This window comes from Phyllostomus hastatus, unplaced genomic scaffold (assembly GCF_019186645.2).
Source record: "Phyllostomus hastatus isolate PE091 unplaced genomic scaffold, TTU_PhHast_1.1 phas_scaffold_1066, whole genome shotgun sequence".
NCBI classification, from domain to species: domain Eukaryota; kingdom Metazoa; phylum Chordata; class Mammalia; order Chiroptera; family Phyllostomidae; genus Phyllostomus; species Phyllostomus hastatus.
The window spans coordinates 32811652-32881350 of record NW_025334004.1 but is presented as its reverse complement, the minus strand read 5'-3'; the positions used below and the strand labels follow the sequence as shown (position 1 = coordinate 32881350).

General features: G+C 61.2%; 1 long non-coding RNA gene across 1 annotated transcript; it reads right to left on the bottom strand.

Moving 5' to 3' along the window:
• Nucleotides 1–19917: 19917 nt before the first annotated feature.
• Nucleotides 19918–64051, bottom strand: LOC123828979. Its single transcript, XR_006787533.1, has 3 exons — nt 63936–64051; nt 21721–21839; nt 19918–20971 (listed from the first exon to the last, which is right to left on the bottom strand). It is a non-coding gene; the product is annotated as an uncharacterized LOC123828979 (long non-coding RNA).
• Nucleotides 64052–69699: the final 5648 nt, after the last annotated feature.

Sequence of the window (69699 nt, the reverse complement as noted above, 5' to 3'; positions counted from 1 at the left end):
AGCCTGGCTGTGCGGGCAACTCCGGCAACATCCTCTCCGGCGACAGCATCTCAAACGCAGGCGGGGAAGAGCTGGGGGAGACGCCGCTAATCACAGCCCCGCATTCGTTAATTGCTACAGAATTTGCAAACTAAAAAGAGGATGGGGAACAAAGCGATATAATATTTACCAGTGCTGAAAATTAGAAATAAATATTCAACGTGCCTTTTTTTTTTTTGAGTCACACAAGCAAGCGGTTTTGAATAATAGGGCAGGACGAAGCCTTTACACAGGAAACACAGGAAAAGCTAATGATTTCTGCATTTTGCTGCTGGTGAGGAATTGAAGGGTGGCTGATTTGAATCTTCCTTCCGTCTCCCATCAATAAAACACAGACGAGGCAGAGGGAAAGCCAACCGGGGGAGTCGTGCTTTTATAATTGCTTTTTACCCTCAGGCGCCTGAAACCCAGAGGGTCAGGAGGGCTCCCGAGGAGGGAGTGTAGCCGAGAGGCCCAGTCGAAACCCTGAGACACAAATTAATTTGTTTGCGGGGCTCAGGTCTAATTTGGGGGACGAGACCGCTGCGTGGTACTTCATAACGTTATAACCTCATTAAGGATGGTTCCGTGTAAAATATTTATGTAAACTTTACCAAACCCAAAGATTTTAATCTCACTGGAGAGGTTAGCTGGCTTGTGGGACCGAAAAACAATTCCTAAAACAAGCTTCTGGACCAGGAATCCGGAAGGCAAACTATTTCTTTTTTTTAAATAGGTATCGCTAAATTTTCACTCGTTTCGGTCCCTATTCGTCATTTTAATGAGGGCGACCGAATCACAGGGCGGGTTCCCTGGCTCTGCCGGGTTACAGAGTCCAGATTTCTTCACTCGAACACACAGTAACACCCCCCCCCCCGCCGCCCCCACCACCCCCCTGACTCCACTCCAGGATGGGAGCTGGAAGTGGAATTTGCATTTCTTAGGGTTTTGCGATCTGCCGGGATAAGCCTACCTGGGACTGCGGCGGCCGGAGCCCGTGCTCGGCCTCTAGCAAGCGCGCAGCAGGCTGCCCGGGAGGCGGCCGCGCGGCCGGGGAAGAAGGAGGCACAAACCCTGGTGTGACCGCAGCGAGGAGATCTGGGGTCCCGCCCTCCCCGGCGTCCGACCCGCCCCACGGCGGCCGGATCATTCCCTACGGGAGGAATAAGGAGATAAAAATCTAAGTGACTGTGGTCCCCGCAAAGGCCTCCCGGCCCCGCTCTGATGGAACCCCCCTTCCTGAAAGCGGCAGGTCCCTCGTGGGGCGGACTGGGACCCGCTCCTCCCACCCTGGAGGTGGGAACGGCTCGCCCGGGCACCTTCTCGGGCCCCCCGTGGGGCCCCTGAGCGGGGGCACGGCCAGCTGGCTCTGAGGCTGGGGGTGGCCGTAATGCAGGCAGGGCCACCCGGGCAGCAGAAGCTCCCCTGGCAGTCTGGGGGCAGGTCCACGAAATCGGTCCCTCGGCGCTCACCCCGGACAGAACTTTTGGGATTTACTCTAATGAGTAAGACACGTAGAGTGTAAAATTGGCCATTGTAACCACTGTAAGCGTTACTGACCTTCTCGGTGTTGCACAACCATCACCGCTATGTCCAGAGCTTCCTGGCCCCCCAAGCAGCAGAGGCCCCCAGTCGGGAGAAAGTCCCCATTCCTCCCCGGCCCCCCCCCCACCCCCACCCCGCAGCCGCCGGCCGCCTCCCAGCCACTTCTGGTCGCTAGGAATTCCGGGCACACCCTTCAGATGCCACGAGCTCCTTCTTCCAGAGTTGTCCCGGGAAGGAGAGGGAGGGGCTGGCAGAGGAGGGTGGGTGAGGACGCCCAGGGGTCCAGGAGCTCTCGAGGCCCCTGGAGGAAGGAGCGCACAGGGCCAACACGTGGCAAACATGCACGAATGTTCGGACCTCGAGGACCTGGCCGAGGGCCCCGAGGGGATGAAGGAGGAGGCCATCTCCCATCTGCCCCCTGCCAGGGCCGCGGGAGCAGGAACCCTCGGCCACGCCCCCTCCACACAGCGCCCAGGCTTGCCGTCAAGCTGCAGTCTCCCGGCAGGTGACACGGCCACGCCTGGAGGAGGTGAGAGGCCACCGCCACCAGCCCCTCCCCCTGCCGGGCTCCCAGCGCCGGGCTGAGCTGAGTCTTTTCATCGGCTTCACGGCCGTTTCGTTGAACTCTGCTTAGGACACTATGGGCCGTGAAAGCCAATGAGGAAAATTTGCAAATAAAGACGGAATAAATGAATTAATTTCCATTAAGTTCCCATTTAGAATCCGGGCAGGCAAGCACCAAAGGCCGCCCGGGTCCGTGTCCAGGCCAACACCTGCGCGACCTGTCTCGGCTCTAGAAGCACCTGACCCTCCTGCCCAGGAAGTGCCACCGTGTAATTAGATGACATTTTCCAAGCGAGGCGGACTTCTCTGTTGGGCTCTGCGCGTGAAGCTGGATGTGTGAGAAAACAGCTATAATATGTCTTGTTTGAGAACCACATCTGACCCGTTCGGAGGGCCCCCGGTGCTCCATAAAACACTCGCCTCCTAAGGAAGGAGTTAATGAAAGGCGGCCGTAAATCGCCGTCTTTAACATGGACATTTGTTTTCCCTGCACCTGACTTAGAACTATTGCCTGACCTTGCTTGACATGCGCCGAGACGGGCTCCGCTCACCCAGAGACGCGGGACCCCAGCCCGTGGTGCCCGCCCGGCCCCACTCTGGAACACGGCCCCCGGCTCCGGTCTGACTCGGGAGGTTAAAACGGCCCCTCCTAGCAGAGCTCTCACCAAACGTTACAGTCGACTTTTTCCCCCGAGGACAAATTTAACGACCTCCAAGAAACCAGAGCCAGACCGCTGTTGGATTGTTTAGCGGCCCAAAGCAAACACGGAGGAGAAAGCCAACAGGAACAAGCATCCTCAGGTTTTCATCCATGTTCTTTAAAAGGGAGGAAAATGAACCTTGAGTTTTAATTCTCCGGGTGCTGTTCCTGAAGACGACTCTTTGTGCTTGAAAACTCGGCGGGAACGGGGGGAGCAGAGGGTCCAGGAGCCCGCCCTGTCGGGAAGCGCCCCTGGGTACCCCCGCGGGCCCAGTGGCTCGGACCCGCTCGGAGGAGCAGCGCCCCCACCAGCGGAGGGGACTCTGCCATCCGCATCCCCTCGCGTCTCGGGCGAAGAATGACGAAATGAAAACAAAATGACTTCCAGACTTCACGGGGCTGGGACCAGAGAAGGCTCTTTTTATTAGTCATTTCAGAAATAGCTTTCATCCGATCCTGAAGGATTGTGTTTTGAATCTTATGCTGAAGGGGAAAGACTGGGGATTGGGGGGTTGGGGTGCGGTGGGCGCATGCGGCCCCGAGGTGCAGCTGGAGGGAGAGCCCGCAGGAAAGGAGGCTCCCCTGCCCGTGTCCTCTGCGCCCCCCTTCTCGGGTCCAGCCCTGCCCACTGTTGGGTGACTCCTCGTTTTTCGTAACCGTAGCGTGCCTTTCATTGCAAAGGCCCATTCACCACGTACACCAGCTCTGTCCCGGGATTCCCAGTGATCAGGATGTGTGTGACCAAGAGGTATAATGTCCCAGCCCCTCCGGGCAGCGGCTTTCGTATCTGAGAAATGCTGACCAATCCCCGCCCCTTGCCAAGGGGCCGAGGGGGTCCGCCCAGAACAGGCTGGTTGCCCATGAGTCTGGGAAATGCAGGGTTCGAGGAAGGTAGCCAGTCTCTCCTCGGGCCTCGCAGGGGCTCTGCCCCTCTCCTGCGCCCTGTTTGTGGGGGCCTCGGAGGAGGGTGGAGTGCTGGCCAGCTGCCCTCCCCCAGCCCACACATGGCGTGGACCTGGGTGGACCAGGCCAGAGGCCGCTCCCGCCGTGCGTCTGAAATCAGGCGTCCACTCGGAGGGACGTCAGCGGGCACCTCTGGGAGCAGTCCAGCGTCACTGCGGTTGTTGCCAGAAAGCAGCGGACAGCTGTCTCTGCGGCAAGCCCGCCGGTAAACCGGCGCTGAGTTTCCATCAGCACCGAGGCTTGGTATTGTCACACTTCCCGGCCGTTCAACACGCTCTCCGGGCAGAAGTCACAACACATGGCGGCGGCGGCTCCGACCCGGGCAGCCGCGGCCGACGAACCTCGCCGGGTCCGCCCGCGTGAAGGGTGAGGAAAAGACTCCGGGCAAGGACCACGCCCGCGCCCGTGGTCCTGGCAGAGCCGACGCGAAGCCGTGCTTACGTTCAGCCCGGCGACTCGCGCTCACGCGAACTGTGTGCACAGAGGGGGAGATACACTCAGAATTCAGAGCAGAGGCCAGCGGAGGGGCGAGAAGTGAAGGGAAAATGCATGGACAGGGGAGGGCGGCTGCCCCAGGAAGACAGCCCTGTGCTGCCTCCAAGAGCCGCGTTTTAAGAAAAAGCCGTGTCACTGACGCGACCGCTGTCCGTGAAGGAGGATCCGACAGAGGATCCAAGGTTTTTGTGGCTGTTGTTTCCCCGTCCACTTGGGAGGATATTTTCGACAGCACTTATGTCTAAGGTTCTATTTTAAAAACGTAAACGTGCGGCCCAAATCACACCCACTGTTCATTAAACAATACATTGCAGCCCGCTGCCAGCTCGTACACTGTCAGCCCTGGCAAAAGTGTACACGAGACCTTGGAAGGAAAAAAAACAAAACACCAAACTTAGGCATTGAAATGACCCGCAGAGTACAACACCCCCTTAAAGCTATTTCACACCGGCATGAAAATGTAACTCCCTAGGAGAGGAATTAATCAATGCTGGCGTAAAAACTAGAATCGGAGGCAGGATAAAGAGACTCGTCCCCTGAAAAACCATTGAAACTGAACAGAAACTCCTACAGAAAAGGGGAGTCTTTTTTGACTCTTCAGACACGATGAGATTTGGGGAAAACAGGACCTTTCAGGAGGGGGCGGTCGGACCACGGCCGCCACCTTCCACACACGCGAGAGCCTGAGGCGGCCCGGGAGACCCACGAGAAAACACGATGGTGTGACGGGCTCCAACAGCCAGAAAGGCTCAGCGGCCACATCGTCCAGCCAAACGAACGGCTTCCCTTGGCTCCGCGGTTTCGGGGACCCGACCCCGCAGGGTCTCAGTGTGGAGCCCCTAAAGGGTGAACTGCCGTCCTGTCCATCCGAGTGGAGTCACCTCTCCCGCGTCCTCCCCCCACCCACAGAGGGGCTGACGTGCGTGCCCGCTCCCCGGGGCCCCTCCCCATCGGTGACGCGGAGGTAAATTAAAGGACTGCGGACCGGGCAGGGGCTGAGGCCCGTGGCCAGCGTCGTGCCAGCCCCCGAAGCCCCTGCCGGCCGGCCGTCTCCTCCCCTCGCCCTCGCCCTCGCCCTCGTCCTCGCCGCTTCAGGATGTGTCTGGAAACGGCTCTGCAGATGGCCTCCTAGGCTTTGCAGGAAATATTACTTAAACATTGAAAAGGATCACATTTCTCCTGTTAGGAATTACAAATCTGGATTTCATTTTCTCTCGCGCTTTTTTTCCCCCCCTCCAAACCCTGGGAAAAAAATGTAACTGTTATATAGATGACATGCAGGGAGCATTTGGGAATTTTTTTTCACACACCCCCAGCACCGGCTCATTCTCCCCGTCTTTATGTGTATTTGCACACACGCATATAAAATGTATTTACACAGAGTGTATAAATACACATCGACTCAAAACCACGTTATTTCATTTATAAGTAAACAGAGCGCAGGGGGGAGAGACTCGTGGTGAAAATTTAGAGGTCTCTCTCTTTCCCCCCTTCTTTTTTTTTTTTAATCTTCTGCAGCACAAGAAAGAATTCATCACTCGGCGCACTTGGCGAACTGCACGGTGAACGGCTTCTCTCGCGCCGGCTGCTCTTTATGCACTTTATGGAGATCCGCGAAGACCGGGGGGATCCCTATGGTTGAGGAAATGATTAGCATCAACAAACAATTACAATCCTGGAGGAAGATGAGTCCACAGAAGCTGCCCTGCTTTGCAGGCGGTTGCCACGGCCCTCGGGATCTGTGAGTGGGAAGGTCGTGCCTTAACCGCAGGGCAGGGGCGTCAGTCCCGCGGTCTTTACGAAACGCCCGCTGCCCTGGTCCAGAGAACATTTCCCCGGAGGCCAGGCGCCAGCGTTGCTGGAGCTACGACCGAACTTCGGAGTGTCCGGGGACAGCAGGGACACGGGGACCAGGAGGCTGTGTGCTCCTTGTGTGTGGACGGGCCTCTGGGGGTCCCCTCCTGCCCCCATTGCAGGTGGGCCCAGAGGGGCCCGGTCCCCCCGAGATCCTGACGCGCCGTCACCTGCCCTCGGAAATTTGTCACCACTGTTTGCATTTTCATATTTGGTATGAGAGCCCAAGCGGAGAGAATGTGACCCACATGAACAGCGACATTGTCCACTTCGTGACGGGGTCCGGAGGGGGGCAGGTCTGCAGGCCCCACGGTGACTGCGGGGCTGGAGGAAGCCAGGGTCCATGTCAGGGTCTTGTCAGACTTGCAGCCATTCCCGAAACTTCAAGGGCACAGCAGCCGCCTTGCACCACCCCGCACCCGAGTCTGCGGGGCGTGTGCACGGCCGGGCTGTGGGGTCCTCCCTCTGGGCTGGAGCGCAGTGACCTCGACCTCCCACACAGCTGCCCGGCCGCGATATCCCGGCTTCCTGAGCTCGGCGTCCCCTCCCCAGGGGCCCACGGGCCGCCTCGCTCCGGCCACCGCCGAGGAGCCCTGCCAGGCCTCGGCCCCCGCCGCTGCCCCGCCCCACCCGCTCCCACCCCCGAGGCACAGCAGCCTCTCCAGCCATCTGGAACCGCCTTCCTGGGTCTCCGCCTCATTAATTCCCCAGCCCCCATCTCGCACTTGCCCAGAAAATGTCTCTTTTCTCCTCCTCCCCTCTCGCACCCCAGCCTAAAATACCTGTTCGCCTCCTCCAGTATTCAGTCCCAGCAGGGCCTACGGGACCCCAGGGCTCCAGGGCGCTGGACAGCCCGGAAGCCAGGAGCTGGCCGTGCAGCCGCCCCGGCCCTTCCTCTGCTCCGGGTGACAGCTCCCTCAGACCACGGGGCTTCCTCCCGCTTGCCCAGGGCCAGGTGGGGGGCGGGGGAGGAGGGACCCCAGCGGAGCGCTGGCAGGCCGTGGCAGCTGCAGGGACAGTGAGCAGGCACCCCCCGCTGGGGCACCGCCCCCCCCCAGCCCCCACTCCCTGCCCGTTTGGGTGGCAGATGGCGATCCCGGTGACATCCTCAAAGAGCTCTCCGCGGGTAGAGACCACTCCTGCTCTGGCAGGGCCCCCAGTCTCGCTGCCACGACAATGATCGGAAGGGGATGAAGAGAAGCCTGACCTGGAGGCACAGGAGGCAAAGAACCAGGGAGGGGACAGGTGGGGACTGTCACCGGGCCTGGGAAAGGGACCGACTGGCCCAGACACCGCAAAAGCAGACGAGGATGTGCCTAGAGCCCTGCCCATTCCTCCCCTGCAGCTGCCCCCGGTGGGGCCGTCCAGACCCATCCCAAAGCCAGCACCCTGCGTGGGAGGGGAGGGGCGCTGAGCAGCCGCACCGTCTCCTGCAGTTGCGGAGCGGGCTTCTCTCCCACCGGGTGCGGGAGGCGGCGGCGGGGACACCAGGTCCCCCCAGATGCAGCCCTGCCTTGGTGCTGCGGCCCAGCCTCCGTCCCCACGGCTCCAGGGAGGCTGTGTGTGCCCACCGCTGGGCCTTCCCAAGAGCCTCTGGGGCACGGAGGGGCATGTTTAGGGAGCCAGATCGCACGCTGGAAGCCATGAGCAGGGTCAAGGGAAAGGTCACTGTGGGAGCGAAACATGTGGACTTTTGGAAAGAAAACTGGAAGGGTTGCCGCGACCCTGCACAGCCCAGCGCTGGCTGGGACACACGGGCCCCATTCGCACAGGAAAGGGTCCACAGGTCGGAGGGCGTGTGAGCCGTCTGCCCCCAGGCGCCACACCCACCGACGGAGAAAGCCCGGACCGGCTCTGCACACCCACGATGTTATACGTATTTAAATAAATCCGTGCGTCCCCGGTGTGCGTGCGAGTCGTGACACCACAGTGCGCGGGCGGAAGCGTGGGAGCCTGTCAGGTGGGCGGGTGCCGCGGCTCCCGCTCTGTGTTGCGTCTCCTGCCCGTCTGACACATACAAATCGTCGGGCCCCCCCCCCCCGTTCCCCTAAACTTCTCCTCGGGACGTCCTTGTGTCCTTCTCCTTTCTCACGTGACTCCGTGGCGTTTTCCTGGAACCAAGGCAGGGCCAGACCAGCCCTTCCCACGGTGGTGGCCGCTCGCCTGAGGTGTGGGCGGGCGCCCAGGAAAGGGCGAGGGCCCCCTCTTGGCAGCCCCCGCAGCCTGCACGGCCTCAGTGCCCCCACCCCTCTCAGACACGAATGCCCCTCCGATGTGCTTGTCTCGGGAGGAGCAGGCAGCGGGGGGGGGGGGGGAGCAGCACGTCGAGGATGAGTTCAGGACATACCCTCCCCCTTCACTTCAGACCCCCGTGATTTTGTCTGTCCTGAGACTTCAGCTTTTGCCCCGGGAACCGAACTGCAAGCCCGGGAAGATGAGGCCGAGGAGACAGGACAAAGGCACAGGGCGGGGGTGGGGGGCACTCTTCCAGGAAAGACGCTTGTATGACACGCAAAAGGGTCCCAGGATCAGACCTCTGCGTTCGCCACCCACTGCAAAGATTCAGGGGCGCCCACAGGATGCGCACAGCTGCCATGGAGGAGTTCCCCCGCGGGACACAGGCTCCTGTGGGCCACCAGTGCGAGGCTCCCCTGGGGTCGGGCAAGGGAATCACCCAGAGCAGCCCGGATCTGGCCAGAATGTGACCCCAGCCCCACCCCGCCCAGAGAGGGGGGCGCCCACGGCCTCAGCCACTCCCGACACTGCCCTCCACGCGGGTCTCTGATGACACAAAAACCCGGTTGGACTCAAAAACCGTGGGACTTGGTTCTGGGCGGATGTGGCCAGGAGGTGAGGTGGAGACAGACATGAAGCTGAATGAATGCAAAATCAGGGCCGGAGCCTTCCGGAAGAGACGCCGCGTGCCCCGGGGGGGACAGAGGCCGGTGCCCACCTCCTGGGTGGTTCTCGCTACTCCCTGCCGCGGAGCCAGCCCCCCCCGCCCCCCGCCGTGGCTCGGGGACCCGTGTCTGTAAAGGTTGTAACTGCGAGTCCGTCACCCCGGGTCAGCAAGGCCGGTGCGTGCTCTTCCTGGCCCCAGCACTTCCGGTGCAGGTATGGGGGGGACCTGTGTCCCCGACCCCCTCCGTGGGCCCCCCTGTCTCCCACCCCTGCGTGCGGGTCCAGCTCAGTCAGCTCCCGGTCCCTGGGAGCTGTGCACCCGAGTTCTGAAAGGGACCCCAGGCGCGCCTGCCCTTGTGGAGCTGACTCTTCTGGCCGGGCTCGCGCCCCCTCAACGCCGGGCTGCTCCTGGGGGCTGCGCTCTGCGCTCCGCTCCGTTCCGGGCCGTTTGAGTCCAGAAGGCGTGAGGCTGAAAGCTGGGAAGAAGGAATTCTCCCTCCGCAAAGACTGACAGACGCGTTCCAAGCGTGGGTCACGGGTCATTACCAGGTCCTCTGCAGGTGACAAATTCATGCGGCTTATCGGGACTTCTGGCTAATGGCTCGCAAGTTGGCAGCTACTCAAAAGCCGTCGGGTGGGTGCCAGGTGGGTGTGTTCCCCGGGTGACGGCCCGGGAGGCCTCAAGGCCAAGGTCGCTTGCAGGAGAAACTAAGTGGGCTCTGCCCAGGCACCCACAGCTTAAAATGAAGATAGGACTGTGTCTAGAATGATCATGTTACGTGAAAACGACTTGGAACACTGGACGGAAAACGGCTTTCGTCCGTTCTCGAAGGGCCTGCGTCCTGGAAAACGGACCTGAGTGGGCAGCTGCACTGACCCGTTTCTCTGGCAGGACTCGGGTGGAAAAGGCCACGAGGCAGGGAGATTTCCTGAAAAGAACGCAGGCGCCGTCCATCGCTGCACAGTGTCTGTCTCCGGGAGGAAAAACTCCGTTTCGGTTTCACCACATGTGCATCCTCCCCAAGCTCCCTGGGTTCTTTTAAATACCAAAAAAACAAAAAAAGAAAATGCAAATCTGCCTCATTAATAACAATAGGATGCAATTGCAGAATATTCTCTAATAATGATCATTAGCTCCTCTGTGGTTTTTGTCACTCTGATATTAACGTGGGGTTGGGATTAGCAGTGTCTTCAATTTTTAAATAAGCCAAACAAACCTGGAAGGAAACACTGTTTTTAAATCTGAGCAAGAGTATTCGACACAGCGGCGGGGGGCGGGGGCGGGGGCAGCGGGGGGCACAGCCGGGCGGGCGGGCTGGCTTCGTGGGGCCTTTGTGGCCGCGAGGGGCTCCTGGCACGCGCTCCGGCAGGCCCGCCGGCTGCCTGGTGCCGAGCCCACCTGGGGGACGGTGCAGAGGCGCAGCCTGGACACCTCACAAAAGGGACACTGCCCCCCGCTCCTCCCCGGTAGCCTGCCTCCCCGGGCTCTGGAATATTTCTGTGTCCAGGCAGAGCCGCCTCCACCGGGCTTCCTGTGGAAGAATGCAGCCGCCCCGGCCCCTCCCGCGCTCCGCGCTCACCACTTGGCACGGGCCGCGCTCAGCGGGGACCTCGCTAAGGATCTGGCTTTCCTGGGCAAACACAGCCTCACCTGCCCTCCAGATCCCTCGCTCCCCTCCTTCCCCAGCTGAGCTATGGTAATCAGGTGGGGGACACAAGGTAACGTTGAAGTAATTCAGCCAATTAGGCCCTGAATTGTTTGCATCCAACAGCATTTTGTATTTCTGCAAATGTGTGAAATGCAAAGTGTGCCCTCCAGCAAAAACGACAGCAGCGTGTACTGGCGTCGTCAACAGATCCTGGGAGCGGAGGCCTGACGGCTAATAGCGCCGCGTGCATATGCTCGGGAAGGCTGGCCGTCTCCCCGTGCTGCCTGGGAGAGGGGCGGCGGGGCTGGGGGTCTTGGTGGCAGATGGGCGAGGGGAACGGGGATTGGCTAATCCCAGATCTGCATTCTCTCCTCCGCGTAGCAACTGGGGAAAGATGGGGCCAGCTGTCAAATGGAAGACTTTCATGGTCCCTTGCACACAACAGCTGCACACGCCCTGCCTGCTTGGTTCTAAATTATTAAACATCTTTTTAGTTTGTTCCAGCTGCAGGCATCCGTGTGTTTATGCAGCCTTTGTGCATTTTACATATCATTCCTTCTCCCCTCCTCTCATCAAAATGCTGTTTGTAAAAGGCATTATCCCATCTGTGCCCCAGTTTGGCCAAACAGCCGAAGACAAATCCGACGCCATCCCCCTTCCAGGACAATTTGGGAGTTGAAGATGACGGCTGTGACTCGAGGCTTCGGGGCCTGCCGCGCCGTCTCAGCCACCTGTAAGAGGCGGCGGCGGCGTCTTGGCAGCCGAGGGGGATCGAGGCAGAACGGGGTCTCTGCGAGGAAGGTTTCATCGTCGCGCGTTCACGGCCGGCCTCCGAGAAAACCCGCGGGCGGAGCGGGCGGGAACCTGGCCTGCGCACCGCAGGGAAGGGCGAGGAGGGGCCTGCCTCCGGCCGTGGCTCCCCGGCCCTGAAGGCGTCAGCGGCGAGACCCCTATTACTGTGTTTATTATTATGTTCCGCCGACATGAATATTCACACGCGGCTGTAAAGTGCTGCTGCTTCCACAGCCCGCTTTGGCCAAGAAGCCGTGGAGGCCGCTGGTCCCCTGGATGGGCCTGCACCGCCTGGGAGGCGGTGATGTCGTAAACGCGCCCCCAGCAGGCCCGAGCGTGCCCTGATGTGTTCATTACCTTCCCGAGCCCAGAAGCGAGTGGCTGGAGGTGGCGGCGTCCTGCAGGACGGGGTGGCGGCAGCCAGATCTCAGCTCAGAATCGAAGTCACCAGCAACAGTTGCTCCATGCGCCGCCAGCACTAGCGCCTGCGTCCAAAGCCCGCCGTGCTCCGGGGGTGTGGGGCTGGCGAGCTGGGGGCCGTTTGGCTGCCCGGCCCTGCTCCTCCGGGGCCCGGGAGCCTGGGCCACAGTCCCTGGCCAGGTCCGGGGGCTGCCGCGCCGCTCCCCGCCCCCTCGGGGTCACTCCCTGGCACTGTCAGGCTGCCACGGGTTTGTTTGGCTGTAACGAGGCACGCCGTGGCAGGTTCCACGATGGCTTCTGAGTCGTGAACGCCCCAGGGGGTCCCCGTCAGTGATCCCCCCAGCCCTCCCACCCCTGCTGCATCCCGGGCACACCTGGACGAGGGCCAAGCACGGCTCTCCTCTCTGGGCCAGAAGGTGGCTCCCCCAGAGCCTCCGGACAACTATCAGACACACCTCCAAGCTGAGGAGCGGGGAGCGGCCTGCCAGGTGCTGGAGCCCTCCCAAAACCAGGCAGTGCCTGCTAGAAAGCTGCCAGGCGCGCCACCCACGGGCCAGGGCTAGCCGCCCTTGCCTGCTCAGGGCTGGGGGCACGCATACGGGGCCAGGGCCCCCCCGCCCCGCAAGGCCCCGGGGACCACCAGCAACACAGTTCCTGACAGGAGAGCAGATGCGGAGGCTGCCGGCACGCCCGAGGGTCCCCAGAAACGCCACCCTCCCTGTCTCCAGAAAATTCCTCGGAGCCGAGGCTGGATCAGAAGGCACAGTGGCCGTGGTCTCTCGGCGAAATCATCCTGACCTGGAGGAAAGGAGCCGCCCACACACGACCCCCTTTCCAAGCTTGAAGTTGTGACGCTTCTATCTCGAAATGCAAGGAGGCCCCCTCGGCCCTTCCGCAGGCCAGGGCCGTAGCGGCAGCAGGGAACCACCCTCGGCCGCGACCATAAAATGTCACTCGGGGGGCGGGTGTGCGCAGAAATGCCTTGCATTTCCTGAACTTCATTCGCTCTAATTGCGGCCGGTGAGAGTCTCCAAGGAGGACGAGGGAACCCAGGTTCCCAGGGGATGTGAATTCCAGCCTTGGCTCATTGGGGGACGACGACTTCTCTCCTTTACGAGGTGCGTAACGAGGCAGCCCCAGCCTGACAGAGCCGGGCTCCGCGGGCAGGGCGGGCAGAGGGAGAGGGCTCCCGGTCCCGGGGGCTGCGGACGCAGGAGGAGCAGGTTTCACGCGAGACAAGTGACTCTTTTGTTTTACTTCATTTTTAATTAGCCTCCTTTTTAATGACCTGAGTTAATAAGTGTCAAAAGGTGCAAAACACAGCGTGGCTTTGTTTTTAAAATAGGAGTTCGCCTTTCATCTCTGAGGTGCTGGGTGAGCCTCAGCTGCAGAGGCAGCGGCTCCGATTGGCTTTGCCATGTCAGGCCAGCGGTCCCTGGGGACACCGCCCGCCGCACCGAGGGCAGCCAGGAGCCACTGGGGCGGTTGGGGCCCCCGGCTCCCGCATGCTGCACCTCCTCCGACAGCCCCAGCGGCTCCATGGGGGCCACCGCCCCGGAAGCTGCCCGCACTGGACAGCAGGCGACAGCCAGGCGGTGGCAGGTGGCCTCCCCCCGCCCCGGCAGCCCAGGAAGATGGCCCTGCTCCCGCACTGCCGGGGGATGGGCAAGCTCTGCCCTACAGCGCTGACACCTGAGTTTCCTTCTCGTCCTTGAGCCACGGCCACGGCCTCTGGGCTGCCCCCCCTTCCTCGGCCCCTCTGCATCCTCCAGCGGCCCCCGGGCACACGGGGGCCCAGAACCTCGCAGGTAAAGGCCCGAGAGGAGAGGGCGGCTGCGGGCTCTAAGACTTTCCCGAGCGGTGCCTGTCAGGCGCCAGGGCTTCGTGTGTGTGAGCACGTGTGAGCACGTGTGTGTGTGTGCAGGTGTGCACGCACACGCACAGTGCACCCATGCATGTTCTCAGCTCAGGTTTCCGGCGGGGCCCTAAAGACCCCTCTACGTTGCACACCGATGAACTCCACCCCATCAGGCCCCTGCGGCAGAACCGCCGCCCGGGGTGGAGCCACCAAGCACCACTAGCACGCGCTCTGCACTTTCTGGGGCTCAGACGCCGCAGGGTGGGAGCGGCCGCTGCTGTTCGAGGCTGCGTGAGCCTCCTCAGCAGGGACAGCAGCCGTGTTAGTCCCGTGGCGTTTTATTTGTGGCCTGGGCAAGGCAGCACTCCATCTGCCGATGACCCCACGGAACGAACACACAGCCGTGGTCAGCGGTGAGGAGCAGAGAGGGGAGGGGAACCCCGGAACCACCCACGGACACGGAGTGGCCGCCCCATAAGCCCATGCGTCACACGGCCTCCCGGCCTGCTGCCGCCACGCAGCCGCAGGAACGCAGAGTGCAGGGCTCATGTCTACGCTGGCAGCCGTTCCAGCCTGCAGGGGCATTCGAGGGGAACCCAAGGTCACCGGGGCAGACGAATCGGGGCTGTTCGTGACAGCAGAGCAGCGAGGCGAGGCCCCGCCTCCAGAGGCGGTCGGGCAGGCTCCCAGGTCCCCAGGAAACTCGCGCCCCCACCCCTCTCTCCAGGGAACGAGTCGGGGTGAGCAGACCTTCTGAACGACGGGCTCGGGGTGGGCGTGTGCACACGCGTCCCTAAATACGTATCCGTAAATGAAAACAGGCTTGTGGTTTAGCTTTGTCTGTGCAGGTAATTTCCATAAAAATTAATATTCCTGATTTCGCTGGAACTAAATAATGAAGGAAGAAAGTATATTACAATAATAAAATTATCAGCAGAGTTTTGACAAGCACTCATGTGCTTGTAAATGAAATTTATTTAGGTGCCATTCAAAACATTATAATTAAGAGGTACAGAATGCATTACCAGATGGTCCCTGTTCAGTGTCTCTTTCCTTCCGAGAACGAGGGGATGAGAGCGAGCGCTAACTAGGCCCCGCTGCACGCCGCGCCGTCGGGACCGCACCCCCGCACGGCGTTTCTGTGCTGATGCGTCTGCGGGGTGAAACTTTTGCCAGACACGCCCGTAACACTGTAACGTGCTCTGCAGCGGCACGAGCTCAAAGTAAACAAAGAACGGAGGGGTAATGACCACCAAACTATCGGGGCTTCAGAACTCGCGCTGAAGAAGCCAGTCCCTAGAAGCATGCTCCGACGCAACGGTGGCGCCGGCGTCCGCCCACCGCCCACCGCCCACAAAGTCACCACGGCGCAGCCGAAGTCAGCGAGACAGATGGCACGCAGCCGGTGGACGCACTGTGACCCCGAGGCTCCTCCGCCCTGGTGACGACGTCTGGAGTGGTCTCCCGGGGTTACTGGTACGGATGTGGTCCTGTGACACAGGGGGCAGAAAGGATGACAGCCAGAGGACCCGAAGCACCTCCTGGCACACACACACACAGTGTCTCTGAGTCTCAGAGACGCACAGCGAGCTGCCCAAGGGCACACAGCAGTTGGGCGGCAGCTGCCGGGACAAAGCCCCAGAGACGGACGGAGCGGCTCACACAAAAGTCCCGCGTTTCCTCAGTTCCAGGGGCAGAGGCCTGAGATCGAGGCGGGGCAGGCGTGGGGTTCCCGGAGGCCTCTCCCCTTGGGCTGTAGACGGTCCCCACCTGGGCCTGCCTGTGTCCCAGCGCCCCCTCCTTAGGAGGGCACCGGTCACACTGCATTCAACACAGCTCACAGCTTCATGCCCCCCACACAGCCACACCCCGAGGGACCGGAGCTCAGGGCCTCAACGGGTGAACTTAGGGGACACGATTCAGTCCACAACAGGTGGCAACCCCAGGGTCTCCGGGCCACCCAATCTTCCGCTTTGCCCCCCCACATCCTGTGATTTAAAGGGTGCCCAGAAGACCCCCAACTCAAGAGAGCTGAGTCAAAACGCCAGTCATCATTGTCTTGGCAGGGGAGTCCCGACAAGCACGCGGGCCTTGCAGGACACGGTCCTGGGGGGCCCACACCACTCTCTCCACGTGGGGGCGGGGACGGGATGGGGTGCGGGGGAGGCGGGGGGCGGAGTGGACCTGACTGCTTTGCTGGGAGGGCACCAGCCTCGGGCGGCCTCCTGACGCCTGGAGCAGCAGGTAGAAGGGCTGGGCTGCGGGGGAGGGGGCAGCCCCCCAGGTGAGGCTGGAGGGAGGGGGTGGCCCAGTGCCAGCGGGAGGGCCATCCGGGAGGGAAGCCAGGTGGGGCGGCAGCCTCGCAGGTGCCGAGTTTGCCTGCAGGGGAGAGGGCGGAGCAAACGAGAGTAACCGGGGCCGGCTTCCCCCTGCCCGAAAGGGACGTGCACGGACCAAAGGGGGCCTCAGCGTGGAGCCCGTGGCTGGACCGGGATCGACGGTCTCGGCGTGAAGGCGTGGTTTTCCCAGGTCGGCGCACAGGCAGGTGTGCGTGTCCTGTTGCACCCGCACGTTCACACCTGCCTGCTCCCAGCTCCGTCCCCCGAGAGGGCTCACGTGGCAGAGCCCCGGCGACACCAGGCGCACCTGCCGCCAGACCTCGGCGTGCAAACGCCGTCCTCCGCTCCGAGGACCCAGGCTTCCGCAGAGACGGCTGAGTCCGGGGCTGCGCCCGGGGAGAAGCTCGGTTGTCCCGGAACCTCCCGGGAGTCGGAAAACAGAGAAGAGCTCGCAGAGCGGGGAAGGAGGGGCCGAAGGTCAAGGGAGCCCCTCCCAAGGGCTCAAACCCCAGACAATCTGGTCGGCAGAGTGAGTGAGGAGCGCAGGACGGGGACCCCCACTCACGGGCTGAGAGAGGGACCGGCGAGCCCGCGCCACCGCCGCCGAGCGAGCGAGTGGAGCGAGCAGAGACAGGGAAGGAAAACGGCCCCCGGTGTCCGGCTGCGGCCTGACCCACGCGGAAAGGACGGCGCAGGCGGAGGTCAGCGTCTGGGAAACACGGACGTTCCCAGAGGCCAGAGGCGCCCATGGACGCCGAGTCGGCAAAACAGGGTGAGGAGTGGGCTCTGCGGGGTCTCCAGCATCTGCTCTCCGGCCTGGTCCGTGATCACGGGGGGTTGTGGGGGGCAGCGTCACCGTGGAGGGGAGACCGCAGCCGCCGCCTGGAGCAGGCCCCGAGGCGAACCCCAGGACCATGACACACACCGACTGACACGCACACCAGGAGACGAGAACACGGCACCGCCTGCGTGCTGCTCTGGCACGCGTGTGGTCACGGGAGCCCACTGAAGGCTGCTCTGCCAAATGACTGTCAAGGTCAGAAAGGTCAGTGGAGGAGGCACCCTTCAAGGATCCTGGGCCGGCCTGACCCCCAGGCGGCAGCAGGGCCCCGTCCAGCCCGCGGGGCCCCCCCGAGGACCCCGTTCAAGCAGACACTTGACTGGGAGGAGCGGGCGCGAGGGAGTTCTCCGTGCTGCGCTTACAGCCTTTCAGGGCTGGGGATTTGTTTTAAAACAGAAAGTTAAAAAAATACAGCAGCGCGAAGGTCTTTGCCGACTACATGATGAAAATAAACCATTAGCTAACCTCTCGAAAAGGTGTGGCGGCGAAAGAGAAACATTCCCAACTACCAGGACACAGAGGGCGAGGAAAAACAAACATTTCAGCTACGAGAGGACATTGGGTCATACTCCTACAGGGCTGGGGAGGGGGGGGTCCTCTTTCACCAGCACCTTGGCAGTGTGTGCATCTGCAGACTTACAATGTATTTTTTTCCCTCTGACCTCACAATTTCATTTCTGGGAATCTGTCCTATGGAAATAATTTAAAATTTAGAAAAAGCTTTATGTCCAAATTTATTTATTCATTGCAGAGTTATTTATAAAAGGAAAAGTTTGGAATCAGCCTAACTGTCTAACCATAGGGGAATGGATTCATAAATGCTGAATATCTACTCAGTGGAGTGATACAAAGCCACCAAAGGCAATGTTTACAAGGAGTTAATGATGTGGGAAAATTCTAATATTTGTTAGAAAGGAAAAAAAAACCACACAACCTTTGACAGAAAATGATGGAATTCATACTGTGTATTTAAAAGTTGCATTTTTAAATCTAACCTTTAAAAACTAGAGAAAAATAACAAGATACTCATCAGTGAGTGAAAAAACACGACTGATTTTTTTCTACAAGATTATAGGCACCCAAGTTTCACGTCTGTGATCAGGAGACCGACATCGCCCTTAATCCAGTATTTTACCCTTTTCCTCATCTTTCAGTGGGTACTTCCGTCGCGACCACCTGACTCATCACAGCAGGTAGAACATCAGCATGCCTATGAAATTTCCTGGGGACACAGACAGCCAGCTGCGAACCGCTGGTAATGTCCCGGCCACGGGTGTTTGTGACGAAGGGACACGTAGTCTGGAGCTCAGCACCCCTCGCAGGGAAAGTCTGTCTCAGACGGTCCCCCGGTGAGGGCGCGTCCGCCGTGGTCACGCGGGACTGCTCGCACCTGCACAACGCGCTGTCCACTGGATACCTCGCGTTCCCACACACCTGAGCATCAGCTGCACCGCAGGTTCTTAAAGAGACAGAGAGGTTGGGGGGCGAGGGGGGTGGGGGGGACTGAGAGACTCTCTGAGAAGACCACTCTGGGGAACACCCAGGCTGGTGGGTCGCCTGGTCTGAGGCCCCCGGCAGGGCGGGGCCGAGCTCCACGTCCAGGTGGTTTTTTGGAAAGCTTCTACTCTTTCAGCTAAATTTATTGATACCCTCCGCTCACTCCGCTTGCAGTGCAAGAAACTGACTCCTTCCCACGCGGCTACCGCAGGGTCCCTCGGGTGTTCCGCTAGCCCGTTCTGAAGGTCTCACCCGGCACAGACGCTCCGGACAGAACTCGAACCCAGAACTCAGGAGGGAGCGTCCATCCCGCCCCCGGCGCGGCCCCTCGCGGATGGACCCGGACCTCTGCGGTCTGTGCGGAGCGCGCAGGTCCCGGCCCGCCGCCCGGGCCTCCGACGTGCCCAGAAGCACGTGCGTCTGCCTCCCCTGGGGGGCGGCGCCGGGGTGTCCCCGTCTCCAGGAAGCGGTGCAGCCCCCGCCTGGGGACGCCCCCCACAACGGCCCACGAGCACCCCCAGCCCGCCTCCCCCTGCGCCGGGCCCTCTGCTGCGCATGCCCGAAGCTTGGACCGTTTTTGGAAACAGCTCCTTGTGGCTATTTAAGTCCCAGCAAATTCCAATTTGTCGTCCTCGTTCAGTCACATCCTATCCAGCGCCAGCGCGTCAGCCGGGTGTCAGAGCTTTCTTCTCCCCACGCCCGACCTAATCCACCCGCAACTCCGCTCGGGACCGGGTCGTTCACAGGCTAATTTTCCTCCACGGGAGGGGGTGGGGGGAGATGCGGGGACGCCCAGGAACCTCCCCTGAGAGTCTCTGCAAACGGCCTCGGGGGGCGTGCAGCCGGGGACCCACAGGCCTGCGCGTGCCTTGCCCACTGAGCGCTGGCTCGCCCCCTCTGAGTCCCGTGGGCCGAGGGCAGCGTCCCGGGCTGCATGAGGCCGGACCAGCCGGAGAAGCGGAGGTCCCGGAGGGGCGCCGTGCTTGAGCTGTCCCCGGGGCCCTTCCCCCAAAATCGGCCCAGTCCAGGGGGCACCAAGGGTCCCTCCACAGTGCCCGCAGTTCCGCCCAGGGACTCTGTGCACCGACAGGCGCCCCAGCCCCTGGCCACCCCCGGTGGGCACCTCCCGCTTCTGTGAGCGAAGCAGCCCCACCACCACCCCCTCGTCTGGGTAAACAGGGGGAGGGAGACTTTTCCAGCAGCCGCCGTGTGAACTCCGTCCTGGAAGTCTGCTCTTCGCCGCAGGCTTCGGCCTCCTGCGCCCGCCCCTCGCTTGAAAGCCAGCCGCCCGCCGCCGCCGCCGCCGCCGTGACGAGCGAGGTCAGAGAGCAGCGGTTGTGCATGAAAGATGTGAAAATTTACTGCAAATGAGACAAGAGCCGTAAATTCATTTTTATTCAAATTACTGTCATCCTACATTACCACGTCGCCTGTAAACACTGCGCTTCAGACGGGGTGACAGCATATTATTATTTGCGAGATTATACTATTATTAAGCTATTACCATGTCACCCCCTGCTTGAAACAATGACTCAGCCCCGCGCTGCATAATAGGACGAGTGAGGGAGGCACGCGGGGGTGACGGGAAGGTTAGTCTTCAGAAGGCAGGCCGGTGCGGAGTGACAGCTGGCACTTACGGGCCCACGTGACGAGGGGCCCGTGCGTTTTTTATCTGGGGGCCTTCCAGATCCTACCGTTATGCCAAAAAGACCGTTTTGTCTCCCTCAAAACGCACGCTGCCCAGGAATTAGGCCAATGGCTGGCCTCAAACCCGAAAGGAAAAAAAATCAGGGCGAAGGAGCGCCCCTCCCCCAGGTGAAGCGCCCCCAGCTGACGAGGGTCGCTCCCGCCGGGACACTGGTGTCACTGTGAGTGTCCCCGCCTGCCGGGGAGCAGAGGGCCCCCGCTGGCACTCCCGCCGTCCGACCGCAGGACACCCAGGCAGGAGGCCCATTGCCCCTGCAGCCCCGGAGGGGCAGCTGTCTCAGAGCGGTCGCCTCCACCCCCAAGGCCTTGCTAAGGACCAAACGGTCGTCGTCTGTGGGCTTCAAAGGCCATCGGTGCGGTGTCACCGTCCAGTGTCCCTGGGCCGGACAGATCGCACCTTCAGTGAGCACCTGCAACGACCCCCATCGGAGCCAGCCAACTGGCAAACCCCAACACCGGTCCGGGCTGTGGGGCTTCCTCCGGCTCTGCGCGGCGGGCCCGGCGCCAGGGGGGACAGAGCAGCCCGGCCCAGTCATCCGCAGGAGCTTTTGCTAAATGTCGTCCCCGAGGTTGCCAGACACCCCGTTGTCCCTTCCGGCTGGGGGGCCCTTGCGCACCCCTGGACGGGATGGGGCCCTGCAGGGGTCAGAGCCTTCTCCCGGCTTCCCAGTGTCCCCGGCCCCGGCCTTGAGGCTGTGTCCATGGGGGATCCTAGGCCCAACTCCTCCGCAGCCCTGCTCTGTGGAGTCGCCCACCGTCGGTTACGTGGAAAGACGTCTCTGTAAACTGAGTTTCTTTCGCTCTCTCTGGTCAACGTTTCTCGGGCTCCTGCAGACAAAAACGGCATTTTGTGAAGTTGGGTAAAGAGCGAGTGTTGGGGAGTTTGTTCTAAACGGGCTAGGGAGGAGCCCCGTGAAGGAGCGAGGATTCAGGGGCCCCCCAGCGTGTTGCCAGGGACCGCACTTCAGTTTCGACGAGAAAACGCAATAAAAGGAGGGGCAGCTTGGAAGGCTCCAGCCTCCAGGGCTGCATCCCCAGCACGCTCCGCGCCCACAAGGCTCTCGGAGGAGCCTGTTGCACGTGGCACCCCGGTGCTGAGAACGTGCCTGTGTACCTCGAAAGCTCTCAGTTGCACGTGCTGTTCTGATAAATTGTCCCTAAACAACGAGGAAAGCGAGCAATTGCTGACCTGAACCATCCGCGGGTTCCACACTGGATTGTTCCCACTTAGAAGACTGCTTGTATTCCGCCCGCACTTCTGGCCCTGAACGGCGAAGGCGCCCCCCACCCCTCCCACCCACGACCGGGGTCTCTGTCCTCCCCCCATCACCCCACTCATCCTCCTTTCTTCAAGCCACAGTCTCCCCGCTTCCGTGGCCAAGGGCCACGTCAGCGTTGGGGACCCGCTGTCCCTCTCGGTCAGTGGGGGGCCTCTCACCGGCAACAGCGCGGCGTGGCCCCGGTCCCCGGCCCCCCCACCGGGGTTTCCACACAGTCCTTCCCCTGTTCCGTCCAAACAAGCAACTGAACTCTTGCCCACTAATCTCCCCGAGTCGCTCAGGAGCACACACCCTCACCAGACCAAACTCCCTCCTTCCAGTTTCACTTTCAGCTCTCCGTGACATCGGCAGGGTTCCGCGCGCCGGGCCGGACGTGCCGTTTCTCCTGCGCGTCTGCTTCTCGTCAGCACGATAACCTTCGGCATGAAAGGGGAGGTTGAAAGAGCTGGATGGATCGGCTCGAGGGAGGGTCCGCCGAGACGCTGCACATGCGGGCGCTGGTGGGGTCTCGCGCCAGAGAAAGCGCCCCCCTCCCCGGCCTCCCGGCCCGTCTCCTGTCCTCACGCAGGGAGAGCTGCCTGGCCTTGGGAGATGTGGCCAAGGCCCAGAGGGATGAGCAGGGATAAGCAGATTGGTCCAGCGCGGACGGAGGCCCGGCGAGGACTGGCGGAGCGCGGAGGGAAACCGGGCGGGGGGAGCTGTGCGCGCCACCCGCTTTGAGGCCTCGGGAGGGCCCCTCTGCGTGGCCCAGGGCCAGCGCTTTTGGGGGGAGAAGGAGGAGATAACCCCATTTCACTGCCCCTTGCTGCGCCGCACATGGGAACTCCCGTGCCAGCAGATGTTGGGGAAGGAAGAAGGACGCATGCCCAGGAGAGCGGAGGCCGTCTAGGGCTGTGTCTGTGCAGCATTAGGACTGTAACCGCTTAGGAGCCGGTGTCCGCCCTCGGACGGCCGGGGTGCGCTGGCCCGAGCCTGCGTGACCCGCTCTGGACACAAGGGTGAGGCCTCCAAGAGGAAGGGCGACCCCCGGGGCCCCGGGGTCCCGCTGCCTCCCCCGTGCCCCCCCCAGAAGGGCTGCCCACCGCCGGTCCCCAGAAAGTCTGGGACTGGGGCTCGCCCGGAGCACAGCAGACGCTCGCTTCTCCCTGCCCGAGGAACGCCGCCCACAGGTGCGCCGCGGCGGTCGGGGAGGGGGGACGCAACTGACGGGAATCAGGAGCCTCGCCGCCCTTAGTTCGGGGCAATGTGCAAGCTTCTGACTGGTCCCTCTACTGGGGACAGGGGGAGACCCAGCCACTGGCCCCGGCGTCCCCCCAGCACCTTACACGGACCGGCTGTCTGCGTGGAGATGCATCTGGAATTCGGCGGGAAAGGAGTGGCCGGTGCACGCCGGGACCCTCCCCCCATCCTGCGAGGGTTCCCCTGGGAAAGGGAAGGGCGCTCGGGGCCGGGGAGCTTCCGGTGGCAGCAGCGGCAGCGAGCGAGGAGGGAGAGCGAGGACGCCCCTGGGGCTCAGCCTGATGGGCAGGAGCAGTGGCTGCACCATCAGCCAGACTCTCGGGGCCACGCAACCCCGGACCACCCACACCACGACACCAGTGGGGGCCTCCCCGATATGTGCAGAATGGAGGGTCGTGCTATCTCGAGTTAAGGGGGGGCCCATGGGCCACAGGTGTCAGAAGAACTTCGAAGCCCCTCACTGCTTACAATTGGCCCCTCCCACAGGGTGGTAAACGTAGGTACCATGCTTGTGATTTTACTCGGCACATAGTAGGTACTCAACAAAGCACTGCACATCTCACTTTCCCACCAGGCTATGAACTCTTTGAGGCCAGGGGCCATGACCCGTTTCTTTATCCTCAAAGACTCACATGTGCTCAGTGCATAACTGACTTAATGAGTACTGAATGCGGGAATGAATGAAGGCAGCCGTGGAGCTGAGAAAGAAATGGGGTGATGGTGGGTGCCACACCTAAGGCACCTTGGTTTCCTGGGCTGCCCGTCACCCCGCAGGCCGCAGGCATGGGGACATACAGGACACTGGGGACAGGGTCGGGGTGGCCGCAGCGTCGCCCTCAGCCCCTCCCGTGGCCACGCCGGACAACAGCGGCCTGTGCAGCCCAGAGGGAGCCTCCTCCCGGAGAGACGCTCTGAGTCCACCCACGGCCTCTCCCACCTTTGCCTGCTGAGAGAATACGTGGGGCTTTTTAAAGAAACGAAACCCTAGCCCGGGCTGGCGTAGCTCAGTGGATTGAGCTCGGGCTGCAAACCAAAGTGTCGCAGGTTCGATTCCCAGTCAGGGCACATGCCTGGGTTGCGGGCCACGGCCCCCAGCAACCGCACACTGATGTTTCTCTCTCTCTCTTTCTCCCTCCCTTCCCTCTCTAAAAATAAATAAATAAAATCTTAAAAAAAATTAAACACTAGATTTTATTCTGTATTCCAAACTCTTATTGGTTAAAAATGTCTGGGGAAGAACTGTTGTTTCAGAACACACAGAAATCATTTCAAACTACTTAAAAAAATCAAACAAACCCATCGGTCAGGGGCCAGGTTGCTCAGCCCCTGCTGTGTGCCCATGGGCCTGCCGGACGCTCCCCCCCGCCCCTGCCCCCGGCCTCCTCCCTCCCGGTGCTACGGAGAACTCGGGGTGACGAAGCCGCACGAGAGTGGAAAGAGCAGAGGCGCTCCGTGCCCGGGACAAGCGCTGGCCCCGGCACCCAGGGACAGGGAGGGACGCCGTGGCAGGGACAGTGACTCGGACACTGAGCTCGGACACGGCCGCCTTCCCCGCCCTGCCAGGCTCAGGCTGCTGCCCAGTCAGCTCCCTTGCCCTTAACGCAGAGGCCGGGGCAGTGGGTGCTGGCTGCTGGGAGCTGCAGGGTGACAGGCGGGGAGTGATGCGTGTTCTCACTGGTGACCTGCCCAGTGTCTGACCCCTGCGCAGACCCTCCTCACGCTGACCTGGGAGGGGACGCCCAGTGCTGCAGGCCACGGCCACGGCCACGGCCAGGCTGCCCGTCCTCAACGCAGAAGCCACGAACCCTGGGCTGCCACCCGGCCCGCAAGGACTGCGATGCCGGCAGGCAGTCTGAGCCCCAGCCCCTGGCGCCCCGGGGCTGCAGCTGCGGGCCTCACCCGTGCCGCACTGACCTGCCTGCCGGCCCCAGCGAGCAGGGAGCAGGGGTGGGGGCCCTCCCTGGAGAGTTGGCCCGCCCCCCTCGCAGCTGACCCTCTGGTTTGCTTCTTGACGGCCCGTCCTTCACTGAGGTGGGGCTTCTCTGAGTGCTGGCTGCCCGGGGGTGGGGGAGGGGTGCCTTCCGGTCCAGCTCTGAGAAAGGCCACCCCCACCGCGGAGGCTGCCTGTCTGAGGCCTGCTGGGGGCAGGCCTGTGACTTGGTTTGACGCTGTGTGTCCCACCGAAAGAGAAGGTCTCTCCATCGCAGCCACGCCTCCTTGAGTTGAGCGCGGTTGTGGAGAACCTGGCGCTTGGCCTAGAGCCTCGGGGGGAAACTCGGGGGTCCCGGGGGGGCCCTGGGCGCGCACTGGTGCACTCCAGGTGAGCAGGGGCTGGGAACACTGCGGCTGACACCGTTTCCTGGTGCGTGAGTGTGCTCACCCTTGGTGTCTGCAGTGCAGGGCCTCGTGCCCACGTCCCCATCGGTCAGCTTCGGACCCTTCTGGCAGGTGGGCGGGGGAAAGGAGGCAGACCTGAGGTGGGCTCACTACCCCCCCCCCGGCACAGGCACTGAGGGGGGCGCCGAAGCAGCAGCAGCCACGGCTCAGACCCTTGAGCTGCAGAGGGGTGCATGCTTATGACGTCCCCTACCCACCGGTCTGGGTTCCCTCAGTGCTTCCCGCGATTTGGGCAATGCCCGTCTGAACGGCTGTGCCCGGGCGGAATCCCAACCTCAGAAAGATCCAAGAGCTCAGTGCAAAGTCACCGCTGCGTCTCGCACGGAAAACCGGCCGTGGACTTGACCCCGGGCAGCTGCCCGCACTCAGGTGTGCAGAGAGAACCTCAGGAAACCGGACTTCCCGAAGAAAAACCTCCCAGCAAACAAAGAAGCAGCCCTCCCCCCGTGGCTCCGGGCGGCGTCGGGGCAGGCGGCCTCCGTCCTCCACGTCGCTGCCATCACGTCCGGTGTCCCCAAGGCCCTGAGACTGGTGGGAGCTGCTGCCCGGGGCAGTCACCAGACCCACCACGGCCCGTGGGGAGGGTGTGCGCCACCGATGACCCCGCCGGGCTTCCCACGCACGGGGCACACACTGGCACTCGCCTGGGTGTGAGAGTCGCCGGCACCGGGAGACCGGGCTGACCGCTAGTGAGGAAGCGGAGGCTTTGCCGGTGCCATCTGGGGCCCCCTGGCTGCGGCCGAGATTAGGACGAGGAGCGTGACATAACACACCGTATTAAGCAGGCAGCGGCTTGGTTATGGGCTCAGTATAACTTTCCATGCCTGCCGCACGCCAAGAGCTCAGCCCGAAACACCTTTTTCCAGAATATGAAACATAATATCTCGTGCTCGTTGCATTATTTAAAAAGGGGCAATGTGGTTCATAACTTTACATTTATTGCATACTTTTAAGCCACTTGACCCATATAAATATTGCTATAGAGTTGCCCTCAGTTATTAAATTCTTATTGCTTATAAAAGAGGCGGCAGGAAGCATATAACCTGCCGTGGAAGGCGTGGGGGGGGGGGCTGCGGGGCCCGGGACCAGGTGGGGGGGTGGGGGGGGCTGTTTCGGGGAGCAGGTCGGTTTCCATCCGCTCTCTGCTCCCAAGCCTGGGAATGGATTCTGGTTTTTTCCTTCCTCGGTGTGGGCAGCCGCCTGGTTGACTTGCGCTCCAGGAACGATGCGTTGACACGGAGAAGCCACATTTTGCCTTTCTGTGAATTGAAACGGAGCCCCACCCCCGAAAGAAACTAGTGGGAAGATTTTCCTAGTTCAGCGGCACAGCCGACACCAGATGCAAGCAAGGCCTCTGCCCGGGTGGAGGTGCAAAGCCCAGGTCTCCTCACAGGGGGCGGAGGCCCACCTTCGTCTCCGCCATCAGGCTGGTGTCCCTGTGAGCGCTGCCTCCTGGTTCTCCCGGTCCTCCTGGGGGGGGGAGGGGGGCTGGCTCCCCTCGCAGCGTGCAGACCCACCCCGGCCGAGGCAGGTGCCACGGACACGTGCCGGCGGGGGCTCTCCCCTGGTGTGCGACCACCCGCACCTGAAGACACCCGAAGCAGTTTGGAAGAGAAGGTTACCAAACAGCACATCCCCTTGAGTGCTAGTGCCCGTGGTCCGTGGGACCACCGCCCCTCCCCACCCCCGTCTGCAGGACGCAGGGCAGAGAGGGCGCCCGGTCGCAGCTGGGCGCCGGTGGAGGAGGAGTGGGTCCGTGGGGCCCAGGGCTGATTCGGAAGCCAGACCGTCCCGCACGTAATGAGAACCTGGGTGGGGCGGGGTCGGCGCTGCCCACCCCCCCAGCCCTCGCTCACCGCGCGGCAGCACATTAACAAGCGCCACGGCGTGTCCTCCCGCCGCTCAGGGCAGAGCCTCTCAACCCAGAGGTCGCCGCTGTCACGGCAGGACCTTTGTCCCACTGTCACTCCCTTCCGAGATGAAGGGAAGGATTCCCCTCGGCAGGCAGCACTTAGCACGCAGACCCTGCACCGCCACGTCGTGGAGCCGCAGGAGCCGCGGAGCCAGCCCGCGACCTTCCGCGCCGTGACAGGCCCGGCCTCCCAGGAGCAGCCGCCGCCTCCTCTGATATTTGGAAAAGTGTCATGTTTTCTTCACAGAGAAAACTGTCAGCGTGCCGTCGGCATCCGGCACAACACTTCCTGGGTTGTGATTTGCTTGTTGGCTACAAAATGTCACCTGGGCGCATGACATGTTTTTATTTTGCTCACAGCCGCTCTGCACTTAAGATATTCAAATGCAGCGGAGGGAAAGGCCAGGCGCTGAGCCCTGGTCAGTGCCCCCCCCCGAGTGCCAGCCCTCCGCTTCCCGCTTCCTGCAGGAGGGGCGACGTCTGCACCCCCAGAGGGGCCCCCGGTTTGGGCCGACGGAGAAAGACCGTGCGCGGACTTGCTCGCCCTATTGATGTGCTCTTTAAAAACCCCGGCAACAGAGACAAGCAATTACTGACCACAGCTGGTCTCGCTGTTTCGAAAGACAGAGAGGATCTAACGTGAACGGCTTGAAAAGGCCGCCACCAGACACCCATCGGGTGGGCCGGGCTGGGCGGTGTTTCCCGAAAGGGAGACGGACAGACCGGCTACCAGTCAGCTGGTCACCTGTGCCCGTCACCTGCAGCGTGTCGGTGTCACCCGGGCTGCCAGGCTGCGGTCAGCCCGGGCCCGCTGTCCTGAAAAACGCGTATTTGCAAAGCCTGGTTTTCCCTCCCACTCCGGGACACCACCGCGCTTAGAAGGAAGGACACGGCAGGATTCGTGCTTCGTACATAGTGCGTGATTTCGGGTGGCATGAGGAAAAGGCTTGAGGAGATACGGCACCCGAGTTATGCTTTTTCTCTGGGCTCCTTTGAAGACCCGAAACAGGAAAAATCAGTCCCCTTTGAGTCTCGCGTCTTGACAGACACAAGTGCAGACATTTAAATAATGTCTCTTTTTTTTCTGTTGTGAATGTAGCACATAAAAGGCACGCGATGTAAGGAAGGGGTCCTGCAAAATGCAGCTGACTCCCCGGGAGCGGCGGCGGCGGCGCCTCCGATAAAGGCAATTCCCTCCGGGGAGCTTCCCCCCGGCCCCCCGAGGCCCCGGGCCGTGCGTGGGGCTGGAGAAGCCAGTGGAATCCTGTCCCGGGGAAGGAAGACGCAAGGGAAACCCAGGCCCACGGCTGTGTGGTTCCTCGGCGCTGTGGCAGAAGGCGCCGGCGCCAGGTGAAAATAGAAATAAAACAATGGCACCCGCAGGAAGGATTATCCCTGCACGGTGTCAGCGGCGGTGTCAGCGGTGTCACCGGGGAGGGTCTCAGGGCTCGGTGACAGTCCGCGCTCGTCGTCCGCGCTGACAAGGCTGTCCTTTAGCTCCTGGCATGAGGATTTCGGGGCGGGGGGGCGGGAAAAAGCAGCGCGACGGCCGGCTCCGGCGGCAGAGGTGTTTTGTCTATGCCTTAACAGTGTGCAGGATTTGGAAAACATGTCGTGCGAACCCAGAGGAGTCCTTAATGGCCACCGAGCCCACCCCCGGTCTGCTGGGAGCGGAGCCAGAGAGCACGGTGGCTCTGAGGTTGGGACAGACTCCGAGACGGTCTCCCCTCCGCCTCCTCGTGCCAAACGCCCTCGGAGGGTGAGACACACAGAGCCTGTCCCCGCGCCTCCCCCACGAGCAGGGAATTAATGTCGTGCGTTCAGATCCGTCCCGACTGCGGCCCCGGACAGTTGCCCTTCCCAATCCCACCCCCGGACCGTGACACCCAGCCGCCTGGGCCGGATTCCCACGGAATGCAAATGAGGAGGCTCGGGGACAGGCGGCCTGGCGTGAAGATTTTCGGTGCTCAGTCGTGTTTCTTTCTCTCCACGGCTGCCCGTGAAACCGGTGGGCCCTCTGGCCACCGAGCCATCTTGGCCCGATGCCGGCTGGCGGCCCACGTGAAAGGCACAATCCTGAAAGGGCGCGGGGGACAAACAGCGCCCGGACCTGCAGGGGCCGACCCTGGCGACATTCCCACTGTAGTGTCACTGAGCAGTCTGTAACTCCTTACTCCTACCTCCCCGCCCCCAGGAGAGCAGTCAGGGGCGATTCCTCCGGGCGTGGGGCTGGTGGCCTCTGGGGTCCGGCATGGTCTCACCTGGCCAGCCTGGAGGGTGACAGATCCACGCAGACAGGGACCCAGGGCGAGGTTCTTGCCGCTGGACAGACACTGCTTCAAGAAGGGAGCCGTCTCTAATCTATTCTTCAACGTCAGGTGATTTTAATAGGAAAGCCAGGGGAAAAAAGGAACAATTTGAACGGACTCCTGTGAAAATGGAAGCATTTTTTTTTCTGTGTGTGTGTGAGGGGGCGGGGGGCGGGGGCTTCCCCTGGCATTCCTTTGGCATTGAACTGTGGCCGGCAGCCGGCAGCTTTGTGTGTGAACAGCCTTGCGTTTGGTCCCGGTGGGTGCCGTCCCCGGCCAGGGGTGCTGCGGCGGAGGCGCCCCACGCAGGGCCCCGCTCAGGCAGGGCCCTTCAGAAGGATAAAAATACACATTAACCGAATTAGGTGTTTTCGGTTAAAAATATGAGCGATCCTTCCCCCTTCATTAGAGCAATCCGAAAATGCCGAATCTGGAGCAAGGCAGGGCTCCGTAGCTATGTTTACATTGTGCTTAGCTAGCTGTTCTGCTCACTTAAAAAAAAAAAAAAGAAAGAATTGCAGGAAAAAATTAACATCTTTTTTTTCCCTTGAACATTTTGAGGCAAGCCCCCACCTCCTAATGGTAGAACTTTATTTTCTTCCTCATAGTAATATATAGTGCTGGAATTCCAAGGGTTCCTGGTGCCTTTCAGCTGTCACCTCCCGTCAAAACCATCGGGTTCAGCTATAAAAGAATATAATAAATTTAACCTGACCGAACTGGGGATTTTCTAAGCAGCCAATTTTTTTTTAATTGTGTATCTGTGCGCTCCCTATGCCCACATATAAATGTGGGGTTTTTTTGGTTTGGGGTTTTTTTTTTTTTTTTTGCTTCTTGCTGGTTCTTTTTTGAGTTCAAACTTGTGTACTGAAATGAAATCATCTGTGCTTTTAAGATGTGAAAGGAGAGAGGGCACTCTGAACGAAAACACAATTTAAGAGAAACTTTCAACAGAGTATTGGAACCTAGCCGCCTACCTCCTGAATGTTGGTGCAGTCCAGTCTTGGGCCACTACGGTAGGAGCCGGCCAGGGCGGGGGGGGGGCGGGGGGGGGGCGGGCAGGGGGAGGGACCGCCGGCTCCCAGAAAGGGCTAAAGGACGGGCCTGGGCACAAGGACACCCTGCCCCCGCCCAGCCTGCTCACTCTTCAGCGCGCCTGGGGCTGCTATTTGATACACCGAAGTAAACTTCAGCACCCCAGTTCAAATGTAATCAATGTTTTTGTTTAGCAGCCTTTGTAGATTGAGTCTTTGTTAGGCGAGCGCCCGCGGAAACCCGGCGTCAGAGTGCCCCCAAAAGGCGGCCCTGGAAATGAGCAGGGCCGCGCTGACCTTTAGCGAGACGGCGAAGGTTATGCACATAACATTTGCTTGTTTACTTTGCAAAATAAGCAACGAGTTGGAAACTCCGGGCTTCCGCGGCGCCTCCTCGCACTTAAAAAACAGCCGCTGGAGCCGAGGCTGGGGGTCGTCCCGGCCCCGTGCACGCGGGGCCCTTGTCTGCTTTGCTGGGTGTCTTCCGTGATGCAACTTTAATAGCGTTAGCCAAGACTGCTCGGAGAATCACAGCTGTAGCTGGAGGCGGAGGGGAAAAAAGGGAGAGAAAGAAAGAGAAAAAAAAATGCTAAAACGAGGTGCCTTTCCCCAGCCTCACCCAGGAGCCGGGGGGCGCGGGGGCCAGGGCCACCAAATCGATGGCCCAAGCGGGCTGCTGGCCCCTGGTCATTCTGATGGATGCGACTGTAAAAAAAAAAAAAAAAAAAAGTCCAGATTGGTTCACAGTGGACCTCAAACCATGTCAGCTAAAACCAGAGACAAAAAAGTGACAGCTGTGGCGAGTGCGCGGCGGGCAGTCAACGGCGCCTGTGATTTATTGTTCCATCTGCCTCGCCTCGCCCTGTGAGGACAAGTTCCCCCTGATTTGGTTAAAATGAAAAGGACCTCAGAGAGCGCAACGTGGGTTTTGAAAATGTGCAGAAACTTTTTTTTTTTATTTCCTGATTTATGTCCTTTTCCCCCTCCGGAAAGTCAGGCTCTGCGCCCCCCGCGGGTGCTCAGCGGGAGGGAGGGTTCTTGCGCACCCGCCCCGGGCTGCCGGATTTCTTTCGGGGTGGGGGGGCGTCTTGCATCCCCCCGCATCCCAGCGGGGCGCGCGGGGCCTGGGGGCGGGGCGCGCGGGGGTGTGATCTGCGGGGGCAGGGGGGCGAGGGAGCCAAACCCCAAAGAAGGGGCAGGGGCCACCCAGAGCCGTGACAGGTCGGTCTCTTGGGGGCGGGGGGGGGGCCCTCCCCAAACCGTCCTTCCCTGGAAGTTCAGCCTGCTGTCCTCGGATTCTAATAAAAGTTTTATGTGGGTCAGCACATTTTCAGCCAATTTCCCATGAAGAGGCCCGTCGGCCTCGGCGGCGGCGCATGGAAAGTTGCGCGCTCCCCTGCCTGCGCGGGGTCCCCGGGGCCCTGACCCGTGGCCGGCACTTCCTCGCAGGTCCAACCTGGTGTCAAAAGCTGGCCTGTCTTCTGTCTCGGGATGTTGGTTTTTACCTCTCAAGTGTTTCCTGAATTTGCGAAATTCTTTTTCTAGCTGCTCGTCCATAGTGGCTTAATGCTACTTACTTTTTTTTTGAAAGAGAGAAAGCAAGAAAAGGGGAGGGTGCGGGTGGGGGAAGGGCCGAGAAAGTGGCAGAAAGCGGGAGGAAGAGGAGGTCTGGGAGCTACTGTGCAGAGGGGGCGGCCCCCGGGGGGCCGGTTCTACTTTGGGAACTTGTTCCCGTCAGGCAGGGGTCAGCGTCTTTTACCTCTTTTTTCCATTATTCAGAATAAGTATTGATGTTATGTTTTAGCTATTTAAAAGCCAGCTGCCTTGCTCGTTTCGGATACTGTTCCTGGTATGATTGTATGTGGTAATAGCTGGTCTGCGTATCGTCTTTCACAAAATCTAGCCTTTCAGAGCCTCAGTCTTCAAATGATATCAATCAAAATTTATGCAATTCAAAATCCATATGTATAGAGTCCCAGCTCACCTCATTTCATGATAATAGCAGGCCACATGTTGTGTACATGTCTGAAACACTTTTCTCGCTCTTGACTGCGTTAACCCTAGGGGCGCCCTCTGTTCTCTGCCGCTCGCCCAAGTGCACGGCGCGGCACATTGATTAATACTCGGCAGCAGCGGAAATCTTGAATAATAAAGCGCTGAACGAGGTAAATGCACGCTAATAAAACAAGGAGAGTGTCAATAGTACTTGAAGATGTGTGTTAACGTCAACAACCCAGGAAGACCTGAGCGGGGGTGGGGGAGGTGGGGGGGGAGCCAGTGGGTCCAGATGGACCGCATTGTCTGCTGTGCACCGTCCCGGAGTCGGCCTGGGCTCAGAACGGAGGGAGTGACCGGTGGAAAATCAGCCATGTGGCCCGGCGGGTCCTTCCTTGAGTCACTGAAAGGCAGGGGACTGCCGTCCCTGCACCTGACCAGGCCAGCTATGGACGGACGTGGGCCTGTGGTTTCTTTGCTTGAGCCTGGGGGGCAGAGGCCGGACAAGGGAAGGGGGGGGGTCGCTGTGAAATTCACCCATCACTCATGCCTTCATCCCACGTGGGAAAAATTAAAGTGGGACTTTTGAGCGCTCATTTGCATTAGCTTTGAGACCTGGTCAACATAACACTTAAGGTGCAGTTTTTTTCTTTTTGGGGGCTTCCCCCCCCCCAAGAAATAGCTGATAAGTAGGTGGTTCACTAAGACATCAACCCACCGTGCTCGGGTGCTGCTCCCTGATAGGAGGGGAGGCCCCTGCCCGCCGTCCGCAGCCCCCCCAGACGTCCGCATCCGAGACCCTTCCTGTATCTGTTTGTATCAAAGGCAAGATTGGTAACTGTTCACAGTTGCACCGCAGCGTTTGCCTCTGACAGGGTGCATTATTTACTTCAGGTTTAATATACATTACAAATAAGATCTGCTTTCATGGAAAAGCATTAAAACATTTGGCAGGGGGAGAGCTGAACATTTTCCTTAATTTGTTTTGGCAACTCTGAAAAATAGAGGTCATTACACACACCCCTCCCTTCCAGGAACATAACAAGGAACACACATTTCAAGAAGACCGAGCCATAATGAGAAATCCCACCACATCTTCGGAACCCAGGAGGCGTCTGGGGAGAGGTGAGGTTGGGCCACCCCCACGGGGCAGCGATCGGGGCCGCGGAGCGGGTCTCCGAGGAACAGAAAGGGGGAGGCGAGGACGCGTTTCTTTCGGACACCCTTAAAAACACACAGCGCGACAGCAGGTCCCCGGCACAGACGGAGCCGGCTTCCTTCCTTCCCGCCGATGCCCCGCGTTGACGGAGCCCGCATTCACCCGCGCAGGCGGGGGGTGTCAGACGCCCGGGGGAGCCTGAAGGCTGGAAAATCCAGCACACGCTCCTGCGCCCTGACTGCCCTGCGTCCCCAGAACCGCGAGGCAAAGGAAACAGCGTCTTCCTCCTCTGCCCTCCAAACGAGCCGAGCCGAAGCGGGGAAGCTGTTGACAAATTAATACTTTAAGAAAATAAACTACGGCCGTGTTCAACACAGAGCAACTTTATCCTGATTAATTTGTGTTGGAGGCTCTCCAGCCCCCATTTGCGAAGCCCGGCAGTTTGTACAAATGTAATTTCCTAATATTTACACGAGGAAAGCCTGGGCAGTTAAGCTTTGCCTCCAGTGTGAGTTTTGCGGTTTGTAAAGAGACAATAAAAATACAGAGAGGTAATTGTGAGCGCGTTTGAAAGAGAAAGGAAGAAAGGATTTTTTTTTTCCCCTGTCCTCCTCGGTGCACAGCCCCGTAAAAACGGGCGGAATGTGCAGACACGCTGGGAAAAGGGAAGCCAGCATTCACCAGCCGGCGGAGTTCTAAGTAATGTAACACCTAACACTAAGCAGCGCAGCCCCGCGCCCGGGTGCGGCCGGGAGGGGGGGGCTCCTGGAGCACCCCCCCGCCCCCGCGCTGCTCTGGGCGTGGGCCCTGAGCATCTGACACAGTCCATCTTTGTCCGTCCACGCGGCCCCGTCACCTTCCGCCTTTATTCGTGTCACAGGCAAGGGGCCCGTGTGGCTGTCCGACTTCACAAATAGGGGGAGAGAAAAATGCAGCGGTGATGTGTTGCTTTGTTTGGAGAATATTAAAAAAAATAACCTTTCGTTTTAATGAGATTTCCCCCATCAGTTTACACAATTTTACAGATGCAAAATGAGCTTTGGGCTGTAAAATATTTTATCACATTGTCTTACACAGTAAAGATTAGATGTTTTCTCTCTCTCTCAACTGCACTGCAATTATTTTTTAGTGTTTGCAAATCATAATATCATTTAAAAACCATATTTTATACCTCATCTAAAATACTTTTATAGCAGCAGGATGAAAAAAATAGCATCCATTTAACTACTCTTTTTAAGTGGCTGTTATGTGCTTTAGTGTAATTTCCCAAGAAAAGGCATAGCTAAAAAGCTCAGCTTTCCTTGAAAACATATCTCTCAAGCAACATTTTTGCAAAAACCCTCGGAATTTAATTCCCCCGACTGGAAGGCCCAGAGTGCCTGAATGTAAAAATAGTAGCCCCACCATTTCACATTCATTAAGTGGGAAACTCAGAAATTAATAATGTAAAAATATGCTTTTTAATTAGTCTTACATTCTGCCCAATGTACTTAAATGGGATCAGCAGCTCCCTGATGATTTTTTTCTTAATAAAGTATTAGCCTGTGATGCACCACGGATGACAGGTATGATAAACTGGGAAGTACTTTTGGAGCCGTGTGAATGATACCAAAATAGTACTCGCCCATTTAAATGTAATTAACATCAGGGAGCAATATTATAAGGAGAGAAGCCTGCAAGATTTTTATTTCAGGGGCTTTTTTTTTCATTTCTTATTTTATGAGTAGTTTGATGATTGCAGCAGTGATTTTATAATTTAATTACCTTTGCTGAAAGCTAAGCTTCCACTAATAGCAGGTCAACAGGATCATAAAGCAGGCTTCAAAAATATTAAAAAGGAAGGAAATCCCTCAGATAGGCTCTTCAAGGTGATATGTGTGTGTGAGTGAGCGTGCATGTAGGTGCACATGCACGTGTATGCACGCTGTATGTTCTGGTGCGTCTGTACCTCTACACAGAGCGCGGCCCAGGGGCACAGGGGCACGGAGGCTGGCAGGCGCCGTGCCCGGGAGTGTCTACTCAGGAGGGCGCTGCGGTGACTTGTCCTTCGAGGACAATAGGTGGCAGGAATTCTTAAATACCTCAGGACAGGAAACAGCAAAAGAAGACCCCCAAAACTGTATTTGTTCAATGCATAAATATTAAAGCTCACTGCTGAATAAGAGACTCGGGTCCATGGTTACTCCATGATCCTCCAGCTTGCAGCCTCCCAAGACAGCCCCTCTCTGAACGGCTCCATTATTTTAACTCACCGGTAACACAGGGCAGGTGGGTTCCCTAGCACACCGGCACACTGGTGTCAGCGTTGGTGACCCAAGGACACCCCTCAGACCTCCGAGTGTGAGTCCCAAACGGCAGTCACCTTCAACTCGGTAACCGAGAGAAAAGTGACACGACACGTAGATGCTGACAAAACCCAAGACATGCTGCGTTGACCTCGTAACAGAGAGCGGTAGCCCCCATCCAGGTTCCCTACCTATGTGGGGGGCTGGGAGCTGGTGGGACACTGTCCGGTGGACACCCCCGGGTGGCCGAGGGCTGGACAGAGCCCCGGGGCTGACCCGTGACCTGCAGTCTGCCCGCCCGTGGGGCCTCACAGCCACGGGACTCCTGCATCGGTGAACCTCCGTCAGGGACAAAAGATGAAACGGAACTCGGAATCACTGCTCGCCGGGTGCCCACGGCCTGCACGGGCCTCGCAGCACCCACACTCTCGCGTGTTCCGGGAGCAAACCAGAGGGCGGAGGATGCGAGGTCAGGGAGTGGCGCACGGCCGTGGACTCCGGCTCAGCGGCCCTGGGTGCGGTCCGCTTTGGCCCGCAAAGCGTGCGTAGCCGCTGTACATGGCATCCTCACCCCCCCCATCCGTGGGTCTCTCCCGCACCCCTGGCCCCCGTCGGCACAGACGGGACCCTTGACGTGGGGACAGAGCTGCTGTGCCACGGAGACAGCCGGGCCCTCAGGAATGGGATGTGATTTCCGATCTCACACGACTGCCTTACCAGCCATTTCGCTGGTGTGTTTCCAGAGGGAAACGGGGGCGGGGGGAGAGCGTATGGAATGCACGCATTTTCTCACCGCCTTAAAATTCAAGGGACGGAATCCAACGGGGAGCTTCGTGCGGGCAGGCACAGGGTCTTCCTGCGCACCCGCGGGGCACGCAGCCCCGGCACCGCGCCCGCCCACGGCACGCAGGGCGCAGGCGCAGGGGCGTGAGAACGGCACATCAAGGCTTCTCAGGGCCGCCGCGTCCCACTCGAGGCCTCGGTCGGGGCTGTGCGCTTGGTGCTTCTCCGGCATCAGCTAGAAATGCATTAATTATCCAGGTTTTCGGCCTGTTGCACAGAGTCCCTGAAAAGTCACCACCAAAACGAGACTGCGGGGCTGGGAGACGAGCGAGCTCTGAGGGCACGGCGATCGGAGACGCCGCCGCCGAACTGTGCCTTTCAACGTGGCCAGGGAGCTGGGCCTTAACCGTTCTCACCGCAGAAAAGGGAAGGATGACCACGTGCCTTGACCAAGGTGCGATGGCGGTGGGCACACTGCAGCGCGTGTGGGAACCATCACGTGGTGCACACGCATCACACTCACCCAGTGTTACACGTTAATTTTCTCTCCATTGACGAAGGAAGGAAGGAAGGAAGGAAGGAAGAGAGAGAGAGAGAGAAAGGAAGGAAGGAGGGAGGGAGGAAGGAAGGGAGGAAGGGAGGGAGGGAAGGAAGGAGGAAGAGAAGGAAGGAAGGAAGGAAGGAAGGAGGGAAGGAAGGAAGAGAGAGAAAGAAAGAAAGGGAGGGAGGGAGGGAGGAAGGGAGGAAGGAAGGAAGGAAGGGAGGGAGGGAGGGAGGGAGGGAGGAAGGGAGGAAGGAAGGAAGGGAGGGAGGGAGGGAGGAAGGGAGGAAGGAAGGAAGGGGGAGGAAGGAAGGGAGGGAGGAAGGAGGGAAGGAAGGAGGGAAGGAAGGGAGGGAGGGAGGAAGGGAGGGAGGAAGGAAGGGACGGACTGGGGAGAGCCCAGTGGTTGAGGCACGGAAGACTCCGGAACAAGCCTCTGGAGCCTGAAGCACCCACGTCACCGGCCCCGAAAGCAGCCGGCGGAACCGGTCCTCCCGGGCACCGGGTGCTCCGGCGTCGGGGTGTTTCTGAAGCCTGACGGTGAACTCACCCCAGAACAAGAACGACAGCTGACACCAGCTACTCTGTCCCCACGGTAAAACAGACCCGCTGCTCCTCCTGGTCATCTCTGCCGGGCTGTCCATGCCCTCTGCTCTGTCGGGAACACACCCAGATGCCGCCTCAACTTCTGACTGGTGATTAATGATGCTCCTTGTCTCACAAAGAACTTCGCCCCCAAAATTGTATGCATCTACTTATGTTCTCGAATCACAGAAAATAAATTATTAATACGGTTTTAGTAATCTGGGACTTTGATTAAATCTCACTGAACTTCAAGTTCTTTTGGAGATTATTAGGAGTGCCATATTATTAAAATACACTCCATAATTGCATTCCCACACAAAAACAAAACCAATTACAACTCAGCGAAAACCACCCAGGAATAAGCCGGGATAATGTGTAAGCGCAGACCTTCGAGGCAGGCCGATGGCCCGCCAGACGGGTCCTACTGGTCGGGCCCGGTTCAACGGCGTGGAGGGCAAACGAGCTCTCGGAGGTTCGGAGAGTGTTACTCGCCCAAGGCCCCGCCTCATCTCGGAGACGTTGATAAGGGGCAGAGCCAAGAGGCCACCACAGGCCAAGGGGAGGGACTCGGGGGCTGAGTGGCCTCTCAGAGGCTGCCGGCAGTAGCCCGGGGACCGGGGTCTCCGCCTGGAAGGAGGCTGGCGGTAGCCAGCGGGGCCTGGTCCCGAGACACTGAGATGTTGGGGACCTCGAGTCGGGGGGTACCCGTGGCCGCCCCCCCAGGCAGACACACAGGTGCAGTGTGAGGGGTGGGGGGGCACTCAGGCAGCGGAAGGCAGGCCAGCTCACCCCGTTCGTCCCCGCCCACCGAGGCACAGACTTCATGGAGGTGGGGTTACAAATCCGAGAAGCGGTGACTCAGACTAAAACTGGTGCCGATCAAAAAAAAAAAAACCAAGATAGAAAATTAATAATTCAGCTCCCGTGAGTTCCCTGGGTTCCTTTGTCTTCCTGCTTTCCTTCCTTCTTCTTCTCCCTCTTTTCTTCCCTCCCTCCCCCTCCCCCCTCTCTAACTCATCCTCAGAGCCAGCCGTGAGGTTGCTCTGGCTTCCTTTCTGTCCGGCCTCGTCTTCTTGAAAAACACAGCTGGAGCTACCCTCCTCACGGGAATTCGATTGCCCTCCCGATGGGCGGGGCTCACCCCGAGTTCCACCCCACGGGAAGGGAGCCGGGACCCCTCGCACGGACTGGACAGTCCTGGGGGCCGACGGCTGTTTTCTGGGAACTTCGGTATTCACTGTGAGGTCAGCCAGGGCCACGACAGGGTGGAGAGTCCACGTGTCACGGGGGGCTGCTGAGTCACTGTCCCCCCCCATGAAAGACCCAGTGGGCGAGGGTCCTCTGCTCACGGGCCCACGGAGAGAGCAGCTCCCCGCAGACTGGACGTGCCCACCCCTGGCCCGGCCGCACCGCCGAGGCCGCTGCAGTGCCCACCGTGTGGCCACCCCAAGTGCACCTCCTCCCAGGGGCCCGCAGAGGACGCCGGTTTGCTTACGAGTGACATGAGCTCACAGGCGTTAGTTAGTGGGACTTCAAGACAAATCTCTGGACACGCGTGGGTGAAGCTGTGGCACACACCACCGACACCCAGAGATCGGCTTCTAAGGGACACACGAGTCCTGACCCTGGGACGGAGGGGGGGGGCAGGGGACACCACCCTGGATGTGTGCTTCCTTCCCAGGAGGACCGGAGACAGCTCCCCGAACCGGCTTTCCCAGTGGCCGATCCGGGCACTGGTGTTTGTGCCACAGCCAGAGGGATGGACCGCGTGGTGACCGGCCGGAGGGGAGGACACGCGGCGGGGTCAGCAGCACAGGACGGAACAGGGCCTGGCCCGCCCAGCAGACGCGGGCGAAACCCACACCCCCGTATGTGGTCCCGGCAGGCACGGGACCTCCAGATCCAGTCACCCCGGGGATTTTCCGCGTTCCGAAGAAACGTGTTTCTGCTTCTCCCAGCAGAGCCTCGGGGTACAGATGCCACCCGGCCACCGGGGGTCCCTGTCCAGTCCAGAGTCCCTCCAGGCACCCCCCTGCCCCACCCACACCTGCACCTGCGACCTCCCATCCCAGTCCACCCCAGAGAGACCAGGGAAGAAGGTCGACCTGGTCCCAAGTTCAAAAACAAACCCCAGTTTCAGATGGAATGTCCGTCTGCACAGGAAGGGCGACGCGGAAAGGAGGAGAGAAAATGAACTCAGCTCCGGGTTTCAGTGCCGACCCAGCAGTGCAGGTGCGGGTGGGGGTGGCAACAGTTGCTGCTTCTTCCGTGGCCCGGACCCGGGAGGCCTTAATAAACACAGATGGTTGTGTGTGTGTGAAGGTTAAACAACATTCTCCAGCCATCCATCCGCACACAGGTCTCAGGAAACGAGCCCCGCTGTGTTTCCGGGGTCACTAGGCCTCACGCAGCAGCCGCCTCCCCGGTGCCCAAAGTGCACCCCCAACTCCAGCTCTGGGGCACGGCGGAGGGATCCCTCTCCGGACGCCGGGCTCAGGGGCGGCAGCCCCGGGCACTTGCTGTGAGGGGGCAGCCCGCAGCGGGGACAGCCCGCCGCTCGAGGGGCGTGGTCTGCTTGGTGGACCGTGCACGGCCGGGCGGCGAGCACGGAGCAGGGTGGGCCGGGAGTGGGAGTCTGCGAGGAGGCAGGCCGTCCGGGGGCGCCGACCTCGGGCAAGCTCTGAGTGCACGCTGCCAGAGGAAGAGGCCCAGGCCGCTCCGGCTGAACGGGGGCCCTGACTCCGCTCTTGGCCGGACAGGGGGGTCCCTGAGTTCTTGGATCAAAGGTGCAACAGGCCCGGCGACTCGCCCCACCCGTGGGCAAGCTCGGCACGACCGCAGCAGGTGCCGAAGACGGGACCCTCGGATGGGGGTCTGGAGGCTTCTGGGGGTTCACCTGGGGGGGGGGCTCGCCTGTGAGAGCTCCCCACCCTGCCGGAGCAGGGTCCAAATACCGAACGGAGGACCGGGTTCCATCTGGTGAGGGCCACTGAGGCACAGGCTCAGCAAAGCCTCCTTGCACGGGGGAGGCAAGCACTGCTTTCTGTGCAACGGCCTCTCGGGTTAACCTGGAGTTAGGGCATCCCAGGGGCTCAGAGCTCACGCTGACGTCACAGTCTCGAGGGAAAGAACTGTCTGCCCCAGCACCCACGGCCAGAAACCGGGGAGGACCCAGTTCCCGTTGAGAGCTACCTACGATTTGGCGGGCATGGGGGACTTCCAAGTCCCTCTTTCTTCAAAGCAGCTTTCCCATCCCATTGGCTGACAGGAAAGGCATCGGGAGATGTGTCACTGATTTCCCGATGCACGAATCCTTACAAAATAAATCCAAAATGCTACTGGAGGTCAGAGGGAAAAAAAAAACGTCCAGCCTTTCATAACCCCTAGCGCTTCCACTACTGACCAGCAGATGGGGCTGCCAAAGCCACCGGATTAAAGGCAGGGAGGACGAAAGGAGCTTCTCACCCAAAAACCAAACCACTCAGAACCATTTCAAAGCATAAAAAGGGCTTCTTTGTGGCTTACGATGGCAGAACCGCCCCACGTGGCAAGTAGCCGACTTCTTTAACTTGATACATTTTTAAATAATGCCTCCTCCTGCGCTCCTCTAAGCCTGTTACATGATTTCCTGGAAGACAACACAATTATCTATAATTGATTTAATCGCCGCAACCCCACCCCCCAATTCCTCGGAACTCAGATAAAACCCACGTTGCCCCGTTCCCACGTTCACTCACACCACACAGACACATGCCTTCACGCACACAGATTCCTGAAACAGCCATCTCCCAGTGAGATCTCATAGCCTGCACCACCCCAGGCCGGAGAAACACGTGTATCGGGCCGCAGGGCACGCACCGACGCCTGTGAAAACCCGCAAACAGGAGGGCGCAGCGGAACTGGGCAAGCGAGTGTCTTGTTGAAAAGGCTCCACGCCGAGCCCGGAAATCCATCCCTCCCCCTGCTCAGCAAGCCAGGGGCGCGAGCCGGTGACCTTCCCGGTGGAGGCCAGAGCAGACTGAGCTGGCCCTGCGCTGCGGCGAGCGGGTCCACGCCGGCTGAGGCCCGCCTGGTTCCGAGACGCCTTCTCAGCCGCCAGCCGAGGCCACCGGGGGAGAGAGAGGCGTGAGGAGCAGATGGACAGATGCCACTTCTGGACAGACTGGGTCCGCCGGCGTGCCCGTGCGCCGGAAGCCGTCAGATGTGGCTGTGCACTGGGGTCCACTGCGGACCCCGCGCGAGCCTGACCGGGGGGAGACAGGCTGCCAACAAAAGCTGCGGTTTTGGGCTTGTGATCTAGATTGGAGCCATTAACGAGTATAAATTGTTCTGAAATAAGCTTAAATCTGCATTTTATGTGTGCAAGCTTCCAGCTGTAATGGGATTATGATGTCAGCGCGGGGAGAGGGTGCGCAGCTGCGGCGGCCTCGGAGGCAGCGGGCAGCTGTTAAAATAGAGAACTCACGGTGATTAATTCTGATTGTGTGTTTGAAGATTCCACAAAGAGCCCAAGACCCAGCCCTTCCCACGGGGGCCGAAGTGAACGGCGTGGGGGGGGGGATTCCTGCAGAAGGAGACTCAGAGGGCAGCCCTCTGTACCCACCGCCTGCTGGGGGCCGCCTCTCCGCCCCCGGCAGCCCGGTCCCTGGGTTGTTCTGGGTTTGCATCCGATTCGGCGTCTTCCCCAGCCCAGACGCGGCAGGTGTCTCCCAGGTTCGACTCCCACTGTGGCCGGCGCCGGGCGACCATCACATCCCCCGTGAGGGAAACCCTACCGTCGGTCCTGGGGACGTGAGCCGGACTCCCGGGCAGCGGGATGGCCCCGGCTGGGCTCACCGGGAGGCCTGGAGCGTCACACCGTTCTCCGGCGCGTGGAAACCGAGATCCCTAATGGGCCCTTAGAAAACTCTTTTAAAAGGCTTTAACTTTTATTTCCAGCCGTGAGTGTATCTGTGGTCAGGTAACTGGGTGGTAAGACACTCACTCATTTCTGAGGTTGCATGGAACTTGGGTTTCTACAAAGGGCGGCCTGTTTCTCTGGAGCCTTGAACACAAAGCTGGATATTATGTTCTCGGGGAGGGGATTAAAGACATAAAAACTATGATGCCACAATGCAAGAAAATGATATACATGTAGCTAAGATAATATTTAAAGTAACCGGATAATTTTGGAATAAAAACAATCAAAAGAAGAGAAAAAAAAATCTCTCGAACTTGTATGCAAAGCAACTCTGGTCGAGCCCCAGCCCTGAGCACTGCAGCTGAAGTCCGGCAGTGAGCAGGCGACGCCGACCCAACACTGAGTCTGCCTCCTTCACCAGCACGCGAACGAGCGAGAAGGCCCCAGAAAAGCCAGCTTCTCAATTTATAAAACTTCTTTTTCGCCTGTGTCTCGGGGGAGGAGGGGGGTCCTTCCGGCTTTAAGTTGCTCTCCCCTTAAGAGAGAAGAATGAGCTGCCCTGAATCACACTGGGCTCGGAACCCGCCGCCGGGGCCAGGCCGGCAGCTCTCGGCCGTCTCCGGCTGGACTTGGTGGTCCGAGGAAGCGTCCCTGTTCCCGCACGTGGCGGAAGTCGGTGTTTGTGAATGGGCAGGTCCACCCACCGCATTCGGAGGGGACACTCAGGCAGTGTCTCAGCCCGCAGGAGAGGGGGCCGGTCTGGGCGTGTCCTGGCACCCGCGAGCACAGGTGCCGGGAGAGGGACCAGCAGGTGGGTGCAGGGCCTCTGCTGCCCCGGGACCTGGGTGTCCAGGGTTCTGCCTGCACGCCTTGGCTAGGAAACGCTGCGTTTCTCTGCGCGGGGCGGGACTCGGACAGCCGGCCGTGGAAACGAGGCCGGACAAGGACGCATCTCTGCGGCTCGGCCTTCCGCGGCTTTGGGGAGGGAAACACAGGCTCCTTGTCCCTGCTTCTATCTCCGTGAGAATCAGATTACTCGGTCCCTGCTACTCCTCTTCTCTATTAGAAAAACAAACAAACAAACAAAACAAGTAGCCGAGAAGAATTACAGCATTGAAGCCAGAAGCAAAGTTGGAGGCTCCCTGCCCCCGACAACAGTACCCTGTGCGGGGAGGGACCAGCCACGGGGTTTCATTTCGGGAGGGTGGTCCCTAATCGGTCCAGGCCCCACAGAACCCGCAGGCTTCCGGGGCTCGGGCCGGGCCTGCCCGGGCGCCCCGTGAAAAGGTCTGGAGTGCACCTAGCTGCCTTGTGGCATGGCGATAGCCGGACGGCTCCGTTATTGCCACAGGCCGACGGCGGTGTGCTCTCGGGTTCCTTATCTTTTAAACGACAAACGACAGAGGAGCGACGGTGCAGGGACATCTCTGGTGACCCTGTCCCATCCCGCCTGCTGTCCGCCCTCCGCCACCACAGTCTGAAGGCAATCGGCCGGTCGTCAGACCCGGCTGTGAGCGGCCTTCCCCCGGAGCAGAGCGTGCGGGGTGCGCCTTCTCCTCCAAGGTCACGACGTGGCCAGGTTAACCAGACGGGACAACGCCGACCTGAGATGCAGCTGGTCTACAGCCGAACTTGCCAGGGGCCTCGGTCTTGGCAGCCGTGTTGACCTTGGTGAGCAGGCCCCCAGGGCAGGCTTCGTCCTTAAGGACGACTTCTCCCTGGGCCTGGGGACAGCTGGGCCCTGGACCCCTCGCCCTGGTCGCAGGGCTCCCAGCTCACGTGTGCTCCGGAGCTGCCCCCCACCCCCACCCCCACCCCGGTGCATTGCAAGCTGGAGCGTATGCGGTTTCCAGCCAGCCAGCGCCAGGGCCCAGGGAGAGGCGGCCGCAGCTGCTGTGCTCCGAAAACTCTAACAGCCGAAGGTAGGGGGTCCTGGAGGGGAGCCAGGAGCCGCCTGAGAGGTCAGAGGAAGGGGGAGGCGCTGGGGCTGCAGGGGAGGAGGGAGGAGGCTGTAATGGCTGGCAGGGAGCCCGGGATTCATGGGGCGTGAAGCCGGGGGGCGGGCGGGGCAGTGGAGGATTGTGGGGAGGCAGGAGCCCGCCCGCCCGCCCGCCCGGAGGAGCGCGGAGGAAACCGGGAAGTGTCACGAAGAGTGGCCCAGAAACACGGGTCAGACGGAATAGATTCGCCATCGAGATACACTCTCCAATCTGGTTTTAAAGTGTTGACAAAAATGTAGCAACACATCTTAAATAATGCATTGCTCGCCGCTGACCGGAGCCCGAGGAAAATGTGTCTCTCTCTGCACAAAGGCAAGCGTGCCCGTCGTTTTCACACTCAGCCCGTGAAAATCTGCCCGCGGAGGCCGGCCGCGGTGCCCACCGTGAAGGTGCTTACCGAGATTAGATGTGTGTTTTAACAAAAACAGTTCAAGTGTCGGGTTGCTGAGAATACATAGATCTCCAAAACCAATTATTTCGGATGTTTCCACTGTTTCATTTCAATTTCCAGGCCTCTGCTTCAGTGGAAATAAAATGTTCTCCTCACAGATGTACACAGCACCGCATGGAATTCGCTCTGCTTCTCGGGCAAAGGAGCAGCTAACATGCAATTGGTCAAGGAGCTGAGGATGGCCATGGGGGCGGGGGGGGGCGGCAGGGGGCCTCAGGGGCGTCCAGGGGCCGGACAGCGGATGAGGAAGGAGAGCCCGGTGCCAGGGCAGAGAGGGGCGGGGGTGGGCGCAGGGGCAGAGTGCCAGGGCAGAGAGGGGCGGGGGTGGGCGCAGGGGCAGAGCAGTAAGCACGGCCCAGGTGAAGGGAGCACAGGAGGTAGGCAGCCAGGGCGGGAGATAGGCCAGCGCGTGCCCGGCACTCCTGCTGTGGCCAAGACCAAAGACGGGCCAGCGGGTCCCTGTCTTAGCTCCGGGAGCCAGCACGGGACCCCCGCCAAGGCCACCACGCTGTTCTGGTCATTCCTGTTTGCGCTCTGACCTCCCACCCCCTGCACACGCCACGCCTCCCTGGTTCTCGCAGTGGTCTCGTCTCACCTCCCCCACCCCACCAACGAGTCAGCACCCGCTGACGGCGGGACCAACCTCCATCTTCCTCATCGATGGCTCCCTGGCGCTGAGAACAGCGTCGTCGGTGGGGGCCGCCCCATCGAGGTGCCCCTCGAGTGCCCACGTGGCGAAGGGAAGAAGGCACCCAGCACCACGCACTCCTAACCAGCAGCGCCTTCGTTCCACGGGGGAGAGGGAACTCGCAGACCCGGGAGGGCCCAGAAGCAGTTTCGTCCACCTGGAGACGTCACGTGACATCGCCACAAGGAAACTGACGAAGTTGAGCCGGCCGCGTACATCGCATATCAGTCCCTAGCAAACACATTCCACGGAGCACCGGTCACTGTTTTTAGAGAAACCGGAGGCCAGCGGGGGAAAGGCCAGGCTGGGCGTGAGGGGGAGTCTCTGACTCGAGAGAAGATCGATCCTGATTTTTACCACCCGGGAGCTAACCTAGATCCCTAGGAAACTAGGGACCCCTCTGGCCACAGCAAAATCAAGAGGACGCAGCAACCCCTACCCACTCACGGCCCCAGAAAGCACCACGAGGGCAGGGGCTCCCATCCCGCGTCCTGAGTCCCGAGTCCCCCCGGTGGCGGGCACTTGCCTCGGAACGGCTCACACTAAATCTATTTGCATTGTTTATGAACGCGCCTGATTGCGGTTAAACAATTGATGGAGGCCGATCCCCGTTGGCTGGAGTGAAAAACGGTTGTTCGGGGCCTGAAAGCACCTCTGAGCGATGACAAATGGCACGGACTGACTCGGAGGGAAAGCCTACAGGGATGGGAGCCGATGAAAAATGCCGGCGGCGGGGGTCTCGGAGCAGGTAGGTGATTGAGAGCAGCTTCGGAAGCCGTTTGTTAAGAGAGGTTTGCCTCGGGACCTCCCAGCCCGCAGTTGGGGGAAGGAGGGCCCCCCGACCCCACCGTTGGCACATGATGGGCGGGCGTACCCCCTCCCCCTTCCGGCTGGGCCTCCCAACTTCCCATCCCTGTGTCCCTTTTCTCGCCCTAGACCTGGGGGTTGTGAGCTACCACCTGGCTGATGACTGGGTCTTGGCTCTGCCACCGGGTGCCCCTCGGTCCACCGTGCCTGGGCACCCCCAGATGGCCGCCGTCTTCTGCGACCGGAAACAGGCCCCTCAGAGAGAGGATGCTCTTGGCACGCAGGTGGCTCCCAGACCCCTCAGTTCACAGGTGAGAGCAAAGCCAGGGAGAGAGAGAGCACGCACGCACACACTCACTGCACGCCTGGACTCCTGGCCCGTGGGGATGAAGCCGCGTCCCGGTTTCCCTGACCCCCGGCCACCGCCGCCTGCCCTCTCCAACGAGGGGCAGGCCACTCCGACCCAGTCCGGGCCTCTCACCGGGACCCAGAACCGGTCCTCATCTGTCACTTATTTTTAGCGCACCTTGGAAAGTTTCCCGTTGCCAAAGGCACAGAGGTGACCTGCTATTTTTCTTCTACTTTTATAGAACATTCTGAGGAAAGAAAAGAGAAACACAGAAAAACGAAACATTCCATGTGCCCACAGGTGATCTCTATAACCAAACATTTCGTACATTTCAATGACCTAATAGTTGATACACACCTCAAGGTACCTCTATGCACGCACGTATATGATCACCGTGTCCACACATATGCATACATCAACACAGCAAGCCCCTACATGTGTGCATGGTGCAGCTAAGACTCGGGAAGCACGGGGTTGCTGTCTCCGAGGTCCCTGCCTACCCAGCCCAGGCAGCCCCGCCGCCCGCCCGCCGGCCTGAGCGGCGTCAGACACCGCAGGAAACAAGGTGTCGGACCAGCTTCCCAGGCTGAGTGCAGGCCAGAAAGAAACAACGTTGCTGACGGAGCAGCAGCACGGGAACAGCCGCCCGGACCACGCGCTAAAGCCCTTCCGCTTGGTCGTCCAAAGGCCCCTCCTGGACTTGACCGCTTCCTCCCTGTCGGAGGAGGCGGGGCCAGGGCTCCCCCCGACCACCGGTTCACCTGCAGACTGAAGGGCGAGGAGGGAGCAGCCGTGCTCAGAGGCTGGGTCTCAGACGGACCCTCGGGAGGTGTGGGGCTTGCCCTCACACCTCCAGGCAGCTCCGAGTGGAGCTCTCCGCCGGCAGCACCCTGGCCGTGGTGGGACCACCACCAGCAGCCGCCTGCAGCTCTGACCGGCCCCCTGCAGCCCCCAGGTCTACTTGACCTTCGAAGTGCAGTTCAGCAGTCAGCTCATCTCTCGTGGACGCTGAGGAGCGGTTGCTGGCAGGCCCTGCGCCCAGGGCTTCCCATTCATCTTCGCCCCTCGACTTCCGGGGCCTTCACTCTTGTCATGTCCTTCGCTGGTGAGAAACGGGAGCGGGAACAGGCACGGCTGGGAACGCCGTGCACCCCACAGCTGATCCTCTGTGGGTCGTCACAGTAACTCTTGTTGAGTGAGTGAATGAAGACCTGGCTCTGGGGCCCTGGCTGGCGTGGCTCAGCGGATTGAGTGCCGGCCTGCCAGCCAAAGGGTCGCTGGTTCGATTCCCAGTCAGGGCACGTGCCTGGGTTGCAGGCCAGGTCCCCAGTAGGGGGCGCGCAAGAGGCAACCACACATGGATGTTTCTCTCCCTCTCTTTCTCCCTCCCTTCTCCTCTCTCTAAAAATAAATACGTAAAATCTTTTAAAAGAAAAGAACTGGCCCTGGAAGCTGGAGCCCCCCAGCAGACGGTCACGGACACAGCAGGACCCAGTGAAAGGCAGGGACACTCTGTCCAATCCGGGTGCGGAGGCAGGGCAGGCCTGGCGACCGGAGCCCCCTGTGCCTGCAGGGGGTCCATGAGGACTAAGTCTCGGGGCCCCAGGCCGGTGGCAGCTGGGGATGCAGGTGGGACGGCGGGGAGCCCAGTGGCTTCCCCACGCCTGCGGCTGCCCGGGGGACCACCCACGGGGCAGGCTTCTCCGTCCTTCTCTTCCGTCCAGCGCCCTTCCTGGGCTCTGCCCGCCTGGCGTGTCTCCCCTTCCACTCTCAAAACCCGTTTTCTCTCCGCCGGTGAGCCTCGGGCACTGCCACACCAGAAACTTCCGGAACCCTAAGACTCGCCCACGGGACGTGCTCCTGGAGGCTCGGTGTCATAGCCTTTGGGTGCCAGAGGCCCGACTGGGAGCACCCACTTCCCGTCAGGGGCCCCTGGTGCTGCCAGCCCCTGGGGAGACGTGTCACCTGGGTGAGGCTTTGCTGCTGCCAGGAAGGAGGGGACGCCTGCGTGGCCCCGTCAGCCAGAGGGAAGACCGTGCGCTCTGGCCCTGGCCACAGGGCCCCAGGGGATAAGGGTGACCCGGTGTCCTCGGGGAGGGTCCGGCGGGGCTCAGAGCTCAGGCTGGCTCCCCCTTCCTGCTTGGCGACCGTGAACTAAGGCATGCCTGCACCACGCAGAGGGTGGTTGCTTCTTTTCCATATTCTAACACACACTGATGTTTCCTCTCCCTCTCTTCCTCCCATCCCCTCTCCCAATAAAAAAATCTTTAAAGAAGAGGATAGAAACTGAACGCCATTTCTACTCTGTAGAAACAAAAAGGAACCCACGTTGGAGGACTGGCCGGAGTCTCTTTTGTGAACAGTTAGGAATTCTTTCCAGAAACAAGTCACCGTTTTCAGTTCGTGGCAGAGAAGAGGCTGCCCCTCGCCGCCAGGACGGCGGGGAGGGCCCTCTCGGCGGAGCGGCGGGGAAGGGAGTAGAGCGTGGGAGTCGTCTGGGAGGAGGAATGCCGGGGTGAGACGCCACAGCTCGGGGCCCAGGGGAGGGTTTGGGGGTGGGGGATTCACGCGTGTAAAATTGCACGGGAGAGCGGAGCGGCGAGGCCGAAACTCGGACACAAGTAATAACGCACCAGGCCCGGGCTTCTCGACTTAGCCCCCCGGGGGGACGCCACTCTGGAGGCCCCGGTAGAGGGGCCACGTCGCCCGGCTGGGCGCCCCTCCAGGGCGGAATGAAGGCGGGAAGGCCCACGCCTGCGCCTCACTTTGTTGTGATTTCAACAAACTCAGGCAACATCTCCAACATCCAAAGGAATGCTCCTGCTTGCTCAAGGGAGAGAGGCAGCACTCTGAAGCAACGAAGTATTTTTTCAGTTAAGGTGCGTACGTGGGTTTTCTGTGGGACGTAGTGCTACCGTGTGGTTAGTGGACTTCGTACGGCGCGAACGGTGTTTTCACGCACAGGGAAACCGGGGCATCCGAGCACTCCCTCCACTGGGACACTCGCTGCACTGCTGCGGCCTGGAACCGGATCGGGACTGTCCCCAGGGGTGGCTGTCCCAGGGCCCTGAAAGACAGGATATCAGGAAGCTGCTGCCCCCACCACACGATGCCCCAACGGCAGGCGTTGGGCCCGAGCCCTGGGTCACCCTGGGCTCTCGTGAACCTTGGCCACTCCTGCTTCCCTGACTGTGGGAAGTTTTCCCTTCTCTGTGCCTCAGTCTTTTTCTCTTCCAAATGAATGGATGAAATCTTCCGGAAGGTTCTTCTCAGCCCCAGGGGCTGTGATGCAAGTCATTTCTCTGCGGGAATCAGGGCAACCTGCACACAGAAGGCGGCAGAGGCCGCAGCCTCTGTGCATGGTTCTAATCGCAAGGGTTACGCAGCCGCGGGCCCCCATGGGGTGGGGTCTGGTGGGGGCGTGGCCGACTGCTGCAGTGGCCCTGCCCCCTGCACGGGGGAGGGAGGGCCCGAGCTGCTCCGGAAGAGAAGTCTCTGGGAAGGTGACACTAGTGACGGGGGCAGCCTGCAGAGAAAATGGCTCTCCCGGGCAGGCTGGCGTCCACAAGTAGGTCAGCCAAACACTGAGTCATTGGCCACTCACCGTTCGGGGACAGTCTGATGACCCGGGCAAGTGGTCTCTGGTGATGGGGCCACCAGGCACCGCTCACCTGCAGGGTCTTTGGCTTTGGCTGGGAGGCATCGCTGTCTGGGGATTATCACTTCCTGAGACGCGGCTTCGAGGTTCTTCGACGGGAGGAGGAGGCCCCCTGCTCCCCCGGCCCACTCTCTTGGCTGGGTGGAGGGGGGCAGAGTGGGGTTGGGGCAGGGCCCCGGGCTGATCTGGGGGGTGCTCCCATTGCGGGCTCTTTGCCCGGCTGGCACCCAAAAGCCAAAGGCGCCAGGGTGCGGGGAGGGACGCTGGGCGCCAGCCAGAGGGCTGCGGGGCAGAGCGGTCGGTTCCTCTGCAGCCGCGACACTCAGACTCGAGGACCCGCAGACGGCCTGCTGTTCCGCTTCCGTGGCCATTCCCACGCGTGTCCAAGGACCTCGCTGGGGCCCCGAAAGGGGAGCCCCAGCCTCTGCAGCGGGGTGACCACGTCTCACCCCCCTCTCCTGGACAGGGGGACCCACCGCGAACCTACAGGTGGCCTCATTTTATGATGTGTTTCTGGGTCACGTGACGGAATTTCCATTCAACGCTGAAATGAAGCCTCGCTAAAAGCAATCGTGTGAAGCAATTCCTCGAAAATAAAGCTTGAAATTTGATGACAGGGGTTTTACCACTTCTTCCGTTTTTACAGAAAGGTCAGTATTTGGGGTGACGCCCACACAGGATCTAAATGCCAGGCAGGAGCCCCTCTCGCAGCCGAGCATCATGGGAGGAGCTCCAGGCCGGTGCCCCCTGAATCCTATCAGTAGCTGAACCCCGCGGGGGGCCGAGCGGCAGGTCGCCCCAGTATCCCTAACCGGGTCGGCACCTCCAGGGCCGGGTCAGCCGAGGCCTCCGCGCTGGGCGCCCGCAACACGGGGTGACTGGGAGAGGTGGGGAGCCTCAGGAGACAGACCCTGAAAGGTCTGCTCGGAGCCAAGACGCCCGCCCCCGCCACCCTCTGGTTTGCATCATTTCCAAAATCAAAAGCAGCCAGGAGCTTAGGCGGAGCGCAGGGCGGCGCGCTCTGCTGCCTCCCGGACACTCCCCAGATGGCTCCGGCTCCGGGTCTCTGGGCGGTGACATTTTTGCCAGAAGGAGATCCTCCTGTCTGGGCCGCCTCGGCCTGCGTTTTGTTATTGTTCATACTCTCCCTGCAGAGGAAGTGCGAGGCAGCTAAAAGCATTCCTTTGGAGATGCTATCTAATCAGCGGGGATTTCCAGAGACTCTGGAGCCGCGAGGGCCGCGCGAGGGCTGCGAGTGTGCGCGCCGGCACGCACTCCTTCTGGGGCGGGGCAATGGGGGGGGGGCGCGTTGTCCCGCCGCCCCGCTGAGTGTGGGGCCGCTGCCCGGGTAGCTGAGAAGGGTCTTGCTTGGGCAACACGGCCTTTTCCGGGCCTCGGCCCTGACCCTGCAGCAGTGCCGCTCTTTCAATGACGACGGAGTTCAGCAGACGTGACGGGCTACGCTCTCCCGATGCACCGAGCACTTCTGCAACATTGATGAAAAGGGGCCAAGGTTGATTTTACAATCCTCAGCGAAAGGGAACGCAAGAGCGCCCACGCTGGCGCGACGGCCGGACCCCGGTCGCCCCGCACGCCAACGGCACGCACGCTCCAGCTCGGTCAGCAACGGGGAAAACAAAACGGGGGCCCTAGGCGACACTCGATCCTCCTACCTCGCCACGACAGATGCTCCGAGCGCTGGCACTTTGAAAAGAGCGCGCTGTCCGCTGCTGCCCAGGAAATGGCAGGGCACTTGGCACCGCACCCCTGGAGAACCGGAGAGTCCCACAAACAAACGGCCAACGCGAGGTCGGAAAACGTAGCCCCTGTCTGCACTGCACAAACCGTTTGGTTGCAGTGATGCAACCCCGCAGGGCCGCCTCTCGGAGGAAAAGGCCGCAGAACTCGCTGGGCGACCCCGAGCTCCGCCCCGCCGCGGAGGGAGCGGCGGAGGGATCGCGCCCACACACCCGGCGCCGGCGCGCGCTGGTGAAAAACAGACTTAATAAAGCCGTTTTAATAAAGAAACCCTACTTCCCGTCTTGTGTCACGACTTGAGCGTTATTAAAAGTGAACAGATATGCGTCCCCGAGCAGAGCAGGGCTGGGCGGGCCCCAGCGGAGATGCCTCCCCCAGGCGTAGCCTGCTCGGAGGGGGACAGGGGGTGGGAGCAGCAGGGCGCCCTCACCAGGCACAGCGGGGTTTGCATCAAAGGCAGCGGATGACTTTCCTGTGCCCACTGCCCGAGGAGTGGCTCCCTTCCCACCCAGGCCCTGAGGAGGAGAGAAGCATGGCCCAGTGGCGGACCTCCAGTGTTGAAGATTTGGGGTCTTTCTGCAAGGTGGGTGCATGGAGGGGAGATGTCTGAGCCCCCCTCCACAGCTGCCCCCCTTGCTTCTGAGACAGACGGACTACGTGTGAGCTGGATGGAAATGTCCAGACCCCACAAATCTGATACTGTCCCCAACTGGCCCCTTCCAGACGCCAGCCAGTCCCCGCTCCTGGCTGTGACCTCTCAGCCAGCTTTGCTGATGCGGAGCGTACCGCCGAGGTCGGGAGAGATTCTGCCTGTTTCCCAAGGGGAAATTATTTGGGTGGCCCAAGCTGGCAGTTGCTGGAACCCCAGCTGCTCATGTGTTGGGGGCGCCAGCCGAGACCGAGCCCCCGAGCCCCCGAGCCCTTTGCAACAGCTCTGCGCCTGCCGGACCAGCCCCAGCCTCCCCGTTCCCTCATTCGGTCAACTGCCCCCGTGGGGGGCGCAGAGCCGGTCAGCCGCCGGCCTTCGAGGCTTTCGTGGGCTCCAGGGGGCTCTCACAGGGCACCTGGGATGCTCTGGGCAGGATGGAAAGAAAGGAGAATCAAAATGCTTCTCAGCCATGGGGAAGGGAAGCCAATGGTCCAGCTGAACAGCACAGGACGAGGCTGCTCGGGAACTAGGGCGGCTCTGGGCCGGTTTCACCTGTAGAAGGGCCTCAGCCCAGCGTGGTCTTGGGGGTGTGGGGTGTGGCCGAATTGGTCTCCAGCGAGAATCAAAGGCACTGTGGCCATTGTTACCAGCGCACGAGCCAGACCCAGCAAGGCCCAGCCAGCTGGCCCTGAGCGCCCGGGGACGCGCACAAGACACTCAGCAGCTCTGCAGGTTTGGCCCCTGAACCGGGGCCGGGGGCGGGGAGTGGGGAGGTGAAGCACAAACACTGTCAGAGGCCTCACCGCTGCCTGGTGGGGGGCCCACGTTAGGGAGGGGACGCACGCACACAGAGCAAGGTCCTTCTCCCTCTTAGCCGCCTCCCTGGGATGGGGCCCCGGCGTCCCCAGCGACCTGAGGCTGACGCCCAATCCGTGAAAGGATGCTCGTGCCCCGTCCCTTAAGGTGACATTCCGCTCCGGCCGACACACATGCACAGCGCCGAGTCCGCGCCGACGCGACAACACCTGCACAGCCAGGTGAGTCCCACCTGCAGGATGCGTTTCCCCTCTTCCTGCTTCACTAACTCTTGGTCTCTGCCACTCGACACAGTGTCGCGCTTGGTACTGGATGCAGAGACTCCGAGGGAAGAAAGCATGCAGCCAAAACTTGGGGCGATCGCCACATGTCTTTTTCCGAGTGTCATTGAACATATAACCCTTCCTGGCAAAGAGCTGATTGGCTGGCGTTTATTTCAGCCCAGAGTGATTTTTTTTTTAAATGACTAATTTATAAAATCTTTGAAAGTAAGAGTTTCTAATGGAAGTGCTTACACAACCATAACTCTGGCGTTGCAAATGGCACCATTGTCGTTAAGGGTGTGTTGTTGTTTGTTTTATGCTAATCCGCCTTCAGTGTGACAGCCTGTCACCTGCACGGGGGGTACCGTTCAGCGCTATATTAGCCCATATGGCACCAGCTAAATTGTATCGAAGCTACGGGCTAATTACGGATGAGTTAATAAAGCCAGGCAGAGTGAGCCCGGCCAGGCCCCCCTCCCAGCCCTCGGAAGACCCCCCTCCACTCCCCAAAGCGGACGAGCCCCGTCTGAGCTTTCCGGTTCTGCAGCTCGGTCTCCGGGAACGAAACCCGGAGCCCCGCTCTCGACGCCCGCTCCTCCGCCTGCCCGCGTCCCCACGGTGTCCACGTCAGGCCTGGGGACATCGGGCGCCCGTCGCCCTCTCTCTGACGACGGATTTCCCTCCGGACGGTTTAGATTTCGGCACAGACGGGGCGCGTGCAACCGCGGGCAGAGGCGTGGGTGACTGAAGTGACCCGGGTTTCGGTCAAGAAAAGTGTGTTTTACACATTGAGGCTCTCGGTAAGCCCTCCAAGCATAGGCGCTCTGGAGCCATTAATTACAGTTTAGAAGTGGCGAGTCCAAACTAATTGTGTGGGGACACGTCCGTCAGGTTTTTAATCAGAAGAAGCAAACATTTAATTTGGATGGAATTAATTATCTCGCGTGAAAACGTTTCCGTTAAAACCTACTTAGGTTTCTGGCAAGTTCCTACGTATCTCTCCGCCCGAGAACTGGCAGGCTGTCCCTTCCTGTGTGGTGGGGTGGCCACACGTCACCTGCCACGGCTCCCAGCTCCACCTCTGTCACCGACCTGTCCTCGGAGACGCCCGCCCACGCCGCTGTGGTAACCAACCGGCACCTGCACCACGGGACACGCTTGCCTCCTCACTCCCTGGTCCAGCCCAGGCCGCCTGGGGAGTCAGATTTCGTGGGTGACACCCTCAGCTTCTCCCTACATGGTCTTCAGATGTCTCAATGAACTGGGACAGCCCCTCGCGACACACGACAATCTGCCGCGTTAGTCGTATTCTCAAATGACGGCGCTCTCCATGCGCCGGGGAAGTTCGGACCGCAGGATGCGAAGCCGGCGGGCCTGCCGCTGCACCCCGACACCGGAGATGGGTCGTCCGAGCGCCAGCAAAGGCCTCGCTCTCTGATGTTTGCAATACCACACGACCTTCATTTTCATTCTCCTTCTGTATTCTCAGTCAGGTCATTAGCCTCTAAAACAAAAACCATAAAGGCCAGAAAAGAAGGAAAAAGGGAAAGGCAGGCGAGTCCGTCTAGTTCGCACACGAGGGAGGGGGGGGTCCCAGCCCCACCCCCCCGCCCCAGCACTGAGCGGAGATGGTGGCAGTCAGGCCGGCCACCCTTGTCAGGCCTCCACTTCCCCATGGCCGGAGGGGTCCCCTCCGGGGCGGGCCCCTTCGTGCGTGTGCATGATGAAGCTCAGCCAAGTGGGACCACAGGACTCGACCGGCACAGTCCCCGGGGCGTCGGAAGAACCCGACAAAGAGTGGCAAACACTCAGACACGTCTAATCACAGTCAGTGCGCTGGAAGGGCCCCTGGCCACGGCAGCCCCCCCCCAGCCCCGAGCTCCGGAGGGAAAGGACTCTAACTTGACCCACACAAACCCCCCGGCGCCGGCGGGGACGGGGAGCCAGACCGAGGCTGAATTTAACACCACGGCGGGACCTCTCAGTTTCCGTAAAACAAACCTTGTGAGGCCCCATCAGACGTGTCCACACTGCATGCCGCCTCCACGTCAGACATGGGGTCCACTCCCTGGCCCGCGTCATTGACCTTCAGGACTGCGTCTGCTGGGGTGCTGGGGGGGCCTCTGAGGGAGGCAGTGGGCGGGGCTGGAAGTGCACCGTTGTGGGGGTTCTGCACCCGAGGGTGAGCTGCAGGGCCAGGGAATTCCAAAGGAGAGAGAGGCCGGTGTCCGCCGGGGCGGTGCCTGCCTGCGCAGGGGACGGGTAAAGGCCCCTCCCTCCGGGTGTCCTACAGAGGAGCCGGGTTCCCTCCCTCAGGCTTTGCCGTACCCTGCCGCCTCCGCCGCCCAGGCAGGGAGCTGCCCCGCAGGCCCCGCAGCCCCGGCCCCAAGTTCGTGCACGGCCCCTGCCCCCACGAGCACAGGGGGATTTTCATTTCCCTCTAGTGAGAGGCAGCCCCTTCCGGAGGGAAGGCCACACTGTCCTGGCCCCTGTCCTTGGCCTGCCACCAACACCCGCACCACCTCACGCCCCCTCCCCTCGCCAGCAGCAGGCCACCCCCACGGACACGCAGGCCCACGGGAGCCGGGAGGAGCACCCTCTGAGGGCCGGGACTTGCCAGGGTGATGGGGGCCAATCAGCTCTCTCCGCTGGGCACCTGCGGGGAGGCCCTTGGCTCTGCCCCCTCCCTGGCCAGCAGAGAGTGCAGTTATCGGGGAGCACCCCTTGGAGGGCACTGTGGTCACCTTGTGGGTCACGGGCACGGCCGCTGCTGGCTGCCCTGCAGGACGCAGGGCAGCCCCACACCACCACACTGCCCTGCCCCAAACGCCCAGGGCCTGGGGGTCTCCCACTCCTTCCTTGCGGGGCCAGGGACTTCTGTCTCCCCCAGGCAGGCATCGGAGATGCCAGCGGAGGAGGAGACGTTCGTTCTAGCTGCTCAGGAAGGAGTGCAGACCGTTTCCCCGGACTGGCCCAAAGAACCGAAACAAACAGAATCACAAAGATGACAACGCCGCGCCCTCCCGGCCCCAAACAGCCGGGGAAGTGGGGTGAAACAGTCGCCCACAGACCTGCTGCAGAGGAAAGCAGCGGGCCCGCGGCTGCTCCGCCCGCACCCTCCGCCCCACCCCGCCGCGCTGGGGCTGGCTTCCCAGAGGACCACTGCTTTAGACACACAGGCCGCCCAAGTGGCAGACCTCGAGCCACTGTGTGACAAGCACTGGAAACATGGCACCGTGGGGGGTAAAGGAGGCAGGCCCGGCAGGCTGCCCCGAAGGAGCCGCCGTCGCAGGAGGGAACGCGGCCAGCCCGGGGCCACGCAGGAGGAAGCCCGGTGTGCTGCCCGGCGAACTCGGGTCCCCGAGGGCGCTCCGAAAACACCCCAGCGGCACCCACAGCAAGTGCCGGGCCACCTGGAGCCCTCCACGCGGCAGCCACGAATGGAGACAGACCCCACAAAGATCGTGCCGTACCTCCAGCAGCACGGCCCCAAGGACGGGGTCAGAGCCGCCCCTCGCCACGGCCTGCCGCTCCGCCCTGAGGGTGCCGAGTAGGGCTCCGCCTGGTTTGGCTAGGAATCAGTGCCAACCTTCTCATCGCCCTTCCTACGTGGGACCTGGGCAGCATTTCCCAAATACGATCGCGTTTGCTCCTGTGAGGTGGGAACGGGGGCCCTCTGTGGTTCCCCCAGGAGAGCACGGAGACCCAGGGAGGTCAGGTGACTTGCCCGAGGCCACACAGCTGGTACGTGGCAGTCTGGGTGCAAACGCAGAGAGCCCGACCTCAGAGTCCCTGCTCACAGTGATGGTGCCGGCCCAGAAGCTCTGCCACCTGGCAACGGGCAGCTGGACCCTCTGCCTCCCAAGCCCCTGTGTCCCTGCTGGGAGAATGACCTCCACGTTCCCCGTGGCTGCCAGGACCGGGCAGGGGCCACTCCACAAACATCACTAGACCCGTTCGAGCTCTGTGATGCCTGGTTCAAGGGCATACCAGCCCACGAGCCCTGCCCCTCGGCGCTGCGTGCCTGCTCCTCACGGTCCCCCTCTTCTGGCTTCTGAGCTTCTGGACTGTGGCCCCAAGACTGGGACTGGCTCTACCCAAAACGCCTGCTTGGGGGAGGAGGCCCGTTGGCGGAAGCTGCACCTCTTCCCTTCGGGGGGCCGTCCTGTGCTCTTCTCAGTGGGACATGGGCCGGCAGCCGTGTTTTGGGACTGCCTTCCGAGGCCCCGGCTCCTACAGGTGCGTGTGTCCCCACGGGTCACTGGTGGCCGGTTACCGCGGCCACTGCGCCTCTCCTCCAAGGCACCCGGAGAGCGGGCCTTTTAGCAGGGCGCTGCGTTTGTAGCACGGATTATTGAGTGTCGGGTGTCAGGCGTTTTCTCGCGCGGCCTCCTGTTGTGAGTTGAGAATGGAGTTCCACTCGCAAAGTGCACGCTTTTCTCAAAGTCAGCCCCCCAACATGTCGCCAGCGGCGCTGTGGGGCTCATCGGATGCTCTGGTCTTTATTTCTCCCTCACTTGGCTGCTCGCCGTCTCCAAAGGGCTTGCGTGGCTCCGTCCACTCCTGCTTTTCCAGGGTGCCCCGAGGTGCGCGAGCTGTGGCCAGGCTGCAGAGCCCCCCTCTCCCCCCATGCAGAGGGGACCGCCCTGCTGTGACACAGGGACCCACACTGGAGCCCTGGTGCCTGCTTCAGCCCAGGACGAAAGCGCTGCCGGCCGCCTGGCGGCTCGCAAGACACAGAGGGCACACGTGTGTGTGTGGCCGGGCCTGGAGAATTCTCACACACACCTTTTCCCGTCCTGGGCTGAGGCGGAGCGTTTCCCAGAGGGCTCGTCAGAGACAGCGCACTGACCCGCAGCTGCAGCTGGAAAGGTGAAGAGGAAGGTGATGTTAAGGTCCCGGCCGGCCCCCGGGAGCGGCTGGGGACGTGAGTGAGTGAGTGCACGCTCTCAGGCGGCGACGGGGCCGGGATGAAGGCCGCGATTGTACCTCGCCGAGCATTTGCGGGTTGACAAATATCCAGATGTTGTGAGTCATAAAGTTAGTTTCACGCCCCCAAAGCCAGACTGAAGCTGGCCATTGTCCCCAGAAGCCGGGGGTCCCGGAGCCCCCGCCGGAGCCGGACGAGCCGGACACTGCGGGTGTTGCCTGGGGTTCCTAGCAACGCCGGCTAGTTTAACTTCAGCCTGGATTGTTATCATACACCATACAGCTGGTGTTGTGCAACGAAAAATAATATTTTAAACTAGACTGGCTTTCCTAAGGTGGCATGTCGATCAGACCTCGTCAGCTGTTTCACAACCTACTAATTAGATTACGCCGACGCGATGGCTCAGGCGTGGAAAACGCCTTTACCTTACCCCTCGCGCCCTCCCGCACGAATGCACACGCAGGCAGAGAATGAGGTGGGATGATGTTAAGGCCAGACCCACATAAGCTGGGAGATTCAAATTAAGGTTTAATTAACCTGCTTAGTACAAGGCTCTCCGAACAGCGGGAGATTTTACACACGGTTACGTGTGATCTGTAATAACCAGGCACAACAGGCTTCTCGCAACCCTTGTGGGCCCCGGGTAGCTGCCTCGGCCCGCGCACTTGATCAAATGTCTGGAGCCTGCGATTCCGGCAGAAGAGTATTGAATATTTGGAGGTACGCTCTCAGACCATCCTCGGGCTACGTGTGCACGCACACGCAGCAGAGCCCAGGGAGGCGGGCTGCGTTCCGCCCGGCCCCTGTGATGTTGCAAACAGCCGGGCAGATCCGTCGCACCGTCGGCTGGTAAACACATGCGTTATTGATCGCCTGCTCGGGCCGCTTCTGACACAACAGCCCGCGGTGAGCGGGACGTGGGGTTGAACCGGCGACCTGTACCCTTTATTCCAGTTTAACCAGTCGAACGCTCGCGGGGGGAAGCTCTCTCGTTTGCTTTTATCTCTGGGTTGGAAAGAATACCCGGTCGAGCCCCGTCCTTCTGGGGGGTCTCTGCGGGCGAGCCTGTTCCAGTCGTGCTGCATGCACCTTGGAAGCATGCCGAAACACCAGACTGCTGCTCCCCAACGCCGCGTAAACACGAGCGCCGGGAGGCTGGGACCCACTGACGGTCAAGATGGTTTTCTCTTTTGCGGCCACCACCCCCTTTCCTGAGCTAAGTGGTCAGTTCTCAGTGCCACACATTGGAAGGACGTCCCGGGGAGACTGGCAGGCCGCCCAAGTCCTGGCAGCGGGTGGGAGGGGCTGACTGGGGTGGGAAGAGCCCCCAGATAGCTGGACGCGTGGTCCGTGAGGGCAGGGAAGACCCCCCATGAACAGGATTAGAGTCCTCTTCCCGGAACCCCGCAGGAGCCCCTGGGAGAATCTTCACATCCACTGGTGTCCCCTTCCCTGCCCACGTCCGGGCACAGCTGCCCCGCACCTCTCCGCCATGCTCCAAACCCAGCGTGGCAGAGCGTACCTGGGACACCCTTCCTCCTGCAGCCGCCAAGGCCTTCCGTGGAGTTTCCTGAAGGAGAGGGAGGGGCCAAGGACAGTCACCGCGGTTCCCTGGAACCCGCTGGGGCAAACCGTGCCGACCACGTCAGCAGAGCCTCTGCCAGCACAGCCTCCTGGGAGAGGAGGCGCCTCCGTGGGCCCCGGGGCAGCCCGCTCGCCGCTGCCTCCTCGCGTCAGCCCGGAAGACGCAGCCGGGCCCGCGGACGGCAGGCTCCCTGGGAGGGACCCCGCCAGGCGCACGTCCCGAGTGTCCGCACAGTAAATCTGTCCAGTAAATCTGTTCACTAAGCAGAAAAACTCCGAGCAATTAAGATGACACCGTGTATAACGGCTCCTGTGTGGACCACGTTTTCGAGGAGCCAAATAACCCTGGTTGGTGGAGTAAAACCTTTGTAGAAGAATTCTGCCCGCGGAGAGGACCAGGGTGATGGGACGGACGGTCACCGGGCTGCAAGCCCCGAGGGAGCGGCTGACTCGGGACACAAGCCTTAGGCCACGAGACGTGGGGTGGAAGGTGGATGGGCATTCGTGTCAGCATCATTAAAACGTGACACTAAGCCCTGGCTGGCGTGGCTCAGTGGATGGAGCGCGGGCTGCGAACCAAAGTGTCGCAGGTTCGATTCCCAGTCAGGGCACATGCCTGGGTTGCAGGCCACGGCCCCCAGCAACCGCACATGGATGTTTCTCTCCCTCTCTCTCCCTCCCTTCCCTCTCTAAAAATAAATAAATAAAATCTTTAAAAAAATACCTTCAATTAAAAAAAAAACACGCAACACTAAATACAAGCCTCATGAGGTCACACTATGTGCAAACTGTGAAGGACCTTTGCCAGAAACATCGAACCTAAACCTAATCAAGTCTTTGGAGTTAGCCTCCAGGGGACCGGAGACGCGGGGACAGTTTAAGGTGTGACGTGACGCGGTGAGGACACCAGGAGGAGGAGCCCCGCTCGCAGGCGGCCGAGCTGGTGTCCGCCCCGGAGCCCTGGCGTAAACCGGGAAGGGGGGTGCTTCACGCTCAGAGGCTCCTCCCAGGGGTTAACCGCCAAATGTCGCACGTGGGCCTCGCCCGAGTCTGGATTCACACAGACCGACGCCCGTCAGACCTGAGACAGCCGGGGGATTCCGTGCGGCTCTTAGGGTTTCACAGTGAGATGTGCCGCATAACAGTAAAGTGAGGCAACATCTGGAATTCGCTTTTAAATGCTTCAGCGAAGAACACACCAAGGAAGGCAAACGTCTAATCACTGTTGGGTCTCACCGGTGGGTCCGCGAGAGGCCCTCACACACTCGTTTCCATCTGTCCTTATACTTAAAATTTTTCTCAATAAAAATAATTATGGGTGGAGGGATGGATGGCTGAAAGGATGGGTGGATGGGAGGAAAGGAGGGAGGAAGGAGGGAAGGAAGGAGGGAGGGAAGGAGGGAGGGAAGGAAGGAGGGAGGGAAGGAAGGAAGGAAGGGGAGGGAGGGAAGGAAGGAGGGAGGGAAGGAAGGAAGGGAGGGAGGGAGGGAGGGAGGAAGGAAGGGAGGGAAGCAAGGAGGGAGGGAAGGAAGGAGGGAAGGAAGGAGGGAGGGAAGGAAGGAGGGAGGGAGGAAGGAAGGGAGGGAAGGAAGGAGGGAAGGAAGGAAGGGAGGGAGGGAGGGAAGGAAGGAGGGAGGGAAGGAAGGAGGGAAGGAAGGAAGGAGGGAAGGAAGGAAGGAGGGAGGGAGGAAGGAAGGGAGGGAAGGAAGGAGGGAAGGAAGGAAGGAAGGGAGGGAGGGAGGGAAGGAAAGAGGGAGGGAAGGAAGGAGGGAGGGAAGGAAGGAAGGAAAGAAGGAAGGAAGGGAGGAAGGAAGGGAGGACTGGCTGACACCGATATTCCATGTGGACCCCTTGTCCATCGGGGTTATTGCCCACACTTACCGAAACTCGGTGTCACGTTACACATGAAAGGCCCGTGCCGAGGCACACGCCGTCAGCACGCTGCCAGGGAGAGCTTCCCCCTTCCCTGGGGGTCCAGGGCAGCCTGTGTGGGAAAGCAGGGGTTCGGCACGGCGCGGTGCACCCCGGTGCTGTTTGGCGGCCCAGCGCTGGTCCGGGACAGCCCTCGAATCGGTTGTGAGCTGCCCTAAAACATCCATTGGAGAGCAACCACACTGCGAGGTCTGCCCAATGGCACATGTAATTTTAAAACAAAATGCTGGAAACTTCCTCCTATTATACCCCCGTACGCACAACTCGCGGCCCTGAGAGATACCCCGCATTCTGCCGTGTATACCGGGTGCCCACGTTTCTGTGCGCACTGTACCCGGGATTATTACCCCTGTGGGGTGTAACCACTACACCCCCGTGCGGTGCGCGTCTTTATTTTTCCCTCAGAAACGTGGGCCCGAAAGCGCGCATTATACCCGGCACCGTACGGGATTTAACAGCGGGGGACGTTTGCCAAGGCCGTGCGTGTCTGGGTGACGACTGTGAAACACCTGTTTTTCAAGTAGACGAACTATTAGTGGGCTACGAGATCGATCCAGAGGCCCTAACCAGCGTTAACGAAAGCAATAAAAACGCAACAGATAAGAATTAAACCGCGCTTGACGTAAGCGTCGTCTCCTCAAATCTCTGCTTCAGCCGCGTCGACGTGGGCGGCCGGTCGCACGGGGAACATGGTCCCGGGACAAACGTGACGGTGTGGGGGTGTGGGCTGCCCTTCCTCGCACCCCGCTGCCCCGGCGCACCCCGGCACCCCGCACCACGCTCACCCGCCGCCACCCCTCCTTCCCGGGGCCGTGTCGGCTGGAGTGAGTGCGGGGCAGACGCAGAGCGCAGCGCTGCGGTGCCTTGAAGCTGCGGTCACCTGCTGCGGCGTGCACGTGTGGCACCAGTGACCGCCCCCGCCGGGTGGGGTGGGGGGAACTCGCGTGAGTGTCGTACCCAGAAAGAGAGTCCAGTTGAAAACGTTGGGCATTTCCCCAGCGAACGCCAGGCGGCCGTCCGCATCACATCAGGGCCAGACCCCGTGCTGCCCGGGGGCTCGAACCCCACCCCGGAGAGGTGTGTGCGGAGGGGGGCCGGAGAACTCCGTCTGACCAGCTCGGGATGTGTGTCCCACGGACCCCTCTGACCTCGGGAACCCTCTGCCGTCCCGCTCGGTGTCCTGCTGCCTTCCGCCTTGCCGGACAGCCATCCTCAGCACCGCCTCCCCTGCCTGTCCCAGAGTCACCTCCCGAAGGTCTGGGCCTCCCCACTCACCGCTCCTCTGGGCCGAGGACACTCCAGTTCCCCTGCAGGGGGTACCCTCGGGGGCTGCAGTGTCCTGGCGGTGGGGGGGGGTGGTCCCAGAGGCAGGAAGCCGGTGCTGCCCGCACGCACTGCCACCCCTCCAACCCGAGGACAGAGAGGAGGTGGCCGGGGCACAGGGGCCTTGAGGCCCACCCCGCCGTGTCCCGTCCTGAAGGCCCTTACCTAGGATGCGTCTCTCTCAGGCTTTGCTGCATCAACCCGTGTGCCCCGCCTGCGGGCAGCACACCGTAAGAGCCCAGTCTTGAAACCCTACTTGTTGCCCGTTTGCTTGGTCGCACAGTGTCCCCCGAAAAGCATCCGCCAGGAAGCTGTGAATGAGACCTTATTGGAAGGAGACCGTCACTACCTAGCGCACGGGCCACGGGAAGGGAGGCCGGCAGCTGCGGACAGAGAGCGCTAGCCACGTGACGAACATCTAGACGGCCGTTTCCAAGGGAGCAATCCTGTGACCTCCGCTCAGCTCTCTGCACCAGAGGTCATTCACTGGTCAGCAGAAAAGCTGGATGTCTCTGGTCACATGTCTGTGCCAAGCCAATCAGCTCTGGGCAGCCTGGCGGGCCCTGTGACACAGCCAGGGCTGCAGACAGGGCGTGCGGCAGAGGTCACGTGGCAGGCGGCCCACCCACGGACGCACGGCGAATGCAGGTGTGGGAGTGGCGCGAGCCCGCACCTCAGCCCGCTGCTCGCCCACTAAGGCCCATTTCTCTGAGCCAGCCGGTGTGTGGACACGCGCACTGCGCACACACCCTTATGCACAGGGGCGCAGCTGCACTCCGACCCACAGGTCCACACTGTGTACGTGTGCACCTCCGCACCCACGTTACCGCAGACCCTAGCCTCTCTCTCGCACGCGTGCACGTGCACTCGGGCCCACAGATTTGCACGCAGCGACCCCTCTGCAGACATAAGTGCTGATACACAGCAACACACACACGCCTGCTCCCGGACCGGGGGCCGCGCACACCTGCAGAAACTGACATGCAGGGGGAGAGGGTGGGCACGGGGTGCACGCAGGCGCGCCCCCGGCAGGCCGAGGCTGCGGGAGGTTTCATTAGTTCATGTGTCCTTCCCCTCTCCCCGCGGGGGGGCTCTGCCTGCCAGACAACCGGCTGAGAGGGGCCGCGGGGCCTTGGGGGCGCGGGAAGCCCCGAGTTCGCTATTGATTTCTCGCACGTCAGGACAGGCTCATCAGGAAGTGGGCTGGGGCGGTCCGCGGGCGGTCCTGAGCGCGGGAAGCCGGCAGCCCGCAGTTTGGAGAGGGCGCAGAGGTCGCTGGAGACGAGGGGCTGCTGAGAGGAGCAGCCGACGACCCTCCAGCCAGAATCCGGCCCTGCTGGGCCGTGGGGGTGAGGGGGCGGCCTGGGCCTCTGTGCGTGAACTTGGGGTCCAAGGCTGTGCCCTGCAGTGCTGGTGTCTGCGTCCCTGCTGCCTGGCTGGAGGCAGGGCGGCTGCCCGCCGGTCTGGGGGCTGCTCACCTTCTCTCTGCACCTCCCTCGCCCCCGGAAAGGTGGGGGCTCAAGGGCCGGCAGAGGAGAGGTGCGCCGGCGCATGCGCAGCCCAGGCGGCCGGGGGAGGGCGCGGGAAGCCGCTGAGAGGACCCTCGGGCAGGCTGACCCTCTCGGAACCGCCTCGCGCCCCTCTGCACCCCGCTTCCTGCCTAAAATGCTGCTCGCACTTGCAAACGGAATGTTTTAAAGTGAAAATCAATGTGCTCCAACAGAAAGCGCGGACGCTCAATTCCAAGGCAGATGGAGCGTTGAAGGACGTGATTGGTTAATCGAGCGGGGGTCAGATATCTGGGAAGGCCAGTGGACCTCGGGCCGAGCGATGAGGCGTGGCTTCCTAGGGCGGACACCAGCCAACTCACTGGAGGCCTCAGAGACTCCTGCCGCTTAGCCGCCCTGTTTGCAGGGAGGGAAATGAATCCCCGAGCGCCCATACGGAGAAGCTCCCCGGGGGCCTCCCTCCGATCGCTGCTTCCCTTACTCTCCGCATCAGCCCCGGAGACGCAGTCGGGCTCCATCAGTCACGGGGGAGGTCTAGGCACACCCCCCACCCCGTGTGTGCACAACCCCTGTGGCCGGTGGGAAGTTTAGGGGCTCGGGGTCTCGAGGTCCCAGAGAAAAGGTGGGTGCTGCTTCGGTGCCCCCTGACCCTGCCGGGCACACCCCCAGCTGGCCACACGCTCCTTCCTCCTTTGTTCTCAGTCGGAGCTCCGGAGCCTCACCCACGTTTACTAGGCTCCTGCGGCCTGGGAGTCCAGTTCACACCACGTCTGGGGACCCACGGCCACAGCCGGCACACCTCAGCGACCCTGGCCACCGGCTCAGGTTGGCCGGCCACGGGCTCAGGCAGCCCCCGAGGGCAGGTCCCTTGGCCCCTTCTCAGCCTCTCGCTGTATCAGCTGTGGCTGCACTAGGGCCGTCCCGTGAGCAGTGGGACCTGGGGGCCCATCGTCACCGGGAGTCCAGCTGTCATCCTGTCTAGACTCCAGATTGTCACGGGGTGGCTCCCTCCTCACCCGTCTGCGTGTGACTCTCTGTGCTCAGACTCCACGGGACCAGAGGGTGAGGCTCTGGGCTCAGGCTCACACGCAGGCCCTCCCCTGCGGGCTGTCCTCACTGCCCCGCAGAGACAGGGCCACCTCCCAGAAAGCAGTGGAACCAGAGGGTCAGTTGCCCAGACTGTGGAGCCAGCCCGCCTGGGTGCGAGCCGCGGCTCTGACCTTCCCGGCGGGGCGGGGGGGGGGGTCTCCCCGAGCCTCAGTTCCCACGGCGATGTGAGGAAGGTCGTCGGGAGGGGTGGGTGAGATCAGGCCCTCCCCGGGGAGGGCTCAGCCAGTGTCCTGTGTCATGTTCCCACACTACGGTGATGAGGACCCGGGAGAACGTGGCTGCCCAGGACCCGGCCCGTGCCCGTGGATTCTAGCACCAGTCCAGTAAGAGCTCCGCCTCCTGTCTCTCCTGGGGTCCCCTTCACCCCCTGAAGGCCTTCTGGCAACGTGGGGTGTGGGGTGTGGGGTGTGGCGCCCAGGAGGCGGCTGGGCTGCACGTGCCGGGCCCGCACGTGCGCAGCGGGCGTCTGGAAACGTCCTGGAGAGAATCAGATGGCTGCATTTCGTCAACAAGTATAGGTGCTCATTTGCGAGCAACGACTCCCTCTTCACACCTTACTGTAATTTTCCAATTAATTGTGATTAAAATATGTTAATGCGGCTAACTAGGTTGAGCATCAGCTTAAAGACTTTCCGAATCATGAACCAAGAAGTCCTGGTACACCGGGGGAGGAATTTTCCGCCGAAGGCAGTGGGACCAAGACCCTCGGCTGGTGGGCACAGGGCCCGCCCCCAACCACCGGGGGTTCCTCTGCAGACTTTCCTGCAGGGAGCTTTTGAGGGGCTCGGGGGGGCCCTGACTCCTTGCTAGTCCGCTGCCAGTGCCCACTTTACCCTCACGATCGCCCCAGCTCTTCTTCCTGTGGCCTCTGCACGCCCTGACCCCAGACACAAAGCCCCCCGCGGGGTCCCCGGCTTCTGCCAGGAACAGGGTGTTGCTCCCGCCCTGGGTGGAGCCGGGGACGGGCCAAGATGGTGGTGGGCTTTCACGCCCTGCTGACCACCCCCCGGCCTGAGCTGCCTGGGGCAAGAACTCCTTCCGTCCTGTCTGGGCGAGGTGGCCGCAGGGCCCTGGGGTGGAGAGGCAGAGGCGGCTGCTGGGAGAAGCCCACCCACAGCCCAGCCACCCCCTCCCAGCCCGCTCGCCCTCGGCACCCCCCTCTCGTCCCTCGGGCCGTGCTGGACACGGGCGTTGGAACTGTGGCGGGGCCGTCCCCCGATTACCTGCAGCAGGACGTGCCCCTCCAGACCCCGCCTGCCTCCAGCCTGGGACACTGGGTGGGTGCGGGGGCCACCTGCAGCGTGGGCGCGAGGACTAAACAGGATCCAGGAGAGGGGAGCGGACAGAAGGGCTGACGCCCTCGGCGTCGGGAGAGAGAGGGCGCTAACCGAGGCCGGCGGGGAGGGACAGGTGACCCGCTCCGTGCCGGCCGCCCGCCACCGTGCTCGTGCCTGGCTGGCAGGTGGGCAGGACAGCCCTGACGGCAGGTCCCCAAAACCTCGGGGTGACGGTGGTCAGCAGACCAGATGCCCCTACACAGCTTTGCCATCCCTGCCCGGCACTGCCCTTGGTGGGACACGGGACGGTCTTCCAGCCCAGATTTCCTTCCACGCGTCCGTTCACGCGTGTGTGTTTACAGGGAGCCCGCACTGTGCCTGGTCATGGTGTGAGCAAAGGCCATGAGGTCATGGGTAGGGCAGGAAAAGGCCCGACCCCAAGGAGCTCCGGTTTCGATGGGGGAACCACGGACACAGCTGTGTCCCCCAGCTGCGTGCGTTGACGCTCTTGTCCCACGTGTGACCGACTGATGGTGGGGGGGCCTTTCAGGTGGAGATTACGGTGGAATGAAGTCGTGAGGGTACAACCTTGACCTGTAGAACTGACCTCTTTATCCAAACGAAAGCAAGATCGGATCTCTCGATATCTCCCTCTCTCTCTCTCTCTGTCAAGTGGAGAAAAAAGGCAGCCGTCTGCACCCCAGGAGGAAAGCCCCTCCAGAAACCGAACCTTGCGGGAACTTTGATGTTGGACTTTGTGGCCTCGAGAATGGGAGAGACTGGGTTCTCCTGCCCAAAACCCCAGCCGGGGACACTTTGCAGCCTCAGACGGGAGGGGCGGACTGGAGGCAAAGGAACGAGGTTCCCAGATCAGGTGGCGTCAGGGCTCGGGACCGTCAGTTGCCGTAACTAGGAGCGAAGGCTGGCTCAGTGCAAAAGGACGCAGGAGCGGGCAGGCAGAGCAGCGGGGACCCTGGGCCGCTCCTTCTGTGTCCCCACCTCCAGAGCCCCCCTGCCCTCCTCCCTCTTTCGGCCCCCCTCAGCCCACCCGGCCAGCCACAGCCAGGAGGGCTCTCCCGAGACACCACGGTCTAGCCCGTGTGGGCTGTGTCCACAAAAGACCGCAGACGGGAGGCCTGCGCACGACACACCTTCCTCCCTCACGGCCCTGGGCGCCGGAGGCCGAGACCTGGGCGCCCAGAGTCTCACACGGGCGTGAGCCCTCCTCCTGCCCAGACGCCCCCTGCAGACCTCACCCAGCGGTGGGGGGGGGGGGTGAGCTCCCCCCACTGCTCCCATTCCTGGGGGCCACCCTCTGGACCCGAGGCCCCACCTCCCAGTGCCGGCACCTGGGAAGCTAGGATTTCAACGTGTGAACTTGGCGGGGAGCAGACATTCGGACCCTGGCAGACACGTTTCCCGGGGTCCCCAGGGACCGCCCGCGCACAAACTCCGGTGTCCCCGCCACTCTTCTGGCTTCCCACACTCCCGGAGCGGGGCGGGGCGAGGCTTCCGTTCTCCCTGCTCCGTGTCCTCCTCCCCTCGGGCCCCGACGCTCCTTCCCTGCGCAGCCCGGCTCCCCCCGACGACTGCCCCTGCTGCCGTCCGGGCTGGAGGGCCCCCCCCAGATTTCTCCGTCCTTCGGGTGGGAGTGTGAGTCCCTGCCCGGTGCCCCTTGGGACGGTCCCCAAGGTCCTGAGCAGAGCCTGGCACAGAGTGGAGCGGGGGACGGCGGACTGGCTCGCCCCGTCCCGGCCTCACCGATGAAGCCAGTGTCCGCTCCGGTGGTGTCCCTGACGGCTCGTGTGTGTTTGGGTGTCCCTCGACCCAGACAGCCGGGACAGAGCCGTCCGTCAAAGGCCACCTGTCTCCATCATTGGCTTGGTGAGCCGCCCGGACACAAAAACCTCCCGATGTGTGGGTGTGGACCTGTGGGGCCCGCCCGAGGGCCTCGCGGCGGAGGCGGGGCCCTCCGGCCCTCCACCGCGTCAGCCACTTATCCCGTTCCCGGCAGACACACCACGGCCGCAGAAG